This window comes from Rhea pennata, chromosome 8 (genome assembly GCF_028389875.1).
Source record: "Rhea pennata isolate bPtePen1 chromosome 8, bPtePen1.pri, whole genome shotgun sequence".
Taxonomy (NCBI): Eukaryota; Metazoa; Chordata; class Aves; order Rheiformes; family Rheidae; genus Rhea; species Rhea pennata.
The window spans coordinates 27,559,762-27,629,511 of record NC_084670.1 but is presented as its reverse complement, the minus strand read 5'-3'; the positions used below and the strand labels follow the sequence as shown (position 1 = coordinate 27,629,511).

The window sequence follows — 69,750 nt, the reverse complement described above, 5'->3', positions numbered from 1 at the left end:
ACTGTCCTCTCTACAATCCCCTGTTCTGTAGTTGCAGACAGAGCTAAGATCTCCCCGAGCCTTTTCTTCTGACCAAACCCAGGGCTCTTGCCTCTCCTCGTACATCCTGTGCTCTGCCTGCCTTGGCATCTTAGTGGCCTCCACTGGACTCACATCGGTTTATCGATGTCTTTCTTGCACAGCTCATTTTTCATGTCCATCCAGGGCAGAAATCATTGCTTCACTTCTCTCTGAGCCTTGCAGCCATTAGGCCAGGCCAGGATTTCAGATCAAAAACTTTCTTGTGAGCCTGGCTGCGATTGCCTCTCTTTAGATATTGTTGTATCTCCCTGCATTCCAGCCAATATCGATATTCAGCCAACTTTAAAGAGAAGAAAATCATTACAATGCACCAGTTCCCTCTCTATTTTTACTTGGTAAAGAGAAAATCATGCTGGCAGCAGATCTAGCAGTAGCGTATCATGTTTCTGTAGGCAGAGGCATGAGTGAAGTACCTCGCCCGAGGAGGACAACCCTGAGCACCCCGGGGCGGACGGCCAGACCGCGGCCCTGCAAGGCCAGGCTTTGCAGAGACGCCTGGCTGTCCGGTGGGATTTTGGCAGCGATAGGACAGCAGCAGTCCCGAATCGCCCTTGCTGGGGCCCATCGCCCGCTGAGCTCTCCTGGCCAGGTCGCTCAATAGCATTGCCTGACTCTGCACCTCATCTCCGGCTGCTTTTAACATCTGTGCTTCTCGTCCTCTTCCCAGCCTGCCTAATGGCCTGAAAGAGGAAAGGAATTATTTTTTCAGTCCCACAGAGCTGGCTAAGCGTTTGTACATAGGCCTACGTGCAGCTCTGAAGTCATCATTAGCCTAATTCATTAAGCCATTAATGATGCTAAAGCATGTAAAGTACATTAAAAACCTCTTCTTAAGTGTCGAATTCATCCGATGACTTTTAAGGTCAGTGAAAATTGATATGCGCAGCATTAGGGCTACTGCAGGATTTAAGAGCTCCTGCACAGCGCTGGCCAGTGTTGCCCTCTCCCCCCTGCAGCAAGATACAGGGATCCCCAGACCTGTACAGCTGCCAAAATTGCCCTGAACTTCTACTGCAATCTGCCCTATAAAATGTGTCTGGCCAAGGAGAATTATTTTTCCTTTCTGCAGATGACAGCACTGTTAGATACAATTTACAGTGCCAGGGCAGCGTACAGAAGTGCAAAAAGCTTTGCCTGCAGCGTGGCTGCAGCTGAACCCTCATCTCGGGTCAGAAAGCCAGCTTTGGGGACCTGCCCCTGCCCCATGGAGGGCAGGGGGCTTCTGCTTCCTGCTGTTCGAAGCACCATTGCTCTGGCCACCGTAGGAAATAACTAGGCCTGTATCGGGGGGTGGGGAGGGTTGGCACCTGACAAAAAAAAATAACGGATTCACACCTGTGGGAATATTGACTGTATCATGCCCGGCGCCTTTTGGTGCCCTGTTGTTGCAGTGACGTGTGACGGGCCCTCCGGTGAGATGCTGAGGTATGGAGGCACCTCGGCCCATTTCCTCCCTCCAGGGTTTCAAAGGAACGTTAAATTACAACTTCCACGCTGCTGGAGAACGGCAAATTAGGACGTCTTGAGCATGTGGCAAAGCAGCGTGGGGGCGGGCACATCTGCCGCCACGGATGGATTTGGAGTGCCAGGACCTCCGCTGGGAGGACACGGCTGGAGGAGCAGCACCCTGCCACGCGGGCTCGCGCTTCCCGGAGCTCGCCGGGAGCTGCCCCCGGAGCCAGCGCCGCCGGTGCCGTGCCCAGAGCAGAGTGATGGCCGGGCCACTGTTTTTCCGCTCCGACTCGTTCAGGCTGAACGAGGCCCGTCCCCTGCGGTACGCTCTTGCCTCGGCCCTCTTTCTTCCTCGCTGTCCTCAGCACGTCATCCTGGGCAATCCTCCCTGGCCTAGAAACACGCCTGAGAAACTGGGAGCTTGATCACCCCCAGGCCAAAGGCGGGGGGAATCAGAGGCTTTTTTGGTGCAAACACAGAAATTGCAAGGCAAGAAGGAGTCTGAATAAAGGGATTTAAAAAGGCGCAGCAGAAGGCCTAGTGCCAGGTGTGACTGAGAGGGACGAGTTCAGCACTGCCCGTTCCGCTGCTGAGGGCCCGAGGCGTTGCCTTGCTGGGCTGGTGGGAGAGGTCTGCGCTGGAGACACAGCTGCTGTCACCGTGTCCTGCAAAGCCCAATGCTCCAGGCAGCGCTGCCAGCCCCGGCGGTCTCAACGCCAGCTTGTTCTCTTCAGAAAGACGCCGTTTACGTCGCCTGTGTGACTCCAGGAGGTTTATTCCAGGTCTAACCAAAGAATCAAGCTGGGACCCAAAAGGCACGAGGAGCCCGGTGCCCACCTGGTTGTGACGGCCAGTGCCTGCACACCAGGCGTTGCCCTCCACCCCTCATCACTAGGGAGCGGAGAAGCTGCACGTAGTGCTCAGGGGGCACGTTACCCCCTGGGACTCAGAGGAGCAAAGCGTCCAATATTCCTGGTGCTGATGAAGCCTGGGGCAGGGCAGAGGTCCACGCAGCGGCGGGGAGCTGCCCACCGGGTGACAGCTTGATTGCAGGGCAGCCTTGCTGCCAAGGCACACAGCAACGTAGCGTCACCTGGCCACAGCATCATCATCTGTGATGGCATCAGCTACCCTAGAGGTGCTGGAGGCAGACCCTTGGCGTGGCCCAGGGAAACCCGTGTGTGTCACCAGCAACCGCGGTGCTCCCTTGGAGGTAGCTGCTGTCTGGGGCCACCGACATGGCACCCCTGCGTGCGGGTGGTTAAACATGGCCCGGTGCGCAGTGATTTTGCTGCTTGTCTCGCAATGAGACCGTCGCGGAGGTAAGTGGTGGTGGTGGGGAGCGTTTCCATGCGCTGCACGTCCTCGCTCCAGCTGAGCAACGCTCTCCAGGAGACAGAGGATGTCTTTGTCTGCATCTCCAAAAAGGCCTAAAGGATTCTCCCAGCAAAAGGGAGAGCTTCTTATCAAATCTGGCAGAAACATTTTGCACAGAACTTGGATTTTAGAAAGGACCTTGTTTTTGCAAAACACAGGTTTGAGGAGGGGCTGGTGACAAATTTCCTTCCCTCTGTGGTCCCGTAGTGTTATCCTGAACTGGCACTTGCAGGAAATAAAATATTTTTAAAAAATAAATCTTTATGAGATGGAAACAGTTGTGCTGGGCTTGGGGTGGCGCTGCTCGCCCAGGTGGAGAACATGCCCACAGCACTGTCTCACACCCCTGGGCACGCTGCTCTGCTCAGTTTTGCTCAGGGCTTGGTAGGCAGGAAATCTTTGCCGGTGTTTTTTGCATTAGGTTAAAAATCCCTGTGCCTGGAGCAAGTATCAGCTGCTCTTCAACAGGAGCGGTCTGGGGCAGGGTCTGAGGAGCCAAGCGCTTGGCAGGACGTGCCGGACTCGGGGCTGCGCGGGGCTGCTGGAGGCCGTGCGGAGGTCCGTGCAGGCTCTTTCTTTGCTCGCTGCCGGCGCGGCTGCGCTGCCCCTTGCTCGCTCGCTGCCCGTGCGGTCAGGACCGCCGCGTTGGCCGAGAGCGCGTCCCGCCACCGCCGCTGCGCTGATGAAGCTGCGGCTCGGAGGCGCGCGGTAACCGTGCGGCAGTGACGCGGCGAGAGGTGAGTCACGCCGCTCCCGGGGACGGGTGGTGGTCCCTGAGGAGCAGGGTCGGGACCGAGAGCAAGGGGCCTTCCGTCTTCCCACTTAGGTGGATCCCCTCGGTGTTTCAGCAAGGTGCACGTGCTCTGCTCTCCACTCCCTGCTCCAGTTTGCTTAGATTAAAGAGAAAAACCCTCCGCTGTTCCTACTAACCTGCAGGTCAGAGCTGCGCCCCGTGCAGGACGCGTGGCTCAGAGTTACGGAGCGAGCAGGCTCGATGCGAGTAATGAACCGGGAAGCTGCCGAGCGGCGCAGCAGGGCTTTCCTCCTTCCTACGGGCTTTCCAGAGCCCCCAGGAGCCCGAGGCTGCTTCTGTACTTCCACGGTGAAGTAAGGAGTAAGAAAGGCTAAGGCTAAGAAGTAGGCTGAGCCTCACCTAGCGCGGGTAGGAAAGACCAGGACAGCAAGGAGGGCTGGGACGTTCCCCGCAGCCTTCAAGCGCCGCTACCAGATGGCTCGCCTGAATTTGCGCATCTCTCTTCCCTGCTTTCCTGCATTAGCCTCAAGCAGATCTTGTCTTGGATGTGCTGATAAGCATGTAATGAAAAAAAAATCTCGTGTGCTAAGAATAGGAGCACAGCGAAACGCACGCGGCAGTTTGTATCTTGCAGCAACTATTTCAGGCTCTCTACAAACCCTAGTAGCTGCCTCCAATTCAGTTTTACACGTTTTTCCATTCTGAAAGCATTAGTTGCAAAGCGAGAGGTGTTAATTCTGTGCTAGCACGGAAGGTTGGAGGAGGGAGCAGAACTCGCCTCTTACAGGTGAGAGCAAAAAATACCAAGCACGGACACGAACTCCAGAGCTTGAATAACGCCGTGGCAAGCCAAGCGACTGTACTGTATCTTAATACAAGGCAATCAACAGCAATAGAGAAGTGCCTTAAAACTAGCTATTGATTTCCTGTCCAACAGAATACATCTCAGGCGTTTCCCAGCACGCCCCAAGGCCGGGGCCCCGCTCTCGGCCGGCACGCCGGGAGCTGCCGGCTAGACCTGCCGTCGCTCCGTCGCCTGCCAGACAGCGTAGGCCAGTGGAAAACTGGGAACAAGGAGCTCAGGAACGGTTTCAAAAGCATCAGAAGCCCCTACCAGCAGCAGCAGCCTGGAAACATTATTTTAAATTAAGGACCTTTGTGTAGCACAGTCCCCAGCTGCCTTTTCATCTGCAGCCTCCTTACCTCCCAGTTTGCGGCGGCAGTACTTCTGCACGCCTGACCGTCAGGTAGGGTGCAGGGCATGCGAATACCACGCCTCCAGGCGTCCCCGGCGGGCGCGTCTGGGCAGACCCCGACAGCAGGCCAGCGCGGGGCGGCAGGCGCGCTGGCGCGGGGTGCCGGTGCGGCCAGCCAGGCGCGCGAGCCGGGGGCAGCGCCGACGGGGCGACCCGGGAGCTCGCGAGCCTGCCGCCGTGTGCGAGCATCCACGGCGGATTTATTTTCAACGAATTGCTCAGGAACATTTTGAATCTGTGCAAACTTTTGGTACCCGCTACGCCTTGTAGCGGCAAGCTCCCCCCGTTTAAGCACATGCTGCATGGAAAAGAGCACATAGGCCCAATACGCAGGAATTTGTCCTGGTCTTCCAGGACTCCCTCCTATCCGCCTGCAGTTCACACTAAAAAATGTGCCCTCTTTCTGCTGGCTGCTGGGAATTACTTCTTCCCGGTGGGCACGTTGGCCTCCCGAGCAGAGGCTGCTCCTCAGCCGGCCCGCTCGTCCCCCCTGGAGACGCCCGTGGTGTTACCAGGCCCTCTGCGCTCCGCGTGCCAAGGCCTTTCCTTCTGGGCTCCGAACCCTTGGGCCAGGCGTTTCGGAGGGGCCCCGATCTGCAGCCCTGACAGCTGGGTGTCAGACTGCTCCCGAACCGCGTGTCACCCTCATGCCAGTGCAAAAGCATTGGTACATTTACTGTGGTTGCTATTTTGGGGAAAACGGGAGAGGATCAATGGAGAAAATACGAAGAGGTCCTTGCAGGCTGCCCCCCGGGCTCCCATTCCCGACTCATCCACCCGCTCCACCTGCACGGAGAGCCTCTGTGCACGGATCACGTGCGACCAGGGGGATGCTGTTACTGAGCTCTGCAAACACCCACGCCTGAGTGACGAACAGAAGGAGTTTGGGTTGCTGTAGCCATGCTCCGCTTCTCCTGGGATGTTCTTCCAAGACCATTAAACAGGTGAAGACCTGGGATCCGTTGTGCTGCCTGCTCGTCGCTCCTGCCCATGCAAAGGCCTGCCAGCATCACGTACTTGTGGGCAGACTAACGGGCAGAGATCCATCTGAAAGTCAGCACATTTGTCCACATTAATACATCTATGCAGACAAGAGCCATCCTCATTAATAAATAAGATTCACCGGTCCACACAGCATAGCCAGGGAATCACTTGCAACTAGCTGCTTCATTACGAGCACAGGGGAACCCTTAGCTGCACTGAAAATCCAAGTGCTGCTTAGAGCCGACCAAAATACCTATTGTGACTGGGCATAAAGAAATAAAATCCTCTAGTCATGTAATAAATATGCACATTTACTGTAGCTAGCATTGTACAGTGGCAAAAGCGACTGCCTTAACATAGAGCAACGTTGCCTGGGGCAGACATTAGGGTGACTGCCGGGGTAACATGCATGCTGGCATCAGCTGGGCTTTTGCACCTGTGAGAAGGGGCTCTAAAACCTTTCCTGTAAGACCCCTGTGCTGAGGGCCTTGCAGCTTCCCAGCGCCTGCTGACCACCCCCCATCACAGTCCTCTCGCTAACCCTCAGCTCTGCGGGCTTTGGGAAGAGGTTTTTGCTCTGCTAGACACAGTGCCCGGCGGAGCAGCCCATCAGCAGCTCAAGGAAACCGTCTCCATGGCTTTGTAGCTTTAGCCTGGGTGAGTGTTAGCGTGTCCACGCAGAGCTGTCCTTTACCCACTGGAAGGATTGCCAATATGTGATTGATCTGGCTGCTTCTATAATTAGCTGGCAAGGCATGATTAACATGATGGGGAAGGTTCCTGGTTCACCAGTCTCTTGATCAGAAACTTTTCTAGAAGATAATCCATGGTTTTGCAGCATGCTGAAAACAGGAGGGGACACAGACATTCCCAACTTTATGTTCTTTAAAATGCTATACAGAGTGTCACTACGTATGGATAAAGAACATGAGCACAAGTAGCATTTAAGTGCATAAAATCTGCATTTAATAAACCAGAAAAAGGCCAGAAAAAGTATCTCAGAAGAGCGGGGGACATTGGAGGAAAGGCAGAGATTTTACCTTTTTAAAACACAGAGGTATTAAACCTTGGAGTGGGGGGATGTAGCAAACTCAAAACCTATTCCCATGGGCAGCTGCCTATTTTAGCTCATGGGGAGTCTCAACAGAAAGTTTAAAACCAGGCATGTACGCACACATATAGGTCAACTTAAAACAACCGAATATAGCAAAGTGACAGCAACATGATGACTAACAGGTAAGCTATCCTGCTCTTGTTTTGTGTGACACCGCTCTCCCAAACCCCGAGGCCTTACCCCGTCATCGCAGGCCGCTCCGAAGGCGGCACCAGAAGAAGGAACAGCGGCGTTTTCCCCGGGCTGGACCTGCGGTATGAGCAGGCTCGGGCCCAGGCTGTGCTCCCCGTACCGCAGGCACCAGCCGGTTTCTGCTCCGTGAGCCGGGGCTGCTGCGCGAGCGGCGAGCGACCGCGGGACCCTGGCCAGGTTGGTGTCTCCTGCTACCAAGCATCTCCGAAGGGTAACGGCGTGCTTCCCCTCTCCTCGGGCCTGGAGGAAAGCGATTCAGGCTGCCTGAGGGACTTTTTTTATTTTTAGAGAATCCTCTGAATTATGCATGAAACATAGGGATAGAAGCTGGGGCTGCACCAGGTTCTGCCTGCCAACACAGCCCTTCTGTGGGTGGCTCGCCAAAGAGACCAGGCTGCTGGGCTTCTCCTTGCCCAGTGGCCTTGGGCAGTGCCAGGGTAGCCCTGAGGGACGCAGCACCTCAGAGCTGTGGGCAAATCCACCTCCCTCTGTGGAGCAAAAGGCTAAGGCGAAGGCACGCTGCAACACCCAGCTCGGGGCAGCGGGAGACAGCAGGAGAGGGGCCAGAGACAGCTGATGTGTCCAAGAGACTGGACAGGGATTGCAATGGAATGAGTAAACACGTTGCTAGGAGACACCAAACTTGGGATCAATAATTCATGAGATCTCTGCAATAAAGTGAATAATTCAGGGGTGTGGGAGGTAGCGGGAGAAATGCGAGAGGCTTTAAACTCCCTCAGCCTGTGCCTTGGTGCTTCTAGCCACACGTCCTCCCCGGGGAGAGAGCTGAGACCGGCCACCCCGCCAAGGAGAATCCCTGCCCTCTCCCGCCAGGGCCACGCAGCAGCACCCAGAAGGGACATCCAAGCATGCACGAGCGAGGAGAAACAGCTGGGGCTTCTCCGGGCCTAGAAGGCAAAGTCCGGGAGACCACCTTAGCCTGGTACCTAGCAGAGGCCGAACACTGCTCAGGAGACGTAGGCATCTTTTCAGAGGCTGTTAGCAGTTTCAGACCCACCTAGATAATTGTGCATTTGGCAAAGTTTTTCTTTTTAAACCTTCCCCAAAATATTACAGCTTCAAAGTCATAATGTTAAATTGAAATAATCCTGAAAGGCTCCAGCAATCCATTAGAAATATTTCATTTAGAAGTCAAACTAAATTTAAATGAGGACAGTAAGTACTAGAGAACAAAACCAAAGTGTTTGTTTTGAGTGGAACTGAGTGCTTCATTCAGTGCAAAATAAGGATTAAAAAAAACCCAAAACCCAAAACTGTGGTCACTGAACCAGTAAGAAAAAAAATCGATTGTTTTTTTGTATAGCTTTGCTCAAAACACAGCGCTCTGCAAATGAGTCTCGGGAGATAGCTTGGCTGATAAGATACACACGCATGTTTGGATGCTGGGCACAATAACTTTCTCCAAGGCTTTACCCAAACCTCTTGGGAGACAGGACCCAGCACGAGGTCCAGTCTTCTCCCCCATCTGAGCAAGTAACGCCAGCAACGAGGCAGGCTCCTGCCAGGCTCAGCCAGACTTCCCTCCCCAGCCTGCGAGGGATTCAGCCCACTTAAAACATGGGCCAGCTTCTTTCGCACGAGAAAACAGGGACAAAACACTGCCTGTGCAAGGGGTCTCGGTGCTGTCGGCAGACGCATGCAAGGAGCTGGGAGCCAGCCTAACCACAGCGAGTTAGCAAAGGATGCCCAAGTTCAGAAAAGGGCTTCTGCACACTCCTTTAAAAAAAAGCCCAGTGTATTGAGTCTGCTGGGAAGAGCTCAGGAGCGATCGTTCATCAGCATTCACGAGAAAGAGCATTGTTTGGAATTGCTTCAGCTCGTCACAGACCAGAAACAAATTGGGAAGGAAAAAAAAAAAAACAGAGTTTGATTTGCTCCAAAATGAAATGGACTTTGGACGGGGACTGGTTCCAAAATTGCCTGGTGCCACCCAAGCAGTAGAAGTGGAGCAAGTGAGCTGTTCACAGATCAGTCAAGAGGTTATTTTTCAAAAATCATTTCACCACTAGCAAAGTTTCTGCTAGCACAGGAGGGTCAAATGTCACTTCTAAAGCTAGTTAGATTTTACCCTCAGGCTTGGGAGTCCTACTGCCAGCAGCGATTTGTGAGTCTTGCTGCTCAGAGACAAGCTACACAGGATGCAAAGCACCCTGGAAGCAGGCAGGGATGGAGACGAATGAATTACTTGGAGCCTGGCAAACAAACCAGGCACCCGAGGGACTTTCAGCAACTGAGAAACCACTCTAGTGTATATGCAGTATTATATACCCTCACTGTGAACTTTCTAAAATGTTGGACCCTGAAGATCTGACCTTTTCCTCTAGACACATTTTTCAGGGTAGAGCTGTAAAACACTCCTTGCAGGAGACCGAGTGCAAATTAAACAAAATCAGTACTGATGTGCTTTTGGATCCGAGAAGACTGGGAACTGCCTTGGCAATAACGCCAGTTTGCACAGCTGACTGGGGAGAGCGGGCTCCACACGAGGAGCCGACCACGTGCCCGCTGCCTCCAGCCTCCCCTCCCAGGGCTGCTGACGTGGCAGCTCATGAGCATCACCAAGCTGTTGGAGGTCTGGGGATAGGAAAACAGATTAGCTCACCATTTCTGAAAGGACAGAGGTCAGTGGATCTCTATATCCCTTTCTTGCAGACACTGTGCAGTTGTAGGACAGTCGCATTACAATGATCTACAGGATCTTTAGCTGGAGCCTTGCCAAATCCTGGCTCAGCTCCAGGAGTAGCTTGAGACTCCCATCCAGGCCAGGACTTAAATGCTCCACAGCCACGTCTCCCCCTCGCTATTGAACCCTATATTGCTCCTCCAGAGATGCATTTGTTGCTCCCCTGCAAGCAAAGCTGCTCCTGGTGCTGCAGCCCGTGTTGCCGGAGTGCTTTGCAGCAGATTCGATGGCAAGCGGTGGCGGTTTTCCTTTCACAACAGTAATTACTCCACAAGGCACTTGTCAGTTATTGTGCTCCACAGTAATCAAAACCTCCACTTTGAAAATACAGAGCGCCTTCCCGTCTGCTGCCGCTCCGTTCCGCGTGGAAGAGCGCTCGCTCACGGCCCTGCCTTGCAGCCAAGTCGTGCCAGGTGGGTGGGCTGCAGCCACGGGACAGCCCACGGGAGAGCCCACGGGACAGCCCTCGGGAGAGCCCACGGGAGAGCCCACGGGACAGCCCTCGAGGCAGGCTCTCTCCTTGCAGTGTTAAGCGCAGTGGGTGAGAGGCAGCTTTAAAATCCCCGTTTACCCCCGAAGTCCGTGGCTGCTGCTAAGGCCTGGCTCAATGCCCGCTGAGCGCTTGCGGGAAGGTGGCAGCAGAGGCTGCCCAAGGAGCTGAACCGCGGGCACTCAGCTGGGGGAGAGGCAGGACGGTGCACGCCGAGGGCCAGGCTCGTTTTGGGGGGCTGGGAGGTTGCTCCCGGGAGGGCTGCAAGGCACATCGGCCGAGCACGCGCCCGGGGAAGCGGCGCTCGCGGCGCAGGCTACAAGCGCCAGCCCGAGCAGCGGCTTGCCTGAAGGGCGGCGAGCAGGACGGCGCGGGGCTCCAGGGCAGGGCTGGCCCACGGCGCTCTGGGCTGAGGACGACGAGCAACCTGCCTGCGTTACGCGCCGAGCCCCTCCCGGTGACACAAGCCCCCCCCCAGGAGGTGCCTGAATCTAATTAGGTATTGCAGCGTGGCGATCGCTTTAATTAAGCGAAGCCTTCGCAGGCTGCGTTAGTATCTGAAATTGCTGGGCGAGTTCCCGTGGGGCTGCCCCCACCGCCAGCCCGCCCGGGACCCTCGCTGGCTCGGCGCGCGGGCTGGGAGCGCGGGGCTGTTCTCCAGCCACGGGCTCGGGCTGCGGGCGAGTGTCGCAGCGAGGCTGTCGGGAGCCCGGACGGGGCCCTCACCGCGCAGCGAGCAGCGTTTGCCGGCGTGAAACCCATGCCGGGAGCAGCGTTTCCTCCTCCCTTGCAACCGATGAGGAAGCCGGGGGGGGGGCCCTGCGCGGGCAGGACGAGCTCCGGCTCGGCCATCCCTCCCCTCGCTTTCGGGGACTCGGAGCGAGGTTATGCCCAGGGGCTCCTCCTGCAAATCCCTGCCCCTCTGCACGAGCGAGGCAGTGCCTGCCCGCGTGCAAATCCAGCAGCTTCTCAGGAAGAGCCAAACATCCTGCAGCTGACACCTTCTTAAGAAAGCAAATAAAACACCAGTATAGGGAAAGAGCTGCATGCTTACAAGGAAATCATTGGGGCTGCTGAATTTGTGACTCCAACCCTGCTTAACTTTTTTTAATTACTCCCATAAAAACAGCAGTTTCAAGCACACATGTAATATTGCGAATAGATTCAAATCCAATTAGCTGTGCTCACGTTAATTAGATTCATTGTGTATTTGATGCTCAGCTCTTCTTCAAGCTTTATCTCAGAGCATGTGCTCATAATTAACCCAAATTTAGCGTGTAGTTAAGGCCACTTCTGGGGGAATGGGTCTGGGTTTGCATTAAGGACAGTGTCTCGTACTTGTTGCCCGAGGGCCGTGGGAGAGGGCTTGGAGGCGACGGGGAAGAGCTGCGGCTGGCGGGTCACACTCGGGCCTCCGGACGGACCTGACGCGCCCGGAGAAAACGCCGAGCTTAATTAGTCAGGCCGGCGCTGCCTACTGGAGCAGCACTGGCGAGAGGCTGGAGCCTCCCTCTGCACCTTGCACTGGGGGGGGGACGCCCCGTTTTGTCCATCCGCAGCAGCGCGCGGCTCCAGCCCACCCGCCCCACGGCCCCCTGCAACACGCTTCCCTCCCTGCCTGCTGTTTGTGCCCCCCCGAAATGCCTGCAGGCGCCAGCAGGGCAGAGCCCCCTCCTCCAGGAGCACTTTTGTACGCTCGGGGCTTGTCCCTCGCCACCTTGCAGAGCCCTTGACGCCACGTGGGTAAGGCAGCCTGCCTCCGGGGGCCCCGGAGCGCGGGGGCCACGCCGGCAGGAGCAAAAGCTCCTGCAGATGCCCTCCCCAAAAAAGCACGGGGAGAAAGGGCCCTTTGTGGATCCCCGCTCGGAGGGCCTGCGGCTTGGACCACTGCAGAAGGCACCTGCAAGGCTGAGCGAGGAGGATGGAGCCACCAGGGTCCTGCCCCCACCCCGGGGTCCCGTGCTCTGCACCAGCTCCCAGCCAAATGTGTTGGAGGAGATTTAAAAATTCTGATTTGGTCAAAAAATAAAGGGCGGGGGGAGAGAGAGAGAGAGAGAAATGATGGAGTGCTCAGCTGCAAAAACACCCACATGGAATATTTCCTTTTTTTCTTTTTTTTCCCTTTTTTTTTAATTTGAGGCAACAGAATTATCAGTTGCATTCAAAAGAAAATGTAAAGACTAGTGACAAATCAGCTATATCTGAAAGCCTCCCTCATTTGGGATTCAAGAAAATGGTTTCTTGCATAATAGTAAATGACATTATTAATTTATTTGGAATTTTCTGAGCCATCGGAAAAGTCTGAAGAAGTGCTCTTTTGTGTTGACACTGACAAGAAACAACCATGACAGGTCGTTCTCACTTTTCAAAACTGTCAGAGGACAAAAAAAAACACCACGGTGACTTGTTGATTTGCCCAATTCTGCACCCTGCGCAGTGTTTCCCCCCAGCAAAGGCAGGATGGTGCTGAGGCAGAGCCTCGTCCTCGACACCTCCTCTGGATGGGGGCAAAGTACCTCTCTTAAAAGCAATTTTTGCAGACGGCCTTTATTCAGAACAAAGCAGAAAGCACTGGCTTTTAAACTTTGATTTTTTTTTGGTTAATGGGAAAAAGGCTTATGGCTTTCTTTTCAAGAGAAGAAAATCCTTGGAAAGCCAGTGTCTGTTTTTCTTTAATATCTGCAGCAAGACCTGGCGGAGCGCAAGGTATGTGGCTGCCGGTAGGCTGGGGCTGCTGGAGGGAGCTCCTGCGAGCCGGCACCGCGCGGGCAGTCTCAGCCGCGGTCAGAGGCGGGCGAGCTCCGCTGCCGGCAGCAAGGGAACGGGGGGAACTCAGGATGCAGAAGCGAATCTCCCAAAGTTACAGCAAGAGTTAAGATTTCTGACATCGGCGATGGCCCGGCGCCGCAGCCAGCCTCTCCGTAGAGCGGGCGCACAGAAAAGCCGAGGAATTAATTGCTGTGAAGCGTCCCCGAGGTGTTTTCCGGAGCTGTGACTGATGGAGCAGGAGAGCCGGAGAACGGGCAGGTGCCTGCAGGCGCCGAGCAGCCGAGCTCCTTCCCGCAGCGCGGCGGCAGACGCCTGCCCATGCGTTCCCCAAAACAGCTCCGCACCGTGCCCGCGCCCGATCGCTGCCGGGGCTTTGCCCCGGGCTGCTGCGGAGGGGCAGGGGCTGCGCGTCTGCTTGCGTGGCTGCCTCCGCGCAGTACTGACCGTTCAGCCCGGAGTCCTTCGGGCACGGCTGCCTGGCTGCCTAAAAGCGCCGAAAACCGCTCTGACGGCTTCACGCAGCTCATCGCCGCCGCTTTCCAGGGCGCCGGCCTCCCCGGGGCCCTCCCCAGCTCCAGCGCTGGGGAAACTGGGAGGGAATACAGAATTTCCCAGCTCCTTTGGCCGCTGCAGCCCCAGCAGAGGCCAGGCCGCTTTCCCCATCCTACCAGCCCCCTGCACCCCGGCTAACGCAGCGATGCCCTTGGCTCACAGGGCGGTTGTAGAGTTTGAGCTGGAGGAATGGGTGAAGCTGGGAACTGCTAGACTAGGTCCTGGGGCTCTGGGCAGATGCTGGCTCAGGACCCCTCCCGGAGCGGTTTACCCAGGAGAGGAACGGATTCATCCTACAATGGAAAATTCCTTCCAGGAAAAAGGAGTACTTGAGATGCAAATTAAGTGTCCTCTCCCTGCACAAAATAAACTCATTTTCCCTGCACAGAGCTCCCGTAACCTGTTTGTAAGAGCACTGCTCGACAGAGGTATCTCCAGCTCCCCAGGAAAATTACCGCACGCTAGCGAGGAGCAGCGTATGGGAACGGAGAGCGGCATCCCAGACTTGCTTATCCTTGGGACATTTGAGCAAGCAATTAATACAGTCTAACTGTTTTAATTCACACATTTTTGCTGGGGAACTTTAAATAGGTTTCTAATATAGGAGCCTGGTCTGCAGCATGTGAATCCAGAGAGTCTCTTGGGGCATGTACTAACCACTCTACTTTAATAGAAAAACCATACTACGATGGCACACAAAAACCTCTGTGTTATACACCAGGATCTAATTATCCCATGAATTCTGTGATAATGGAACTGACACCCCGTTACTGAAGAGCTCATGGACAAGAAGCTCTGTTAAAAAGATACCGCTCCGGCTGCAAGTACGCCAGTGTTGGGAAAGGCCAGATTTGTGGTTCCTGTGCAACTTTAATTCTGCTCCATGTGCACCGAAATGAGAGAAGAGCCCCAGGAGGGGGGAGTAAGCGATCGTTTAACTAAACGCTGCCTCGTAATGTAAATGGGGGCAGAGCGAAGGTCGGACAGGCTACCATAAAACCAGCACTTCCCGGTTTCCGAAGCTTGAGCTAGCAGCCTTTTAAGGGAGACTTTGGGGAGGTTCCCCATCCTTTTTTATTCCTCCCCCCCTCCACGGCCGGACGTACCCCGGGGAGCAGGGCCGTTCTCGGCCAAGCAGGACGGGCTCCCGCGGACGCCGCCGCCGTCCCGGAGTCCTTCGTTAATCGTATCCTGTACCGGGTCGTCAATTGTTTCGCCCACACCCACTGATTTAAAAATGTTTATCTCCAGTAAATATTGTTTAACATCTTTCTCAGTTAAAAACAAACTTGGGAAGAATTTCCCCCAGCAGAGAAGCGGGAGGAGTAATTAGCAATAAAGAGCAAAACACAACAACAGCCAGAGCGGGAAAACAGACAGCAATCGATGCGAAATGTAGAAAATTGATCTAGGGGGGGAAGCAACCAGCAGGGGAAAAGAAAAGAAAACAAAACAAAACCCAAACCACCCTCTCCGGCCCAGCTCCTCCGCTCTGGCCGGGCCGGGCGTCGTGGGGGTGGGAGTGGGAGCGCTCCGGCTCGCCCCAGGCCGGGGGGCCCAGGGCCCAATTCCTCGGGGCAGCTCGGGCCGCTCGCCGCCGGAGAGGCGGAGGCGGGTTTGGAGGTGGGGAAGGAATCCAGGCAGGGGGCTCCTTTTAGTTAGTTTTGCTTGAAAAGAGGAGAGAAAGGAAAAAAAAAAGAGAGAGGGAGACAAAAGATCATTTTCTCTACGTTTCCCCTTCCCTCCTACCAACAGGAGGAAGGAAACCTCACAGAGATTTATCTCTGCATTTTATAAGCCCGGGAAGAGAGCACTAACGCGGCGCTGCGTTTTCACCGAACGCCCCCCTCCTCCCTCCCTCGCCCCGAACGTCCCTCGCGCAGCGATGGAGGCGTTGGGCAGCCCGCACAGCCCGGCAGCGGCACGGAGGCGCCGGCTCCCGGGGCCCCCGGATCAGAACAGCGCCGGCAGGCATCCGGAGCGAGAGGAGAAACGTATCCCCGGCACTGAAGGCATCCTGGAAGCCACGATAACACGTTCCCCCCCTTAATCTGCTTATATAAATGCTACATACAGAGAGGTATATAATATATATAATTATATATACATGTCATGTAATATTATAATATTTATTGCATATGTATGGATATATATAATGCCAGACACTATCAGGCACAAAGAAATGTCTTGATGGAAATATTGCACTCCGGAGAACCACTGTTTCAGCAGCAGCCGTGAAATTCAGAGTCATTTTTCCCCCTTCCATTTAAGGAGATACCAATAAAAAACAAGCACAAAAACACATTGTGGTGCCATTTTTCAGCTGGATGAAAGCAAGAATTACACCATTTCCTAGGAAAGTCACAAGGCAAATGCCTAAGGTTTGAGAAAGAATTTTCCCCCTGAAACTGGGTTTTGGAAAACAACAACTTTCATCAATATCACCTGGGGCTTTAAGTGGGAGAAGAACACAGGGCTTTTCCACAGGTGATTTTGGAAAAATCTGAGATCGGCAGATGGTTCCCAGCTCCTCCCCGCTCACCTGGGAACGCCAGCCCCAGCGCCCCTGCCCCCAGGCACCCACGGCTGCCCCCAGGCTGGCTGCTAATTGGGAGCTAATTGGATCCCCCCGCAGCTACCTTCGCCCTGGCTCTGCTTCCCGCCCGGACAGCTGCGCAGCTTCAGCCCGGGAGCAGGATCGGAAATTATCAGCGCTAATTCCCTACGGCTCTGTTCATTAGGCCAGAGGGCTTCCCCAGAGTAATCAAACCTAGGCAGAAATCGCATTAAACCCGCAAAACAAACACCGCTGTTTGCAGCACGAAGCCCTTCCTGCCTCGTTAGGATCAATTAGCTTGTCTTGAGCCTCCCTCGGCCCAACTGCGCGCACCAGAAAACCCTCGGCGACAAGCGCGGTGCATCCTCGCGATCCTTCCTTCGGGGCAGCCCGGGTCGCTCTCGCCAAAGCTGCCTGCGGAGGTGGATGCCAGGAGATCGCCGCTGCTTTCCCGGGAGCCGGCAAGGAAAGGAAAGACGTAACCCGACTCCACGACGGCTGCAAGGTGAGACGAGCCCCCGGCCCGGGCCGCGGGCTTCCCCGGCTGCAGCGGCGTGCCGGTCCTCCGAGGCTGCGGCGGCACCGCCCGCCCGCCCTCCCGGCGCAGCTCGGCTGCAAACCCTTTGGGGCCACCCTGAGACAGCAGCGTGAGCACTGCAGCGACGCCGGGAATTTGCACCAATTCCCCATCATTTTGGGAGCAAAATGAGACTTTTCAGGAGACACGTTCTCATACTTTAGTCTTTCAGCAGCAGAGCTGCTGAGTGCCCCGGTCCCGAACGAAGGACGTTGGCTGGAGCCCCCTTGGAGAGCCTGGTGCAGCTGGGAGGGCCGGTCCTGGTGAGGACACGAGGAGAAAGGGGCAGCGCTGCAGCGCGAGCGTGAAGCAAAAAGGACTTACTGCCAGCGACGCATGAAGCAGCTCACCGGAGAAATCTGTCGAGGCACAAATACCGGCAGGGAAAGGACGCGGAGACCTGGCCGCAGGCAGGGCGTCCGAGGGTGAGCCAAAGCGGGGTGTCAGAGGGAGCACCCGTGGGACCCCGCGAGCCCGGCGGCCCTGCCGGGGATGTCAGTCCGGCCGCGCCGCGGGCAGCGGAGCTGGCAGGGGATTGCCCGGCCGACCGGGAGCGGGAGGCCCCTGCGAAGTGCTCAGCCCGCTCTGAAGAGCTGCGCTGACGTCTGCAGCAGGCCTGGGAGAAATCCGCAGGGAGCCGCGCTGGAGGGCGGGACGCGTGCGGCCTGGCCGCAAGTGCACGAAGCCATCAGCTGAAAAACTGAGTGTTGGCAACCAATTATTTTCAGTTACTGACCAGCTTTACGGATGGATGAATAATATTCGTCAGATAAATTATTCATGATTTCTTTCCACTGATCAGCAAATCAATTAGCCACAAACCTTTCTTCAATTATTCATCCAGCTCCTGCGGGATAAATGGGTGCAATTACGACATGGGTAACGAACTAACGTGCGTTTCCGAACAGGGACCCTTGAACGCCTTGTGCTTCGGTCCGGGCTTGCTCAAAGGACCCAGCACTTTGCTTCCTAGTTAAACTCTCCCACGTTCCCGCACTGTTGAAGGGGAAGGTGAAGGAGCGAAAGCAATAGGAAAACAGGGGGGTGAGTGGGAATTAGAGAGCGGGTGGAGTGAAGAATGGCGACTGGAGGGACAGGAGGTCTGTGGTGAGCAGGAAAACGCTGCCGACGGACGCCGGCGCCGCCGTCTGCTGCGGCCAGGCACGCTCCGCCGGTGCAAGCTCTGGCAGAAGCGCCTGGGTAAGCAGCCTGCAGTACGTTTGAGGTCGGCTGTGGTGACCTGTGAACCTCTCTGGCTATAAACTCCACGGATCTGGGTGTATCAGAAAGTTGTGTTTCTGCAAATGAACCTCTACAGCTATAATTCACTGTGCAAGCACTCCTGAGCCAAAATTAAGGTGTGTTGACAATATTAAACTGCACAGTAAATGCAAGTAAGAGTTATTAGACTGAGGGATAGTCAGATCAGCGTAAGAGCTGGCTTTGCCTGACTGGAGTAGAAACCGTAGAGGTTGCGTAAGTGTAGCATAATTCAGCTTAAGTGTGATGAGTGACCAGGAGGGCGCAGGGAGATCTCTAAATTGCTCCATGTTGCGAGACTTCACATCACAACTGTACTGGTGCTCCAGCTCACAGATGTGAGGGCTACTTACCACAGCCAGTGTGGTCATGAGCACCTCACAGTAATCTATGCTATTGCTCACTAATAAAACGGGAAATTACCATTATGGCTAGCCAAAAATAGAGCAGGTCCAGATGCAGGAGAGCACCCAGAGCTCCTTTTCCTGCAGTGGTGCAGGGACGGGCACAGGAGCAGCAAGGCAGCAGAGGGTCTCCTGATAGGAGTCCCCCCGGGAAAGCCTGCTTCGGTCGCCCCGGCTGGCACAGCGAGGCTCTGCTGCTAGGCACTTGCACTGGTTCTCCTGCCACAGCTCTGTGCTCTTGCTTTATTTTCACCATGTGATAAACCTTATCCATAAGCTGCATCCCCCAGAGATGCTCTTTCCCTAGAGGGATGCTGCATCCTCTGTTAGCAGAGAGCAGTCATCTCTCCCGAACAAGCCACCACAACACAGGCTGCTAGATCCGAGCAGCCTGGGCAGCGCAGTCGATGCAAACTGCAGCTCAGGCTGCCAGTGCCTTTCACCCCCGGCAGGCATCGCAGGCACGAGCGATGACCCTGCCCTTCTCCTCAGAGCTGGTCGGATGCTCTGAAATAGCCTGTCCTGAAGTGATCTCTGTCTCACGCCCGCGCAGCCCGGGGACTCGGCGCGCTGCCGCTCTGCAGTCAGCGCAGCGCCGCGGGAGAGCCCCTCGGCCGCCTCCGCTCGGCGCCGTGCAGCGGGCTGCGTTCAGCGCCGTGTTTCTTTGCCACCCCTGCGAACACGGTCTTTCCTGGGTCCTGCTGGAACCGGGAACCCATCAGAACTGTGGCAAAAGCTAAGGCTTGTAAGGATTGGGTGTCTGGCGTTAAAGCAAGGCTTGAGAGTCACACGCGATGCCGCTTTAGTGCTGCGGCAAGGCAGAGCTTTTGCTCGGGGTGTCATTACCCCAGGGACCACACAGGGGAGCGAGCAGCCTTGTCCAGAGCTGCATGCCAGAGCCGCCAGGCGAGCAGCAGCCCGGGGAGAGGAGGAGGAGGAGGAGGAGGAGGGAGGGAGGGAGGAAGGGAGGGGGACCCTACCCAGCCGCCCTTCGCACCCTGCGGCTGGCAGCACCTCTCCTGCGTCACGGGTCTGGCAGCACGTTACTGCGGGGGAAGCAGGAGGTGCTGCGGGGAGGCCAAGACCCGAAGGGATCGCTCCGAGGCACGTGGCCACGTGGCTTCCACGCTGCCCTCTCCCTGGGGCGATGCCCCCGTCTCGACCCTCGCGCTGGAAAATAAAGGTGCTGTGCGCTTTCCTCGAGGTTTGTGAGTTTGTAAACACAGCTGTGCGCCTTGCCTTCACACCTCGAGGCCACAACTCCCCCGGGAACGTCGTGGGGAAAGCAAGCTGTTCAGCAAAGTGATTAGAAGTTGCAGAAAAAGAGAGATTAAACACAAAATGTCACCAGACATCGCTGCTGGGAACGGAGGCATCTGTATAAAACACCAGGATATAAAACCTGCAAAGGTGACTTTGTTCTAGAAACACGGGGGCCTGCGAGGCTCTGCCCCAGGCAGCCCGGGGCCGGGCGCAGGGGAGCAGAGCCGCTGGAGCGCCGGGCCCTGCGGGGAGTCTCGCCCCGCGGCGCCTGCGGCCGCGCCGGCCCTGGGGCCGGGGAGGTCGGTGCGCGCACGCTGCTGCCGCTGGGCCCGTTCCTGAGGCAGCAAAGGCAGGGAGCCGGACCCGCGCGGCGGTGCAGAAGTGCCTCCGCAAGCCGTGAAAGCAGGGCGCCGGGCAAATTCGGACGAGCCTGTCGTCAGGGTGGTGAGAGCGGGAGAAGCCCTGCTGACGGCCGGGGTACAGCCGAATCCCCTGCGTTCCCCATGCCTGCTGCCGTCCTTCACAGTAGTATGAGAAATACCCGACGAAAAGAAACGCAGAGCAGAAAGACAGAACGGGGTTTGGAAAAGGAGAAGGAACAAGGGACAGGTGGAGCTGGAGCGTTACGTACCCGATGCTTTACGGGGACGAGTTTCGCAAAGCTGAGGCCGGTGAGGGAAACTTGCATGCCGTGGTTCCCAAAGAGCCGTCCCAAAGAGCTGCCCGCCCGCCGGCGCTCAGACCCCCTCCCAGGGACGCCGGGTTACAAAGAGACTCACCCCCGGTGACGAAGGCAGTGCACCGACCGCGGGATCAGCTTCTCGTGGGACGCCGGGCTAACGCGCAGACTGAGCCTGGGGTCTGGGACAGGGCTCACTGCTGTTCAACCACTGCTGGCAAAAGTGGAGTCGTGTGGACTGAGGAGATGCTCTTACAGCATCGGTTCTACAGGTGAACACAGGTCAGTGATTCTGGCTGCCCTTAATGTCTGTGTGAGTCTCCAAATGCAGATTTCACACAAGGGCAATGGTGTGGGGGGAGAGGAGGAGTTTCAGGAGCGTGTATAGGACCAGTCAGGTGTGGAGTGGAGCTGGGGCAAAGGGAATTGGTTTTATCCATGTGAAAATCTTGAAGTGGGTCTGGATGCAAACAGTGAGGAGTCAGAGGGGCTCCAAAGCCCCTGCTGGCCCTGGTGGCTGTGAGACTGAGCCATGGGGCAGAGCCTCGGAGAGGGACAGCACGGCATTGCAGATGGTGGGGCTGATCACAGCTCCCCTGGGTGGGCATGGGGATGGGGGCCCCAGCTGCCTGGGGTGATCTCAGCTCCCCAGGACTAGGGGAAGGAGCGTGGGTGTGGGGGGCTGTGGGGGTGGGGGTGGGGGAGGGCAGCTGCCAGGCGTGATCTCAGCTCCTAGGGTTGGGCCTGGAGCCTGGAGATCTGGGGTTGCTCTCGGGTCCCACGAACGGGAAGGGGGCAGTCCGAGGGGCGTCGCAGCTCCTGGGGACGGGCACGGGGGTCCTGACCGGGGGGGCGGGGGCGAGGAGCCGGGGCTGCGCGGGGGGCCGGGCCGGGGGCGGGCAGCCCCCCGTGCCCCCCCGCCGCTCCGGCGCGCCCGCCCCCAGCGCGCCTCCCGCGGAGGCCGAGCGCGGCGCGGGGCCGCGCGGGCGGCGAGCGGCGGCGGCGGCCCGCAGCCCCCGACGGCGGCGGCGGCGGCGATGCGGCGAGCGCGGGCGGCGGGCGGCGAGGCGGGGCGGCGGGCGCCGCGGGGCTGAGCGGCGGGCGGGCGGGCGCCGGGGCTCCGCAGCCGGCCCCGCGAGGGGGGCGGCGGCCCCCGCCCGCCCTGCGCACCGCTCGGCGCACGGATTTACGGCGCGGACTGCAGCCTCCCCCGGCAGGTAAGGCACCGCCGACCCCGCGGCACGGCACGGCACGGCGTGGCACCGCCGCGGGGGTGCTCCGCGTGTCCCCCCCCCCCCCCCCCGCCCTTGCATTAACCGTTCGCCCGGCTCCCGACCCGGCACAAGTTTGCCCGTGGCGGCGGGGAGGCTCCGGTCCCAGCGGGCGCTGCCGCCCGCCGCCGCCATCGGCTGCTGCAGGAACGGCGCTGCCCCCCGTGGGGCTCCCCGCGGCCGCCCCGGGCTCCCCCCCCGCCCCGCCGGGGGCTGCCCGCGGCTCCCTGCGCCGGGGCCCGGCCGGGAGCCGCTGCGCTGCGGCGCCCAGCAGCGCCGGCTGCGGCTCCGGCCGCGCCGGGGGGCAGAGGCGCGGGCAGGGCCGGGCGCCGCGGCGGGAAGCCCGGAGCCGCCGCTGGCGCTAACGCCGCGGGGCTCGTCCGGGAGTAGCTGCGGCTGCTTTGGGACCAAACTTAGCTGCGGGGAACCCGCGCCCAGCCGGGGAGCCCACGCGTGCGAGCTGCGGTGCCAGGGTCCCCGCAGGGCATGGCCCTAGGCACCTGCACCCCGGGATGTGGGTGCTGCCCTGGGGCCGGGGTGTCCCAGACTAACCGGTGGGCTCAGGCTAGGCCTCAGCCAGAGGATGCCGGAGCCCGCGGTTCATCTTCCATCCTCCTGAGGAATGGAACGCGAACTGCCCCCAGCCCTCCTCAGCCCGGCCTGGCCGCTGGCGGCCGGCCGTGCTGGGAGCCGTCGCTGCGGCAGGGATGCTCCGAGGCCGGGTCGTAAACCTTTCGCCTCTGCAGCCAGCCCGCTGCTGAGCCGTGGAGAGCGAGCGTGGGAGAGCGCAGCAGCTACAGACTCCCCAGCGAGGGCGAGAGAGACTGCAGCCCTCCCTGGTGGGTACGGAGTATGCGCTGAGTAGGGCTGCTCTCCGTGCCCTCTCCTGAGCGACTGGCTCAAGCACTACCCACTCAGAGACCTGACCGTGCACGTGACACGTGTGGGTGCTGCTATGGGTGGTGGGGCTGGGGAGTGCCTGAGCAGAGCAGCCCGAGGTGTGCCAGTGCCCGGTCCTCATCTGCAGGTTTTACTCAGGGGCTTCCCTGCGCCCGGAGCATCCCTGCCAGCAGCCTCTCCCCTCTTCCCTGCACGGCGGCAGGCCGTCACCGTGCGTCGGGCCGCCGCGCCGCGCAGCTGCGCCGTGCCTTCGCGTGGGCCTGGGGCAGCGATCCGCACCTTCACCAGCGCTGTGGAGGGAGTCATGCTTGGTCTGGTACATTGGCAGGGGACTGTGGTCCGGGTGCTCAGAGGGGGTCCAGCTCTGGCATCCTTGCTCAGACTTGGCAACAGGCTCCTTACCGTAGGGCAGCGAGGCAGCTGGATAGGCACAAATATTTGTACGTCCCGTGCCGGTTTGTGCCAGGAATCAGGAAGCCTCGGAGCTGAGCGAGCTGCCGCCAGCTGCGCAGGGAGCAGTAACTCCGGGAAGGGGAGCCAAGAGCGCCCCTGCTAGAGGAGCAGCGCCAGCCGCCCGGGGAACTGGGAGCCAGCGTCGCGCTGACTCTGTCAGCGCAGCTCCTGGCGCTGGTGGAGCGGAGCGGAGCCGGGTCCCCTTCCCGATTAGGGGCCGAAAGGGGAAGGATGTATTCAGGATGGGCTGCAACCCCTGGGATAATCCAGTGTCCGTCGGGCCATGGAGATGCTGTCCCACGGCCCTGCGGTGCTCCGCCTGTGAAAACCTCGGTAGCATCGTTTGGCGTCGTGCGTGGGACCGGGCTCCTCTCCCTGCGGGAGGACCGTCACACGAGGTCCTCCTCCTCCAGAATTCCCCTTCTCCCGAGCGTCACAGATGTGAGCTGAAATAAGCCTGGCTCCTGCAATTTTAGAGCTCTCTACAGGTTTTGCTGCAACAAACAGTAGACTGGGCTGAATATAAAATGGGTTTATCTCTGTCTCCCAATGCGAAGCTTTTGCCGTCAGAATGAAAACAGATGTTTGGCTGCCTGTTTAAGCCAGTTTTGCAGAAAATCGCCTCTGGTTAAGACACTGGCAGCACTAGGGACTTGAGCCCTGTCCCGTTTAACTCTGTGGCCTCAAAGGCAGCCTGAGCATAACTATTCTTAAAATTCCCCTGAAATTTGGCAAAGCCAGGGGTTCTGCCAGAGAATCCCCCCCTCCCATTAAAAAATACGAAGGGAAATAGCTACAAGACAGTACACAGATGCACGAGGGGGTTTCCACAGCTAGGGCCGAGGCAGCGCGCGGCTTGGCGCAGCTCCGCGGCTGGAGCTGCAGCCTGGTAGCGAGTCCCCTGAGCGGCGTCCGTCCGGGCTCGCAGCACCCGCCGTGCGCTGCAGGCGCTCCGAGGAGCTCTCCAAAGGGAACCGGAGGAGGATCTGGGCCCTAGCTGCTCCATCTTCCTGCAGTAAAAAGGCAGCAGTGGGATATCCCTCGGGAGCACTGTGTACAAACACATACCGACTGGGGAAATAGCGCTGGTTGTTGAATTATTTAGTGCGTAGATCCAGAGAGAGAATATTTTCCTATTCCCGTTTTTTGACTTTGATAAATTGACAGGTTGCTTCTGATATTTTGCCACGGGCCCCTTTGGGGCACGGCCCTAGCGGTGCGTTGTGGCAGAGCTCATTCGTCCTTGTCTCCCTGGTTTCCTTTCTGCTAGTTGTGCCGCGCTGCTGCCGAAGGGATCCCGGCTGGGACGGGTCCCTGTTAGCCCCCGGGCAGGGCTGCGGAAGGGAGCAGGCTCGCGCTGTCCCGAGAGCCGTGGCATGGGCCGAGTTTGCTGAATCAGCGCTGTCTGGGTGAGCTCGCTCTGCCTTCGCAGTTTGCTGTTGTTGCTTTGACAAGTAGCTTTGTATGTAAACAGAGATTTCTGCAAAACTTCTGGGAGGAGCAGCTTGGATTGAATGGCCATGTGGCAAAAACGCGTGTGCGTGAGTGTGTGTGCGCGTGCGCGTGTGTGTATGAGTTGCAATCTAAACAGAAATGGGAAAACATGCAGCGTTAGGGAAGTAGGGCAGATCTGGTTGGCTTTGATCTCTCCCCGCAGGGTCCTTTTTCAGAAGACATTTGCATTTCCCCAAAGGCAGCTCTTCCCTACCTGTCCCTAAAGCAAATCCTGAGTGGCAGAGCAGAGGGAGTCCTTTTCACAAGGCGTGGGGTGTCTCTCCAGACCTGCAGAGAGGTCAATTCAAAATATTCCAGAAGGAAAGCTCTTATTTTGAGGTAGCATGGGCCTCCCGGAGGCATGCCCGTGCAGACCTTGGCATGTCCCGTCGCCCATGCGCGGGGATGGGGTGCCTTCCTGCCCTGCCGCTGGGCCAGCCCGCATGGGTTGCCCTTCTGGAAGGGCAGGCAGGAGGTGCTCATGCCCATCTCTGGTCACACCAGGTTGTGCCAGCAGGTGCTTGGAAGCGGTCCAGCATTGCCTGGGTTAGACGTGGTCAGAGACCTTCATGGCTCCCTGCTACCAGCCACCTGAGTTCAGGGCCCACGCGTCCTTCTTCACTCCTGCTCCGAGCTGGTGTGGGAGCTGCTAGTGCCTGGGATTTGCAAACAGCCTCCGGTAGCCAGCAGGGTGGACGACTGCAACTGCTAAGGAAGCCTCCAGCTCAGCAGAGATGCAAACAAAACAGGATTTCATGAGCACTCTAGCAATAGCTATTAGCTATGCTAAAGAGATTACCAACTCGGCAGGACTCATCGAGTGTTTAAAACATAACTCAGGCATCAAAGGCGGCTCTTACAGGCTTGCATTTTCACATCAAGTAACAGAAAATTCCTACCCAACTTAATTAAAACATCCACTAGGCTTGTTAAATGCAGAAAACAAAGGCTTTTATTTTTCCTTAAGCATCAAGCCATTTTTAAGAGAGGAGTTTACAGGAAAGCATGCAGACTTCTTTGTTAATGAATCACCTTTGTTAGTCTCACATCCCCAGACCACTGTGTCTGATTAATCTCACGCTTTCCAAAAAGGAAATAAATATGTTTTTTCTTCTCCTGGGTAGAGACCACAGAAGAAAGATGAAAAAGTGAGAAGAGCTTTGTAAAGAAACTTAGACAAGAGGGTGGGGGAGTGTCAAAACCAGACCTATAATAGGAAACAAGTCACTGAAGAGCTGGTGAAAGTACCTTTCATCTTGAAGGATCCGAAGTGCTCTGCAGTGCCTCAACACACACAAGAGCTGGAAAATAATTGACAACAACTAGCATCATGAGATGAAGTCACCACCCTTTGTGGCGGCAGAGCCACCGCAGGCAGGTCGCCATCTCGTAGGTTTTGTTCTTTACCTGCCATCGTCCCTGATGGCTGTTCTGGTTGCTCTTCATGCTGGATTTGTTGGCCAAGCTCTTCTGCAGTATCATGGCTGTTTGAGCACGCAGCAGCTCTGCCCCTGCTGTGTGCTTGGTTGGTCCCCGAGAGCGGGGCAGTGCCACTGTCACCTCCCGTAGTGTCTTGATTTCATTCTCCTTCCCTGTGATGTGCCAGGCTGGCTGCATCGTCTCCAGGCTGCAGCAGATATCCTCCCTGGACGCTCTGCCCCGGCTGTCCGTGTCGGAGGTCTGACCTGTTTCAGGTTCCCTCTGGAGCCTTAGGTAGAGAAGCTCTCTCTGTGTGAGATGTAACTGAGATAGTGATACCGGAGCTCGGAGCACATTAAATACAGTACTTTAGTAAATACGCTGATGGCATCTGTAGAGGCCTTGAACATTTTAGGATTTTATCCCATTATGTTAATTTTGATGGTTTTGATCAATCATTTGTTAGTAGGAAAAAAAGAAGTATTCAATAGCTTATCTCTCTTCTAGTGCATGGAGAGATTGACTTCTGCCTTTTCTCCATGTCCTGCGTGGTCCGAGGCTCTCTGGAAGGGTAGCGCTGAGAAATGCCACCGGGAGCCGAGCTCCCGCGCTGGCCCTCCCGTGCCGTGCCGGGAGCGTGCGCGGAGGCGCGGGGAGCCAGCAGGGCCGGGGGCCGTGTGCGGGGGAAGCTGCGTGAGCACGGACTTTGTGCCCGCGCGCTCAGGGCATGGCCGGGATGCGAAGCGCAGGAATTCGGAGGTAGACAGGGTTTTTACACTAAATGTTTATAATAAAGCACCTTCCTCACTTTGTGTCTAGACATAGCTATAAATGAGGGAGAGGGCTATTACCTAGGAGTAAAACTGTTGAAACCAGCCCTGGAGAGCTTGTTGCTGTATTTCTAAGGAACTGGGAGATTCCTTATGATTAATGCAACAGTATCGAGGGCTGTAAACTCACCACAGTTGGGTACTGAGTCAGGGAACACATTTACAATGTACCCGCCACTTGCAGCTTAGGCTACGTGTTAACTACAGTCTCTCGCCAGCCCTTGGCAATTCCTAGGGCTGCGGCCCGCTCCCAGATCGCTGGTTCCGTTCCTCCAACTCCACCGCCAGCAGTGGTAAGATAAAACGGTCCAGTGGTGGCCGAGGTATAAGTTGTCATTGCAGCGTGGTCTGCAGGTGGTGTGGAGGAGGAGAGGTGAGCAGAGCCCGGGCTGTGTAGCTCTGTAGGAGACTGCGTCTTCGCTCCTGAGAACTTCAGGAGCTCTCCTGCGTGCAGGTGGCCCGTGCCACCGCCGGCCACACAGAGCTCTCTTCTCTTCTGGATGCAAATCCTTCTCCCCGGTATCTGCTTCTCCCACGTCCAGCATAGCTGGGTCTCCGTCTGTGCGTAAGGCTTTGCAATGCTGTCGTAACAGCAGCAAGAGTGATGAAGAGGATAGACTTGCTGGAAAAATAGCGTAGCAGCGACTCGCAGGCAGGCTCCTCACAGTGTCCACAGCTTCAGCACAAAGCTGCACGCAGCTTGTCTTCTTCTTAGCTAAGAGAAACCTACCGCCAGTAGGTCTGAGTGATGCAGTATGGTAGGAGGGGATGTCTCTGCTGGGTCCTTTGACTGCAGGACTATCGCTCGAGGATGCAGAAGGGAAGCAAAAAGGTCCTACCAGCGGCTGGGGTTTGTAGCTCTGTAAGGGCGGAGGGGCTGCAGTTGTGATCTACGGGCAAAGGACTCTCTCTTCGTATTAGCTGCTGGCTTTCTCCCCCTGGGGACATTGCATTGCTCAGTATCTCTCTTTTTTTCAGTCCTTTGAACCACTTCCAACCTGAAAACTTCTTATTTTTCTAAAGGCTGACCTCTAAGGTCACAGAGGTTAACTCCAGGAAGAGGATGTGGGCCCAAAGCCTCCAGGACGGGCCCGTTGGGAACAGACCTCCCGGGCGTGGGTTGAAGGAAGCCGCGGGTGGACGGAGGGCTGCAGCTCTGGAGGCCGGCGGCAGCAGCAGGGGCTGTGCGCTGGGCGGGCGCTGCCTTCGCCGAGGCTGCCAGGCCACCGCTTCCCCATCGCCCTGCCAGAAAGGGCGGTTCTCCATCCTGGGGAATGCAGAAGGACAGTGGCAAGATAAACCAGTATAACGCCACTGTCCAGACCCCCTTATGCCGGTATAGGAGTGCTTTGGGCTTGGTTCAGTTCAAAGCCGCTGTAACCCGTGGACTTTGAGTTCATCCTCCTCTTCCAGATAGACAACGCTTTGAAGGGGGAGCTGCAGCCTTTCGAGCAGGATCTTAAACCACTGGACATAGAAACAGGGCTTTCCCTGTGTCTTAGACACTTCTTGGGATGTGGAGAGTAATAACCCTTAAACATGACCCGTCGCACCGGCAGCCTGTATCCCTCCTGGGAGGGCATGGAGCAGCATCTTGCTCTGCTTGCAACTCAAAGGGGAGGCGACAGCAAGGACAGCTGGCGTGGCACAGGCTGCACAGGGGCGAGCTGGGTGGCTGGCCATGGGCAGGGAGCCCGTGCCATGGACAGGGCTCTTGTCCCCGGGGGAAGTTCTACTGTGCAGCTGCCTGGTCTGAGCTGTATGAGCGATCCTGAGGGCTGAGGGGGAGCAAACCGAGTCCTCTGACCCAGAAGGTGACTTAGGCCTTTCTGTGGACCCAGGAATCCTGGTTGTTTGAGTGTACAGTGCCCCCATCCCAATCGGGAGGTGGAGGAGGATGCTTTTCTCATCCTGCTGAGATCCTGCCCTGCCCAGGGCAATGGAGGCTGGAGCAAGGCCACCTGAGCACTTGGCCGAGGTCAGGTGCTGGAGGTTCCTCTGGCCACGTGCCGTTGCAAAATTAGCTGTCTTCTTGTCAGAAAGTCTAGGTGCCTGGGCGCACCTCATCTCAAGGCTTCAGGATTTGCTTCCCTTAGCAGAGTTGCCTCCGTCCCTACAGGCTGTATGTTGGGGCCATGGTGCCATTTTAGATCTTTCTGTGCTCATCCCTTCCCATAGCATGGGATAGCGCTTCTCCTCGTGCTGGGCTCCAACAAGAAATCCATTTGAGATGAGGTGGTGCTTGGGTAACACAGGCCCTGTGAGTACCTAAGAGCAATTAAAAGCTGCTGTCATTTGACTCCATAAAGAATGCTGCTGGGAATAGAGCAACGCTTCTTGGATGCGAGTAAATATTGGCCTTGAATGAAGCTGCTGATAACAGACGATAAGTTATCAACAGCTGTTTAACCTAATATTACTTCTATGCAAGATAACACTGAGCTTTTGCAAGAGGTTAATAACTAGATGCAGAATCCATCACTGCATGCAAAGACACCTGACAAACTGTGGCCTTAATTTTTTCTCTGAAGCTTTATTATAGCCCAAGGAGCCCCCACTCCAGGGAAATGCACTACTGGGTCAGTCCGGCCTCTGTCTCCAGTAGTGGCCAAAGACGATGCTCTTGAGCAAGTGGTTCTGCACAGTGGGCAAGAAGAGAGCATGTCTCCATGCGGTTGTACCTCCTCGGACTGGGACTGGGACAGCATCATGGTGTGTAGAGCTCTTGCTGCTCTTCGGCTTGAATTCCTGTGCTGGAGACTGATGGGAAACCCTGCACTGTGCATCTGAGCACAGTAACCTCAATCCAAAGAGTGTAGGTTGTAGCTGGCTTTAGTATAGACATTTTAAAGGTGGTGTCAAAACATGAAGTGTGCATCAACTACAGATCACAGGATCCCCCCAAGGAGAATGCAACCTCAGGCAGGTGCTGATCTCTAGTATGTCTATTGTGGACTCCTGCTGCACCTGTAATTCCACAGGGTTTTTAGAGAGAATGGTTTGGCAAGGGCCAGAAGCACTCTCTGCAAGGTGAATTGGGTAGTTCCAGCGAAACAAGCTTCCTGCTGAAGTCTGCTATGTGCAGAGCCAAGTGTTGCTCCCTAGCAGAGGCTTTCCAAAGTACAGAGTTGAGGCAAAGGGGTGTCTCCAGTCACATCCTCAACAGCTGCGATGTAGGACTACGCCGGCTATTGTCATTAGGTTCTTCTCCCTTGATCTCTGCTGTGGGCGCCGTAGCCTTTCAGCCTCACAGGGCAGAGGCCATCTGCTGAGGAAGAAGGATGAGAGCTGGGCTGATGGCACAGACCACCTGCCTGATCTGCGCTGGCTGGGAGAACATGAAACATCCTTAGTACTTTCCCCGGGCTCTGCCCCACCAAAGCATCAAAGTATAGTCCATAATTTTTTTAAAAAAGCCTGTACATTTCTTAGCACTATGTCTCGTCCCCCATGCGAACTATGTCTCGTCCCCCATGCGAACTTTCTGCATATTGGTAGAATACCAGCCGAGTGATGCTTGTAAGGGAGTCTGTTGCTACAGCCCTCAAAACTTTTTGGCAAGGTATTCCCTGCAGTCGCTGTCAGCTCATATTGCACTGTTTCAAAGACACTGTCTGTAGACATAGCAGTAAAAGACTTAGAGCAAGCTGTGTGCTGCAGACAAGCGTAGCCTGTAACGCATGCAAGGCACCTTGCAGGAGAATCGGTCCTCCCAAGAAATTGCATGCGCTGACTGATCTCTGCAGCACCAGGCAGATGCGGGATCGCTGCTGTCCGACTGGGACACACGTTGGAGGGCTCTGAAGATGCTGATCAGCTTGACCAAGCCCTCACTGGAGGTTGCTGGCAGGAACTGGGCTGGCTTTTCAGTGCTCCTGGCTTTCAGCACTCCTGGCTCCCAGCCCCTGCTTTATCCAGCAGACCACACTGCTGCTCGGCAAAGCTGGCTGCAGTTGCTAGGACGGCAGCTGCAGTCCTATTGATCCCTGTGGGGATGATGAGCTGAAATGAAGACCCTTGGGAAATCAGCAGAGAATATAAAAACCTGGCTGCAAAGCAGAGGCTTGGGCTGTGACAGCTCTGCAGATAAAGTAGTGTGCAGAGCCCAGCTGGGCAGAGCGCTCGCAGAAAGCCTGCTTCAAACTCCGGTTTCAGACTCAGGCTGCATCAGGAAATTCTCATCCCTCCCATGAGCGCATCGCCCCCAGGATGGCGTATTCTGCTTCCTGCGGGTTAAGTTCTGCAGCAGCATCAGAGCTGGGTGCGTTGGGTTAGCTTTTCCGTTCCCATCCGCTGCCCTTGCCGTTCATTGCATTACAGAGTAGTCTGCAAGAAACTTCGTAGTCCAAGATCACGAGCTCTCGCAGGCAGCTGGGGTTCATTGCTCTGGACTGCCACGTGTGCATTAAGAAGGCCCAAGAAATTCCTGTAGACCTGCTTGCCGAGTGAACAGGCTGTAAATGATTCCCTCAAGTGAAGGCTAGGCTGATTCTGCCTCCGAACAACTGCACCCTGCGGTGGACTGCAACCTTGTGGTTTTCTTCCAGTGCTGGATTTCAAGCTCCTGCTGCAGCTTATTGCTGCTAGCCAGACCCCAGTTGGCTCTAGCTTCCCTAGTTTTCTGCATTTCCTGGAAAATCTGCTGTGCAGCAGCTCGGCTGATGAACACCTCCTCTTGCTCAGCGCAGGCTGCATGCCTGCACTTAGGCTTCCCGAGCTGCTGCTGTCGTACAGCAGTTGTGCTGACGAAGATTGTATTGCTGCTGCAAGGCCTTGTCCTGGGCAGCTTCCACGTGTTTCTCTAACTTCTTTTGCAGAGTCTCTGGCTCCTATTTTAAAGCTTGGTGTTAGTGCCTTTGCAAAATAGCCAGCCCCCGTTTTGGTCTTTTCCCCTGTGAACTGTCTTTAGTTTCTGTGAGCGTTGCCGCTGTTTCTCACGTTGTTCCACAGCGATGAGCCACCTACGGTTCCCGGGAAAGGGAGCCTCTTCCTTCCCCTCCTCCCCGTTCCTGTCTCCGTTTTGCAGTTTTAGTAACATAATCACTGGTTTGTTCAGTTCTAGAAGGAGAAAATGATGAAGCCCTTATTTCCCTTATAAAAATCAATCTAATGTTTTCTTTGATTTCTTCTTGAGCTTTTTTTTGATCTTTCTGCACTTTCGGCAGCTTCACAAGTTATCACACATAATAGCCAGCAAAATTTTTTTGGCTCCTCTCTGTGGCAAGTGCATTTTGGCTTTGGACAGTGATCCGTGGCTTTGGGTGGAGATCATGATAGTTTGGGTAGTCGAGGTCTGCAAAAGGTTTCATCACATCTTATGGTTAAAGAGATCCGTACTGAAGCGTTGCAAAAGGTGCAGGAGCTAATTAATTCTCCCTTGTCCTCTTGTGTAACCAGGCTTTGGCAGTAAAGCCTAGCAGTCTTATGCAGATCTTGTCTCTTAAATTCGCAGGGAGAGAGGAGTGTTGCTTTGAACTTGGTCTTCACACGTAAATCTAGCAGGCGGCCAGCAGAATATAGGAAATTTGTAGTTGCCAAAGAACTTTTCAGAGTTGAGCTGCAACCTGATTTCTTTGGCAAAGGAAAAATAAAAAAATCCAAGGAATAGGGAAGAAATACTAGACAAAAAATGCAGCAGCTAGGAGACATCAAAGGAGAAAATCCTGAAAGGGAGGGGAGAAATAACATCCTTGATTTGAATTTTGAGCTGATTAAAACTTTTTAAATTTTCAAAATTGCTGGAAAATGGGGTTTCCAGGTGCATGAATGTGATTTCATGAAGCATCTGCTTTCCTGAAAACTTTAAATCGTTCAGGGCCGAAGATCCGAAAATTTAATGCGGGCCAGAATAGCTGAAAGAACGATGTCGCATTCGGTTGGAAGGGAAAGGTCTGCATTTTTACCCAGGCATTAAAGCGGCTTTTCCCAGCGTGGGGTAGGAGGCAGGGAGGCTGCAAACAGCCGCGGTGCAGCGCTGGCGCCCAGGGCAGGCCCTTGAGGCCCTTGCTGCCTTGCCTGGGGAGCAAACGAGAAGCAGCTTTGATTATTTCTGTAGTGAATAGCTGTGGTTTTCAGCTAGCTCTGCGGGTCACTTATCTGGTTTGAAGAGAAAGCACAAGTGGGTCCGGGCAGTGAAAGAGGCTGTTGCAGAATAGCGATGATAATCTGGGGCTGAGAGAAAAACTTTGTGCCAGCCCCAGGTCTTCCATTTTATTACTGCGTTGCCACTCCAGAATACATAAATTACTGCCGAAATTACAGAGGTATCAGAGGAAAACTGCTGAGTGAGCCATTATTTACAGTGGATGCTCCGTGAGGAGTCAATTTGCCAGATGCAGAGAGCATCTTGGAAAATGCCGCGAAAGCCCAGATGAGCCGTCTGACTAAAGGCAAAGTTACTGAGCTGAGGATCAGCTGAACGTGCTGATAACATGCCTTAATCCCTGCCTCGAACTTGTGAAGTGTCAGAGCACAAGGGTTTGCAGGGATAACAGGAGAGCGGTGGCCCACGGTGCCGTTCGGCCCAGCTCAGCAGTCCTCCTTGGCTGGTGGCATAGTTACAAAGACGGAAAAGAGCAGTTCTAGGCGGCACGAGGGAAGAAGCGCTACCGCGCCGTCGCGAAGGGATTCTGGGGTAAAAACGCAGCGAAGGAGAAACCAGTATCACCTTGCATGAATCCAGAGAGGGCAGGCTCCGGGAGGGCGGCAGTGGCGACGTGCAGCGCGCCGATCACGGAGGTAGATCCCAAGCACCTGTGACACCCGACGTGTGGGTTGTGACAACTTAAAGAGCTGTGACATTATCAGAGAGTCCTCGGCCAAATGGCTCGACTGACCTCAGATCGCAGAGGCCAGGGCCACCCGTTGCACCTGACTTGCGTTTGTGTTCTTTCAAGTTCAGTTGGCTCCGAGACGCCCTAGAGAAGCGGCGATTTGTCACATCAAAGGCTTCTTCTCACCAAGGAACCCTGATCAAGGGCTTTCGGTTCCACCGTGGCCTCATAAGAAATTCAAAGCTGCTGTAAAACGTTGTTTCTGGCTGCAGTTTTACATCACATTCAAAGCCGAACACACTGTTCAGATTGCAACAGAGCCAAAATGTCTCTCTCCAGTCAGGCATGAAATGTTATTTTGGCATCCCAGAAATTCTGTGGGACCCTGTAACAAAATGACTAATAGATTCCCACAAAGAGGGAAGTTACAGGTCCCTCCTAAAGCATTCAGCCTGGTACAGTGTTACCGTGGACCTTCTGACTAGTGTTCGTGGCACTTTGCTGTGTTGTGACATCTGACTCTACCTCCTCCTCTGGCATTTTAATCCAAACAACTTGGCACCTTGGTGGCTGGCGCTATAAAGGTCATAGGGGAACCTGCAGTGCCACCAGCCGTTACCTCCAGGATGGCAGGCACAAAAGAAAACCCTGCAAGTAGCTGCTCCTGCTCTTTTGCACTGTGTTGTCTTGTTTAACATGATGTGCTTGCAAGCCACCACCAGGCAGAAATTTGTTGTCAGGCAGCTGTCAAGCTTAATTGGGTTGTCCTGTATAATATCTTGCATATAAGTAAATCGAAAAGAGTGGGTCCCATAAAAGGGCCGGCACGTGGCACATTTGTGTTATTTATAGCCTTCTCTGTGGTGCTCATCACCATGGCAGCTACGAAGGTTGATGCTGACAGCTGTGAAGAAATGCCATGTATGTATTAAAAAACATGCGTATGAAATCAAGTGGGGCTTTTGCTTCCCGGTGGGGCTTTGAGCGGAGCCGCGCGGAGAGCTGCTCACGGCACGATCGCGTGATGCGTGGGGACGCATGGGATGTAGTCGACAGCCCTGGTGCCCCTGGTGTTGTGCCCTGTGATCACTTTGGAAAAGTTAGCCATAAAACCTGACCCCCTGTCTCTGTATCTGCTTGGGGTCTGGCCCGAAGCTTCGTTGTTCCCATTTCCAAAATTTATTCATAGCCAGTTTGTCCTCGTTTGTTCTTCTGACAGCACTGTCCTTTGGCTTAAAGAGCTCTCCTCCCCCTCCTCGCTGGTGGTGATGGCCCCGCTGTATTTGTGGACAGTCAGCGCTGCTCACCTGGCCAGGCTGATGCGCGGAGCGGCATGGCACGGCACAGCACGGCACGGCACGCCGAGGCCCGCGTGCCCCAGTGGGTCGGCCCCAGTGGCACTGCAGTGCCTGCCTGGTGCCTGCTGGCAACCCCTAATTTTTGGTGAAATCAAGGTCAAAGTGCCTGTGATACACTTGTGGAGGAGGCTGGAGATGCTTTCATGCATTCTCCTCTTTAGGATGAAGCCTGTTTGCAGTAGCTTTCTATTTAATTATACTGGTTGTGATCACTCAGTCCAAGCTTGCTTCCTAGCACTGGCTTTTCTATAGCTTCCTCCTATTTAAGAAAATCAGCAATGGTGGCATCTCCTTGTGTCGGCTTGATACCTGGCAGGTAAAGAAACCTGCTCCAGCTGTACCCAGGCGTAGCTGGTGTGAGCATTCACTTGCAGCCCCTGCCTGGAGGTTAGCTCTTACAGGATGGCATCAGTGATGATGGGTCTTTGGTTCCTGGGAAATGAATGCCTTGTCTCCCACGACCACCGTGCAGGAGCAATGGCTCCATCTCTGATCCTGAAGTTACAGCAAGCGGAAGGCTGGATATGTGGCACACATTCATCACCCTGTCAGGAGGAACCCAAGGGACATAAAAATTGTTATTAAATCACTATTTCTGCCTGTTGCTGGTAGCCATCTTGCTACTTTCAGTGCTGCAGGACAGGTGTTCACATGTATGTATCTGTAAGCGTTTGATTTCTGGTTTCTTAATAACAATAAAGTGCCTTTGCCAAAGGCATTTAGTTAAAGGGATGAAGTAAATAAACACGTTGGGATTTTTTTTCTGAGGAGAAGATAGGCTGTCCTGGAGCTTTTACAACTGCTCCACTAACATTTCCCGCCCTGACACCCACTGATGGGATGGTCCTTCTTAAAATTAGCCCGCGTGAGTACCGGCTGTTGGGCACTTGTTGTAGTGCTTTCTCTGGCTCCTACAACTCCGTTCAAAAGCTTTTCTTGCTGAGCAAATACATAGTGTCTCTTTTTGCTCCAAGACTTACATGCTTATTATGCTTTCTGCAGCAGAAAAGAGATTGCAAAGCAATTCAGCTCTCTAGCTAGGTCATGAATCCATGTATATGTTATGAATGGCAGGCGTATGCATGTGCCCTAGGCTTTACCCAATCATATCATGCAATAGAAGGAGTCAAGATGAAAATAAATCTTAATACTAACTGCCCTACATGAAGCAAATGCTTACTTTACATAAAACTCTAATTTTAGAGCTTCCAGACTGTAGCCAATCCACTTTGTCTCACTATGACTTAACATAACTATACTTTTGGCTATATATATGTTTGCATATAGTTGCGTACACACGTTATTTTTTTCATTTTTTGTTGAGTGGAAGTGTCCCAAGGGCCAGCCCTCTCCCTCAGTCTGTAATCTGCCTGCGCTCTAGGCGCTCGCGTGGGACCCGGCACGGCCGGCCGCGTCCGCGGCGGGGCCGGCGCAGCTCTGCGGGCGCCCCGGGCTCGGCCCCAGCCCTGCCTGCCTCTCCTCCTGACGCGGCTGGCCCTGCAGCAGCGGGTTCCCGCTGGGCAAGGCGACAGCATCCGAATGCGCGGTACCGTGGCATCAAGCAGTTTGCATGCCCGTTGCGTATGCCCGTGGAGAACGTTTTGGGAACGCCAGAGGTTTCTAGGGAATGCCCCGAGGGATTCAGGATGTGCTCGGCTTTTCAAGCGTTCCGGAAAAAGTAGCAGAGAGCTTTGCTTTTCAGCAAGAAATCCTCCACCTTTCAGCATTACTGCTTTCCTGCTTCCTCCCTGCTGTCGAGTGTCTGAGTTCACTTCTGCAGCTATATTAACTTTCAGTTCACCTTTAGGCAATGTTTTTTTTTTTTTTTTTTTTTTTTTTTCCTGCATACTCTTTTCTATTACTTCCATCTTTTCAATGTAATTTGCAACCTTCTCAGCTCCTTGTGTCCCTGCAAAACCACCTGTCCTGGACTGGAAGTAGCAGGATTCTTCCAACATTCAATCACAATGTTGCTTGGGGCTTTGTATATTTGGATAATGGTTGCAAGGCAAGGTGCAACGGTGGATTTAGCTTTGAATCTGCAAACATCTCTGCAGATATTTTTTGTAAGGCTCCGTAATTTGTCACTGCCCTGCCCCGTACTTACGGGCTGCAAGCTGCGTGCCCGGCAGTAGGGCTCTGTCCGGCAGTCCCTGTGCCAGTAGCCCACCTCCTGGAGAGGAGAGGCTGGAGGGGACCCAAGGCTGGTCCCCTCAGGCCCCAAGATCTGGCTGTGTGCATGGCCCAGCCTCCTGCGGCAGGATGGCCCTGGGGGGACGCAAGGCAGCAGCCTGGGAACCACTGGCGGGCAGGGAGGTGGATCTCCCCAGCCGGGACCTGCCTGTGCTGGCTGCTGTGCTCCTGCTTGCTTGCTGCTCTCATCCCAGGGCGTCCAGGAGCTGCCAGTCCTCTGTGCGCCGTGAAGGGCTGTTACCAGCTTCTGCTGCTGTGGGCTCTGGTAGCTCTGCCAGGAGGTGTATGCTGTGCACTGTGCTGTATGGCAGCAAGCGGCGCTGGGGTGACATGTGATACAGAGCTGCTGACTCCTGCGGTTCAGTTAAAAGCCCTGCAAGACTTGCCATCTCAGAGGGCAGCAGGCTCTTCTGTAGTTACCGAGGTTTTTGGCTTGTGTTGAAAACCAGCATGAAGTGTCTAGCGCTCGTGGCTGCAGCACGAGGCTTTAAAATGAGCCAAGCGAATCTTGGAGGCTCAGGAACCAGAAAGCAGAGCGAAAGGCATTGGTTTAGACTGCCGTTTGCGGGATTGCTGTGGTCACGAAGCCGCTCGCACGTGAGTCGGCCAGATCTTTGGGGCTGTCCCAGGTCTCGCGCCGGGCTGCGTCGCGGCGTGGAGCGGCCCTGGAGAAGGGCTTTGGCTTTGCTCTGTAGCTGATGGGCTGCGGCAGAGGTGGCCGCTGCCCGCGTGGCCGTCACCCCGTTCATCTCCCCGTGCGAACGTGCGTGGGCGCATACGTCCAGCTCCCCCAAAGCTGCTTGGCAGGGCCTTCCTAAGGGTGTTGCTCTCCCAGTGAAGGGGAAAGGACTGTTTTAACCTCAGGGTGAAAGAATGAGGAGAAAGCCTTTCCTGCCAAGAGAGAAAGGCACTGCCACCCTGTGAAGATACAGTCCTACCTCTCTGCTGGAGGAGCGGAGCAGTTACAGGAGATTAAATGACCTGCTGCTCTCTGCTTATTAAAAGAAAATGGTGTTTCCTGGCAGCGCTACAGATTTGACATCTTGATCCATTGAAACGCTCTCAAAATATAAATCAGGAAGAAGTGATCCAAGCCCGTGGTGCACGGAGCCGGGACCGAGCCTCGTCCCCGAGAAGGGGACGCGCGCAAGGGTTTCCCGTCCGCTCCCCTCCCGCGGTGACGCGCGGCCTCGGCACGGGGAGGGCCGTGGGGTCGGGACAGCCCGGGAGCGGGGCAGGGGCAGCCCGGGCTGCGTGGGCCCGCCGCCAGTTTGCGCCGTGCGCCAAGGGGCCCTTTCCCCGGCGCCTGCCGTCGGAGCGAGGCAGGCAGGCTCTTCTAGCAAGCGCGCTGGAAAAATCTTCTGGCTTCTACTGAAGAAGTAAATTAGGCAGTAAATTAAAGCTGATCTGCATGCAGTTTCCTCCGCACGTACCTTCTGGGATGAACCTGAGAACAGGTTTTATCCAAATTCTCTTGTCTTTTGTCCTTAATTTAAAAAGTTTGAATCTCCTGTAATTGCCTCTGTGCTCAGAGAGAATTGGGGAATACTAAGAAACCCTCTGGTGACTAATTGAATGCCTTATAGATGTTCTAGCTGTAAGCTAGGTTCTCTGTCTTACATTATAAAGATATTTAGGCCCAATTCTATGCTAGGGTGATAATTTTATGAGGGCTTTTCATATCTTTTGGATGCAATAGGCAATGGATCATTACCTTTTTTTTACACTTAATTGCTTTTATCATCCGGAAATATTCAGCATTTAATGATAATAAAGCACTTCTGTTAGGGAGATCAAACACCATATACATTATTTCCTCAAATTTCTATAATATAACTCCTCAGTACTGCACTGATGTGTGCCATTATATCCCCCTGTTGCAGAGGGGGGTGCCGCGGCCCCGGGGAGCAGCAGCTCGCCCAAAGTGACCCTGTGGCCAAGGGAGAACCAGCATCTCCTTTCCTTCCTTCCCATGTAGCAGCAGAGCCAGGCGTCTGCAGCAGCAGGTGACTGATAGCAATCTGCAAGCAAAACGCCTTTGCACGCAGCCTGAGAAGAGAGAAACTGTAGAGCTCCCTGGCACGGGGCACCACTGGGGCCTGGAGTTGGGTTCGGAAAGGGGATTTAGATGCGTAGCAGAAACAGCTGGTTTTGGAAGGGACCCTCTGTTCCGCGTGAGCGCCGACCCGGGTAGGTGAGGGCGCACGGGCCGCCTCGCTCCTGCGCGTCGCAGGGTGCCCACACTTTCCCTGAATCAAGGAGGTGTCCTGCTCTTTGGGCAGCCTGGTTGCCAGCTGAGCTGGGCTCAACCCAGCCCAGGGGTGAGGTCTGCTGGCCTCGTTCCCCAGGTGCTGCCTCTGCCTCAGGTCTTCCCACCTCGTTCCTCAGAGGCAGGGGTTCAAATCCAGTTACAGACATTTACGTATTGTATTTCCCTTAGCTTTCCAAAAATGCAATTTTTTGATGGTCTTCTATGGCTTTTAATTAAGAGAACATGTATCATTTATTCATTATTTATTAACTCTTTATAGATATTGTAAGCCCATTGCTGACATCAGTGGAGTCCTACTGATGCTCGTAAGCTCCTCAGCAGGCTCTGTAATTGATGGCTATAAGCAATCTGATGACCTGTTGGGCCCTGCAACAATTGATTAACTATTCATTAAAACATCCAGAAATCATTTATGAACCTTTTATAAACTATTTATAAGTGAACGGGGACTGATTTATTCATTACTATTCAGGGTATTGCTGTAGAGGGAAGGCAGATACATGGTGGCTTAGCCCAGAAGGATGAGAAAGGGACCATTAGGCAACAGAGAAGCTCTTCCTGGTGGAGAGATGTTTCTGCTCATGCGGTAAATCTTCCCCAGAAGATGATGGCAAATATTCAATCATGGATCAAATCAAGAATCATGAACCCTACAGGGTAATTTGTTCTGAGAGCAGCATCCCAGGGGCCCGCCGCGGTCCTACAGAATTGGTTATCGCTGTTACCCTGACTGTGGGCAGTGAGCGTCTTGCTGGATGAGAGAGAGAGCAGCAGCGTTTAAGCTTCAAAGATGACGGGAGCATCGGGATCCTGCTAAGGCACTGCCCAAGCCTAGGACGGAGCGCTCCCCCGCTTCGGGAAGGATAGACAAAGCAGGGTTGAGCCGCTGAAAGTGGAAGCTAAAAAATTCAGACTAGAAAGAAAGTGATCATTAAATGGAGGAGCAGGGAACCACTGAAGCGGCTTTACAGCAGGACGTGTGTGAAATCTCCTCTGAGGATTTGATGGTTGTTTTTAAAAGCTACCGAAGGCTTCTGCAAGTCCAGCGGGCTCTAGCCCAGCCCTGAGCTCGTGGGGTGGGAGCTGCGCTGAGCTGTGCCTGCGGCAGCCCCGTGTCGGACACAGCAGGAGTCCTCCTTGCCACCCGAAAGCCTCCCGTCCGTTTTCCGAGGTACACGGACTCCCTCTAGGCCCGGGGAGGAGAGCCGGCTGGTGCGGCGGGAGGAGGCCTGTGCTGGGGAGGTCACGTTTCCTGCGGCAGGTGGATAATTTTGTCAGAGGGTCAGAGATGCCACGAAACGAAGAGGCTTCCAGCATTTTGCAGAGTCTGTTAGTTTAGCTAAGTAGCGGCTGGCCAGAGTCCATAGCAGCTCTTTAATATACTGCTGGGCTAAACTTGGAGCTGAGGATGAGCAGGCTCGTTGGTTGCTTTGCTGCTAGCAGGATAAGTTTAAATTACCCATCCCATTCTCCTTGGGATTAGTATGCAGGGATGTACAGAGCCAGAGGGCCAGCTGCCAGCAAAATGCAGTTGGTCGCTGGATGCTCTTAAGGAATGAGCTGATTCTTGGTTTTACTGGGGAAGGACTACGAAGCTCAAGTTTGGGACTCTGCTCCGAACGTGACCCCAGCACTGGACCATACGCGTCATTTTGCTCTGGCCTGGCGGGCGCTCTCGGTACGTGGGGGTGCGGTGGGGGTGCGTGTTTGGACGCAGTTGGTTGCCTCACGCCGGAGACTGCTGGCCAGGTCCGTGGCCGGTGTGAATGTGCCACATGGCTCCTCGCGGTCTGGGGCGCTGATCCGGCAGGTAGCACGGCGCAGGGTACTGACAAGTTGCCCGCTGATGCCAGCTCCTGGGGACTGACTGTGAGCTTGGCAGTAAAACAGATTTCCTCCGCTCCCCAAGAAGTGGTTTGCTGCTTGGGAACACGGCCTACTTGAGCTGAGCAGATAATACTGCCAGTGCTGGCAGTGACCTTGGTCTACTCGCATACAGCTCAGGGTTTGTTGCTGAAGGTTTCTTTACAAAGGAATCATTTATCACTAGGCTTCATGTCACTGGAGAAAAATCAACTTTGATGAATGAGGGAGGTTTCAAATTGTATTGTTTAGTATTTTTTCAGCTGGATGAATTTCCAAATGAGTAATGAAAAAAAATCTGTTTTCTACCAGCCGAAGGTCTTTCCAGGAACAGTCCAGTATGGGAGGAAAATGTTGAATGGCCTTGCTCAGGTTAGATTCAAGAATCTTTTCCACGTTTCCAATACTATGTCACGGTGTAAAATAACACAGTAAAATGCATAATGCAAGTAAAGCATCCCAGAGAAGAGGATAGGGGTCTTATGGCTGCTCCCTTTCCTCTGCTGGAGTTGATTTTATGGAAGAGAAGGGTGAGAGAGACAGTCAGGTGTTTCACATCGTGTCTGTGCTCTGCTTTGATTGCGTGTGCTGAAAACTCCTCCAGAAACTCTGTGCCTGGGTTTGACTGATCGTTGGCAGGAAGCTGAGTTCCTTTCGTGTGATATATGGCATTTGTACCAAAAAGTGGAGACTTCTCCTGGGGACTTTCCCAGGTGAACAGTGCCCAAAATATCGATGCCTTAGCTTCGGTGAAATAAGAAGCTTATCAGAAGGGAGAGCGAGCAATGCTGTTTCTCTCTGTAGATTCCCCAAACCTTTACTGATGCTATGGGTTAACTTCTGCCCACAGAAGTTGTGTCACTTGACCCTAAGGAGCTTCGTTGTCACTCTGTACTCATGATCACTGAACGTAACTTGCAAACATAAGCTCCCTACGTGCTGATGGAAGAAATGACGCCTGTAATGGGAACGTAGCCTCTCGTATCACTTCTAACAGTCCATCTATAATCTTGCCTGAAGCTGATGCTGTCTAGTAAGACATGGGAGTAAGCGATGACTTCCTCAGAGATGATGTTTAGTGTAGCATGTCTATCAGCTAGCAAAAACGGGACAGATGTGCCGTGTGCTTATGGCAAGAGCTTCATTCCTTTACTCCTCCGTACCTGCATAGTTTCCGTACTGAAGATGCTCAGCTGAGCGCTGTAGGCCAAGCTGTGTGTAAACCGCATGACTCCCTGCTCGGTAGGGAACGGGATCCCAGCACTGACGACAATTTGATAGTGGCAAATTTGTATGGCTGCACAGAAGAGACGACAGAAGTGTCTCTCGAAAGGTGGCTTTTAGGAACAGAATTCCCACTGCTCCATATGGTTAGTCGTGTTTCCTAGGCCTTGTTTAGATTTACGGAAGGGGTATTTTTAAGCACATGTAATTCCCTCGTTGGAAAGCCTTGAATAGTTATTATTTAGATCTAAATTTAACTAACATTGATTTAATCAGGTATGGTCTTTGACGCCATATTAGCCAGATTTCAGTGGAAATAAGAACTGTTGTATGGGAGTTTGCACAGGGTTTGCATAACTAGTTCAAAGCTGACCTGAGGTGGAATTACGCAAGTCAGTATCTAGATGTGCTCTCACTGTCACGTCATTGCTCAGGGTCGAAATCTTACGGGGTCTCTTACTTAAACAGCCCAGAGCCAGGCAGAATGAGGCTTGTGTTTCAGCTCAGGGGAAAGAGAGGCCCACTCTCTGCAGTCACTCCAACCTCTCCCAGGAGCACTTGAGTCCGTTTTGGAGTGCAGCACGCAGAGGTGAGGCTTTTGGTGGGAAGAGAACACAAACACCCCCAAAGCCACAGACAATTCACTGTTCTTCTCCCCGTCCCCGCTTTTTTTCTTTCCTTCTCCCCCCGTCCAAATCCACGACTCCGTCAACACGCAGTAGCCGCAACCTAGCCTTTAGGCAAGGTGAAGGTATTGACGCACTCCATCTTCGCTGGAACACCGTTGAAATGATTCTGACACTTCAAAAGCAACAAAATCCAGCCCGTCCCTCCAAGCCCAAGCCTGTGAGGAGGTGCAGGTAACCAGTGACAAAACCGTGGTGGACAGATGAGTTTCTCGCTCTTTGCCAACAGAGGAGTCCTTCCGCGTGGGTTTCCTCTTTTAGAGGTTTGGCAGTGCCATGAGCTGGGAAAGCACGGTGCCAAGGACCAGGGAGGGGCAGGCTCCTTCTCCCCGCGTGAGAGCCCTCTGCCAGCCCTGCCGAGCTGCGGGGCGCCCGGCGGCACAGCCAGGTGTGCTGTTGCTGCGCGAGCACTGGCGTAGGCATCCCACTGGGTGCAGTTGCTCTCGTTTCCGTGCAGTTTCCTGGGACGGGGGCTCCCCGCTCCTGCCAGCTCCGGCAGGGTAGATGCTCAGCGAGGTGCCTGACTGCATTTAAGTACATTATGCCAAAAAGGGTCTGCGTTGCACAGCTCCTCTGGGGTCTGGAGTCATATGGGGACCAAGGTGAAAAATAAACCCCACAAATTTTGCTGAGGCAAACGCCTGGGGAAGACTGAGCCCAAAGAGCATCTCGCAGAGCTGGGACACGTCGCCTCTAGCCGAGCTCTTCTCTGAGCCAGTCCCAGCGCTAGCTGGGACTCGGAGGAGAGCAGCTAGCAAACCAGTGGAGCCAATGACTGTCCCTTGGGAACGAGCGCGAGCGCTGCGGTGGCAGTCGGGAGCCGTCCAAGAGGCCGTCCTCCCTTGGCAGGCGGCGGCATCTGAGTAAGCAGAAAGCCGTGCGAAGCGATGAGCTGCCTGAGGGATGCTCTCGCCGGCAGCGAGCCTCCGTGCTGCAGGACGCGGCGCAAGGTGAAAGCAAGGTCCCGCCGGCCCCGTGTCCCACGGGGACGCGTGGCCGGAGGGCACGGCGAGGCGCCCGGGCAGGGGCCTGCCCTCCCGGAGCGCGGCTGGAGCACCGGCCACCAGCGCCCGGCTGCCCGCAGGAGCATTTGCATTTTGCACTGGCTCTGTTCACTGAAGCTTGAAACAGGAGAAATCGTGTCGCAATCAGCCCCCAGGGTCCTGGGACCGCTCTGTGCCTGGAGAGAGTGGGTAGTGGCTGCTGTTTTCACCGGAGGAACTTCTCAGCTGCAGAGTTTCTTTGACAGCTGTAGAGACCTGAGTCTCTAATGCCAGTTTTTCCCTGGCTGGGAGCACTTTGCAGGGGCGGCTGTGTCTTGTGATGATCTCAGTGAGGGTTTTTCCTGATGCTTACCACCTTGCTTCCTTGCATGGCCTCAGCAACCGGCTGCACCGGGCACACGGGGCCAAGCCCGCCCAGCGAGGCGGCGCGGCGAGGAGCAGGGGGAGCCTCTTGCATTGGAAGTTTTGGTGAAAAACACCTGCCCTGAAGAGAGATTTACAATGCTTCAGTGCCGTTTCAAACATTTTCACTGAAAAAATGGGAGGTTTCTGATCTGCTCTGTACTTTGTTGCTGCTTCCCTGGGAATAAGCTTCCCTCTCCTATCAGGTGAGAAGGGGCAAAGGCTCGTAGCTGCTCTGTAGCCATTAGCAACTGCAAAGAGGTTTTGTTGCTGCTTCTGTTGTCTGACCTTCCCCAGGAAGGAGGTTGGAGCTCAGTTCCAAAAAACTGTGCTTTTAGCAAACACAAAGTGGTGCCTTTCTTCTTTGTTGCTCCTGAAAAGTCCACGCATTTTGCTATTTCAGAAGAATAAAATGACCACAAAGAAGCTAGCTGGAACCCTTTGGGCTTCATCGGGCCCCCCGAGCTTAGTGCCTGCGCGTGGCGAGGCGTGGGAAGGATCCCCATGCGCTGGCACGGCAAAACTGGAAGTGACTCACGTTAATGACTTACTGGCTGCGACCGCGGGAGGCAAATGTTGTGATAGGGAGCTGCTGAATGCATTCATGGGAAACGGTTTCTGCAATTATTTCTTCGTCCTGCTCGCGAGGCTTTGCATTAGCGGCTCTGCGCGTCCCCGGGTGGCTGCGGGGGGTTGCTTTGCTGTGAGCGCCCCAGTCCCACAGTGCAAGACACAAAGTTGCTCCCGTTCCCCCCTTCCCTTATCCAGCGCTCTAGAAACAAAAGGTTTTTCTCTTCCTAACGAAACCCACGCACGCTGTTAAGGCGACGCGGAGCTGTTGTGCAGTGCAGCGCAGCAGCGTTGCTACGCGAGGGCAGCGCCGGCCCTGTCCCCCTCCCGCTCGTCCTTCGTTCCCCTTTTCCGGAGGGTTTCGGGGCGCTGCGGAGCCGGGGACGGGCAGAGGGGTGCCGGATTTCGCACCCTGCTGAGATTTGCTTCCCGCTGCCTTCGCCACGGCTGCGCTCCAGCTCGTGATGCATCTTCGTGCCCCGAGCCTTAACACGGGGGTGGCGGGGGGGGGGGGGGTGTGCTGATTTTTAGTCTGGCGGTATCTGAAAAAAAAGGAATTTGCAAACACCGTTTCTGTCTCTGTTTTCAGCCCAAGAGGGAACAGACGTGTTCCTGGTGGACAAGCGACGCGGCTGAGCTGCGCCGTACCCGGAGAGGCGGAGGGCGGGCTCAGCCGTGGGGTTACTTGCTCCCTTCTCACGGGGCAGCGCAGAGTTTTGCGGTACGCTGAGCCACGCGCCAGCCGCGCGCTCCCCGAGGCCGAACCGGCGTCCTTGTTTTAGGAAATGCCTCGTGCCTGAGTGCATTAGCTTTGGGGACTGCGTTTGTTTAAGGCTTGGAGATGTGCGGGAGCCTGTTCCAAGGATTCGCGGAATTCTTTTGTCTCCATCTGTCCCGGAGCCCGTCTCCAACTGCGGGTGCCTCCCGCCGCCCGGGCCGCCGCGTCCCCTTTCTTGTCTGGGGAGAGAGGCTTGCCGGGCACATTTCTTCTCCTCCAGGGCTGGCATCCCAAGCAGGTCACGTGGACCCCATCATTAGCAGAAGGCCCTCGAAAGAGCCAAACGCTGTAATATCCTCTCTCCATAGCAGCTTGCTGGGCCAAGATCCTCCACGCGCTGGCTAACACAGGGTAAGCCGTGCTGAAAAAGAAATAGGGTGATTTTTGAAGGTCAGACAAGGGGATACAGGAGGAGACTTTGTTGGGTTCAACTTTGATTTTATTGCGTGATGCAGTCTGCAGGGACCCAGCGGGGAGCAGTTCCCCCGTTGCATGTAACCTGGGGGGCCACATGCCCACAGGTAGCATGCGCCACTTGGGGCAGCCGGACCCCAGAGCTCAGCCACCTCGCTGGAGAGCAGAAGAGAGGGCAGGAGAGCTGTGAAACCAGCACGTGTGCTACAGCTGTCCCTGCTGATACACATGGAGGCAGGCTGCCAGATGCTACCAGAAATGCAAATGGAGTTACCTCTAAATAGAAAAGTTTTTTTTTTTTCTCTAAAACTTTTGCATCAAACAATTCTTGGAGGCAACCAAGAGCAGGGAGAATGAAGCAAGCTTCACAAGTGACCCGAGTCAGGAACAAGCCCCTGCAGCAACCGAGGCCGACCGCATCCCAGGCTAGGTTAGCAGTTAGGAGTGCAGCCAGCCAGCTTACGTTTTCCAATAATTCCAAGAGCTCAAGCTGAACAGCTAAAGCCCACAAAAGACGATGACAATTGCAAGATTTGGGAGCTGCAGCTCCTCTTTTGGTGCCTCTGCCTCTTCAAGGTCCTGGATGTCAGCTCTCAACTTAGGGAATGAGAGAGAGGGAAACAAGAGATTTGCCGCCAAGAGGCTCCTCCTAAAGTGGAGCAATTGCTTGCTCCTAACTGTTGCTCGTGGACAGGTTCAGAGAGGGCCTTTTCTTAAAAATCGAAATTGGGGTGACATCTTCTTGACTGCCAAAGGAAAACAAAAATCATTTCTAGCAAGAGAGTTTCACTTCCTTCCCCTTATGCCCTTTTTATACCTGAAGTTTATAATGATGTCGGTTCATTAGTAGTGTCGTTTAATTAATACAGGTTCAACTGAGAGTTAAACAAAAAACTATCATGAGTAGCAAGAGTGCTTTCCATATGCGTTTTGATTTAAAATGTGAAAAAGGGGAATGAAAAATTAGCCCCTTTTGAGCACAGTTAAGATGGAACAACTTCAAAAGTTAAGAATTTGGGGCAAGTTTTCCTTTTTAAAAGGGTTTTAAAATTAACCCTTTATGCTCAGGTTCCACCTCCTGCACTCTGAATATCTCTTGTTCCATTGCAAGTAAGGAGATCTCAGACATGTGTGGGCCTTGGACTGGCCTGCACAGAATATCCCCTCTCTCCAGGGCCAGGACGTCTGGACTCATGTCCCTCCCCACACTCCAAAAAATGCCAGCCAAAACCAGTTGCTCCCATGAAAGCTGGAAGGGTTTTCCCTGCTCATACAGCAATTTGTGTGCCACAGCTCCTGAGCCACTGACATCTCTGCAGGCAGCATCTTGCTCATCTTCTTGCCTCTTGAATGTTTAACACTTCCTTTTTTTTAATGGTGCTGTTATCCTTCACAAGACTTTGCTCAGCCTGTTTGCAGGGACTTCCCACCCATCTGGCTCCACTGTGTCCCTGAGGATGAGCTGGAAAATTTCTCTCTGCTCTCTGCCCTGATGCACCAACCTCCTGTATTGAAGGGGGAGAAAGAAAATAAAGTATTTCCCTGTTCCTAAATAGCATCTTTCACCAGTTGGTTAAGCTGCAAAACGGAATAGCATTGCATTACAGTGTTGTACACAACAATTTCAGGCTTGCACCGGAGGTGCATAGCCTTTCCAAGCAAAACAGTTCCTGTTAAGGGCCTCTTGATGATACGGGGACAGAAGCTGGGCCCCGGGGAAGCGGCATGCAGAGATGTCAGGGGGCAAGGGACCTGCGTCTCAGATAAAGCTAGCACCGGACTCTTGCAAGGCACGGTTTTCCGATGTCAGAAAGGAGCGGGCAAGAAGTCACCAGGGACAGCCTCTGGTGTCCACTGCTGAGCGGCAAGTCCAAGTGCTAGTGCAAAGGCGATGGCCTGTAGCCAACTGCACTTCATGCCACCGCAGACCTCAAAGGTGTGGGTGGTTGCTTCCAAAGCACGTCCACCTTGTTCCAGGTGGCAGGGACTGCACGTTTACTTCTGGTCCTTGCATGAAGGTCTCCAGATCCCCCTTTCATGTCCAAAGGGTGCAGGCACAGCCATGGTCTCATCTCTGACACAAGTGATTTCATGAAGGGTGCCTGATTTGGTGTGCAAATACCTCTCGTGGCACAGAGCCTTCCTCACCAGCAGGCTGGGCAAACTCATCCTCCCCCCCGTCCCGCTCCCTCCCTCCCTCCGCGAAGATACGCAAATACCAAGAGCCTGTTCCTGAGGCTGGAAGTCAGGTTCAGAATTTTAATGATGTCCTGTATCCTATAGCCTTTTATTTGGGGAGAAACTGCTCTAAATGACCCATTTTCCTTAGTATAATGATAATCATTACTAAGAGGAAAATGAGCACTGAAGACGGGGGCAAACGGAGGCACAGAAGAGATGGGGCAGCTGATTCTGACTGGCAAAATACTGCGTGGAGAAATAAACCTTCTGTACGTAGAAGGAATGTAAAGATGCCTTTAAACATTCATGTAAATTTGTAACAAATAAGTCACCGCGGCTTGAAACGGAAAGCGCAAGAGAGCAGCCGTAAATATTTTATCTCCCTGGCAATGAGCTCCAGCACAGCAAATTGCCACATCCTCCTGGGCGAGGGGATGCCTGCTCATGGTGTTGGATGGGGAAGCTGCAGCATCTCCCAGTTTCCGAGCGCCCGCCTCATCTCGGATCTGGCAACTGGACCACAAGACCTTTCCTACGACTTGGGTCCCTAAATCCAGGGAACTAGGCTTGGTTTCTGAGCCCTGGGTGTGAGAGGCCTGGCTCTCCCTGCCTCCTGGGAAGGTCCCCTGTCTTCAGAGCAGGAGTCCAGAGCCCGACTGCTTGCTGGAGATGGCGTTCAGCTGAACGCACTGCCAGCTCTTAAAGCTGCATGAGGGTACAAGCCGGAGGAGCCAGGGAGAGGCCACCTCAAGACAAAATACAGGGCAGATCATTTAGTGCCCAGACTTCAGGCTAAAAGTCATCAGCTGCTTCTGACCAAGGTGTTCAGGCATCTAAATAATTCAGTTCGACGTGACCCCAAAAAACCCTGTAAACGTGTAATTGATTGGGTGAGTGAGTTCTGATCGCAGATAATTGCTCCCTTCCAGAGGAGCTTGCAGCAGGCCCTTGGCCATGCTCATATGCCAAGGATGTGGCTGGTTAGGTCTGTGAGTGATATAAGAAGTCTGGTCTCTGGATGCTGGAATTGAATTAGACACCAGCAAGACAGATTTTATTAGATTTATTAGATGGCTGGTAGAAGGAAGGCTGAAAACCAGAGGAAGAGAAGCATCTCCTTGGAGACCTCTGGGCTGGGATTATTTTTCTTGCACTGAATTGAGATGGGTGCAATGTTTATGTCCCAAGTGACGTCAAAGCAGCAGATGCCAGCATTGCCCCCCCCCCACCTCGAGGATGGGGAACACAGAGGACAAGGGAGTGACCTCAGGCTTGGGGTCTGCATGGAGGGCCAGCCACGGCCACTTGCCATCCTTCCAAACCTACCCAGCATCGCAACCTGCTGCCCAGCAGTCCTGCAGAGCACTTCTCCTAGAGGAATTAGCACAGGCTAAAACTGGGACCAGGATGACACCGAGTCCCATCTTCAGCTCCACAGCACCACCAACTGCCTACCATGACTCAACTGTGACTTAAGAGCAGATGAATTAATCGTTGTGTGCTGGAAGATGCACCACTGGGAGTTCTTGTTCTGCTCAGATTTCATGATGACCGGTGGGGACCTATTGCCATTATAATTAATATTGGACTGGCCTTGCCAAAATAAATTCATTAAGTGCATGGGAAGACAAAGTCCCTTTGCTTTTCCAAGTCACCCACTTGCTTGCTCTCCCTCTGTCATCCAGTTTTGAGGTGAGGTTTCTGCACTGGAACTTGGACAAAAAAGTGACATTTTCGGTGAAATTCATGCAGAGTTTTACATCAACGGTGCCTCACAAAAAGCAGCAGCCAGACCTTCTTTTTCCGCATAAGGGTGGGAAGCTCCGTGTGAGTGTTCGCCCCCATCTCCAAGCATGGGGTCACTGGGGAAGCCTGAGCCTTTGGACACAGCTCCCAGATCAGGCCAGGCCACATCTCCCGAGCTCTCCAAGCCCTCACTGAGCCGAACCTGAAGGGACAGCTCTGCCGGGCTCTGCGGGAGCGGCAGCGGAGCCGGCGGATGCGCCCTCCTCTCGGCAGCGTCGCGGAGCTCGGCTCCTGCTGCTCCGCCAGAGCCAGCCGCGGCCGGTGGCCTCGTGTTAATTAAGAGCAGAACAATCGCTCTTAATCAAAGGTCAGAGGGATGGCAGAAGCAGCAGACTGCCCGTCTCACGCGCGGCATGCCGCCCAGCCAATCCCCACCTCCACCCACGCTGCCGAGAGGGAGCCACGGGGCGTGTGATCACGTCTCCCTAATTGCTCGCAGCTGCACCCTACCACCGTGGCCGGGCGGCGGGGATGAAAGCAGAGCAGCACCAGTGAGGGGTGAAGGGGATGCCCATGCCTTGCTGTCTGCTGCAGCTGCACCCTTCCACCGTGGCCGGGATGAAAGCAGAGCAGCACCAGTGAGGGGTGAAGGGGATGCCCATGTCTTGCTGTCTGCTGCAGCTGCACCCTACCACCGTGGCTGGGATGAAAGCAGAGCAGCACCAGTGAGGGGTGAAGGGGATGCCCACGCCTTGCTGTCTGCTGCAGCTGCACCCTTCCACCGTGGCTGGGATGAAAGCAGAGCAGCACCAGTGAGGGGTGAAGGGGATGCCCATGCCTTGCTGTCTGCTGCAGCTGCACCCTACCACCGTGGCTGGGATGAAAGCAGAGCAGCACCAGTGAGGGGTGAAGGGGATGCCCATGCCTTGCTGTCTGCTGCAGCTGCACCCTACCACCGTGGCCGGGATGAAAGCAGAGCAGCACCAGTGAGGGGTGAAGGGGATGCCCATGCCTTGCTGTCTGCTGCAGCTGCCTCTGCGCGGGGTGTTGGTGGGGAGGGCCATATAGCCCGGCTCAGCACCACGTGCGTGGCAGAGGGCACCTGAACGCGCCCCACAGCACCCTGCGGCGTCCTTCCCCCGTCCCCTCTGGGGTTTGGGGCCATGAGTTGCTAGGGCCGGTTGCGGGTTCAAGTCTCCCCTCTGGACGGGGCAGTAGTGAGCGCCTGGGAAGGAGAGGAGCGTCTCAGGAGCACCGGGTGCCTTTGCGCCTGGGGGTGCAAGCAGGTAAGTGCCCAGGAGGCAGCACTGCGCCCTTGCAGCAAAGCTGACGGCACCCGGGGCCATGTTAGCGGGAGCACAGCCGGCGGGCGAGGGAGGGAGCCTGCCCCTCTGCTCAGCACTTGGGGGGCCACTGGAGTGCTGGGGCTGGGCTCCCCAGTAGAAAGGAGGATAGTGACACCCTGGAGAGACCACCAAGGTGGTCAGGGCTGGAGCACAGGACATACAAGGAGAGGCTGAGAGAGCTGGGTTACTTCAGCCTGGGGAAGGTCCTGCACTGCCTGCACCTCTCAACAGGAGATGCAGAGGAAGGGCCAGGGTCTTCAGAAGTGCGTAGAGACAGGGTGAGAGGCTACAGACACAGGCTGGAAAATGGGAGCTTCCAATGAGAGGATAGGAAAAAATCATTCCCCATGAGGGGGATCATAGATTCAGAGGCTGAAAGAAAAGAGCTATGGGATTTTCACTCCAGGAAATAGTAGACTTGAGCAGATGAGCAGCCTGCTCCAGCTGGCTCGGAGACCTCCAGAGATCCCTCAGGTCAGAGAATCCAGCAGGTGCCTTTCTGCCCTGGTCTCTGGAAAAGGGGAGCCTGCAAGCCAGCTTCTCATCCCTTCAGCTACCTCCTGCTAAATCATCCCTATCTAAATGCTCTCTCTTGTGATTCCAAAATGCCTACAGAGCTCAAAGATTCATTTTCCCTGAGCACTTCCCAAATTTCTGTCCTAAAAACCTCCAGTTCCCTGTAGCCCCTTCTCCTACAAGCATGCTTTGAGCACTAGGATACTCCCACTGCTTTCCTATTTATAGCTGCACAACCACCGGCTCCCATTTTGTGATAATTAGCTCACACCCTCTTAATCATGCCTAGATGAGACAAGGGGTAGCCAGAGCTGCTTGGCTCTCAGATGGCTGATGCTGCCAGAGCTGCGAGAGCGTGTTGGCTGAGCATGCCTGGGACATTGCTTTCAGGGACATTTGTGCTTCCCTCCACCCGGGAGGGTGAGAGCAAGAGCGAGGACAGGGACCAGCACAAACAAGGAGTTTTCTGGTGCTCTGTGTACTGGGATTTATGGCAGTCTGCGGGGGAAAGCATCTATCTGAGATGTGCTGCTTCCAGGAAGAGATTTTCCTTTCCCCCAGTACTGGTAATGTGAGGCTATTTGAGGACCTGGCAGCAGTTCATGCACAAGAGAACGGCCTCGAGCTGCAGAGCTTGGATCCTTTTTAAGCCCTTGGCTCTCTTAAGTAAGAAAAATTTGAAGCTCCAGGTTTTACTTGCTGGTGGAGCTCGATGGCCGGTTTGGTTAGACTTTACCTGGGGAAATACAAGCAGAGGTCGAAGCTGGGGTCACGTTCGTGCCTTTTATTTAGACCAGCTTTGCAAAAGCAACTTTCAGGCGCGCTGTCAGTCCTGCGGTTCGTGGCAGGACGAGGCTTTCCCTCGCGCCGAGCGCCCCTCCACGTGCCACCTGCCCCACGGGCGTCAGGGCACCTTTAGCGTGGAGGAGGACGCTCTCCCGGGGGGAGGCAGCGCGGCGGTGCCGCTGCTCGGCCGCGCGTCCTTCTGCCGTGACGGGCGCGACGGCAAGGCGAAGGGAATTACGGACCTGTCGGCTTCGTTTCAGCCTTCGGAAAAAGAGCGAAACAAATAAAGCGGCTGCCTGGAAGCACCTGGAGGAGAACAAGCAGCAAGAGCAGCGCGGCTTGTCAAGGGCTCCTCGCGTCGAGCCCCACCTCGTTTCCTCCCGCGAGGAGTTAAAAGGTTTCGTGAGCGGGGGCACGTTGCTGTCTGGAGAACTCCCCCGGCTTGGCAGTGCTAACTGCTTCCTCTAAAACCAGCATGTTTTACTGGGAAAACAGCAAATGGTTTTGATACTGTCAAAACGTAGTATTATACTTTAAACATTATACGTACAAGTGGAAATGAATCATTTACTTTCTCTAAATGCTATGTTTTGGCACCCAAAATGCCTGAAAAGTGTGGGGTGGTTTTTTTTGTTTTGTTTTTTGGACATGTCTGTCAAATTGCATCAAAATCGGCCCGTTTTTGAACGGGGCGAGGTTCCCTGCGCCTGCCGCCGGCTGTACCGCCCGAGCGCCCCGGGGAGCCCGGCCGCGAGCGCAGGCAGCCGCCCGGCGCGGGTCCGCCCCGGCTCGCGGCCGCGGGCACCGACAGGCGGGTTTCCTGCTTTGGTTTTTCCTTTATTTATTTTTTTTCTGGTGCTTTCCCCTTGGGCGTCTCCCCTCTGGAAGGGAGTGTGAAGCAAAGCTGCCAAAGGAGCTACGGAAGTGTCGACCCCTTCCCCGAGGCTGCGCGAGGCTTCGCTTCCCGAGGGCTTTGCCTGCCGGCCCTGCTGCGCTGCCTGTTTCGGGCAGGATCCCGGACCGATCTGCGGCTCCCCGCCGCCGCCAGCTCGCTGTGCCTGCAGGGTGAATTGTACGTAAGCGTCAGCCAGCCGGGCTCTTCCCTCTGCCGGGCGCAATTAGCGGGCAGGGTCCGGAAAATCTTCCGCGGTCTCGTTTCCGTGGCAGGATGCGCTGGCGATGCCATCCGGAGCCCGCCGGGAAGCGCGGCCGCGCGGAGCTTGCAAATAAAAACTTGGCGAGCTGCAAAACGGACGAGGAGTTAGGGGCCGCTTCCCCGCCCCGGGGCGGCCGGGTGGCGGGTGGCGGGGAACGCCACCGCTCCGTTTCCATCCCCGGTGAGGCGTCCGGGCGGCAACGGAGAAATCCTCTGCGTTGCTGTGTTTGCTAAAGCCGATCAAAGAAATGATACCCAGCGAGCGCGGCGGCGGGGGCTCGCGCCCGTGCCCGCACCGCTCCGGTTGCTAGAGCTCTCCGAGCAGCGAGCTAAAGCCAAGCGGGAGCAAGCGCACCGGGAAGGACGTAGTGGAGCTCTTCAGGCCGGCGAAGGACTAAATGGAGGGGAGCGTTAGTCTTGCATCCAGGGAAGCTGAAATAAATCAGAGCAATTAAAGTGTAAATGAAGCTTTAAGCAATGCGGCACCGTAACTACCTGGGAAGCACGTTGCGTATGCGTTTGCCTCGCTCCCCCCCCCTTTTATTTATAGGCAGAGTGGAAATTGCTTAAATAACTTGAACTGGTTTGCGCGAGGCTGGGCGAGCGCGGCGCAGAGCGCGGGGAGGCTGGGCCGTGGGAGGGGGCACGCGGAGGGCGTTGACGGCAGAGCTGGCGGTAATTAGTCACCGCGCAACGAGCCGCCGGCTTCCCGCGGGGAAAGCACGGCTGGGTTTTCTTCTGCAGCGGCTGGGTTGATGCTGAAGCACGGCTGCAGCCACATGTCTGCGGATAGCCAGAGGCGCTGTGGGGCTGTCGGGAGGTCCGGGAAGAGGTGCTTCTCGCTGCAGCACGCCACGGTTTCTCCAGAGCCGCGTGCGGTCCCCGAGCTCCTGATGCCCTCCAAGAAGGGCAGGACGTGGCCCTGCTGAGCGAGGAAAGTTGCTATTCTTCATGCACAGGTTTAAGAGCCTGGTCTGAGCGGCCGTGCCCCAGGCTTGCCCTTGAGCCCTATCTGCCCGCAGACCAATTGCTGCCGGCTGGTGCCACCGTCCAGCGGGTGGCAGGTGGGCACGTGTGCTCGGCCCGTCTCGCGCCATCACCGGCCGCAGGTGCGAGGGCTGCTGGTGGAACGACTTCTGCAACGTGGCGCGTCTGCTCGGGGCGAGCAGTGCCGCGGGAGCCCCGACGGCTAGCGGGGCGCGGGGGCCGCGAGGAGCCGTCAGCCGCGAGCTGCCCGTCTGCTTTCCTGGCATCCCTCGTGCTCCGAGCTCATTACGTCCAGGTGAGCTGTATTTTTACTTACAAGGACTCCTGCAGGAAGCCAAAGCTTTGCAAACGCCTGTCTAGACGAACGCTCGCCCAGAGGCGTTCGTGTGGCTAGCTGACAAGCTCGTCTCCTGGTTTCCCCAGCCAGCTTCGCAAGCAGTCGCCGAGTGTACTGTCAAGCACAGTCGTTTAAAAACTGTGAATCAGGGCTTCTGAGAGCAATAATTGTTTAAAAACTGCGTGCTCTTCTGTAATAGTGAAGAGGCTTTTGCTTCCCCCCCCGGAGGGATAGGCACGCGTCGTTCGGCTGTGCCGGTTTTTCTCCGCGGGTTTTCTCCTGCTTTCGGTAAAACCGAAACGCCCGGTGTTTTTATCGTAGGCCCCTCGCCCCGCCGCGGCGGGCAGCTGTCGCGAGCGCGCGCGCGCACCGCCGCCGGGGCGGGATGGCGGTCTGCTGCCGGCGCGAACGTTGCATTGGTGTCGGCCAGCGCCTGGGGCTTTCCGCGCGCCGCCGTGGGCACGCGGAGGCGGCCTGGGCGAGAGGGAGAGACCCGCGCGGCGGGGAGCGTCCCGCGGCCGCTCGGGCGGCGTTCCCGGAGGGCTCGCTGCGGCAGCGCCCTGCGCCGGGGGCGACGAGCCCTACAGCCAGAATATTTTTCTTCGGCAAAAGCCCGGGCCTTTCCTCGTGCTGGCGAGCTGCTTCCCCTTTAAATAACCGTTGTCTTCTGAAAGAAGAAATACATAAAGGGGGAGAAAAAAAACAGCATTCCCTCTTGAAAGACCTAATTTATCTGGAATTATCCATCCTTGGCCGTAAATCCCCTGCAAAACTTGGCACGAGTTTAAAGGCGGTTGCAGCGGTGACCATATATTTTTATCTGGAACCTCAAGAAGGGACAAGCGGCGGCACTAAAAGGCAGCGCGGGGCGGCACGCCGCCGCGAGCGGGCTGCCGGGGCTGCGGCGTGCACCCGGCCGTGCCGCGCCGTGCCGAGCCACGAGCGCCCTGCGGGCTGCCCGGGAGCCCCGCTGCGCGCCCGCGTCCGCTCCCGAGCGGTTTGCAGAGAGCAGCCTCCTCCTCTCTCCCCGGAAGGTCTGAGGGCTCCTGCCCGTGAGGGCGCCCCGTGGAGCGCAGGAACATTCCCGGCGGCTGAGGGGCGCGCGGAGCAAAGAAACGGAGCGAGGGAGGCCGCGTGCCGCGCCGCGCCGTGCCGCGCCGCGCCGGGAGGCGGCACCGCGGGGGCCCGCGGGCCCTGCCGGCTCCTCGCTGCCTGGGAGCGCCTCTCTGCACGCTGTCGGGCGGCTGCTCGAGCCGCGAGGAAGCGGCAGCAAAGTCACCTCCGGAGAGCGCTCGATTATTTATTCTCAGCAGGTAGCCGAGCGCTGCCTGCTGCCGCCCGCGCCGCAGGCGAGGCGCGTTGCCGCTTCACGGGCTCTGCTGAAGGCTGGCAGCAGCGCGCGAGCGGCTGGCAGCAACCATTCGAAAACCAAGGTCATAATTCAGCGCAAATTCGCCCTGCGCTGGGACCGGCCCCGAGCACGCGGGATCCCCGGCCGGCAGCCGGCCCCTGCCTGGGCTGGGCGCCTCCGGGCACCGCAGCCGCGGGGTGACTTGGCCGCGCAGCCGGTTTAGCGGGCGTTTGCAAGTCTCCGCTCGAGTTCTGGGCCGTGCGTTCTCCGCAGGAGCGCCCAGGACTGGAGCTTGGGGTGGGGAGCCCTTACGTGAGGGAGGCACGCCGAGCTTCCAAATCCAGGCCAGGTTCATCTCGAACAAAACGATGTTCTGCATTAAGCCTTGCCTAAATGTTCACTGTGCCTGCGTGCTTCCTTGCACAAGCATCCTCCGCACGCAGCCGCGGTGCGGACGAGCTCGGGGGATGACCATCCTCGCGGCCGCGGTGCCAGCGTGCAGGGGCACCCTAACGCCCATTCTCTGTGGTCTTTTCCAGGGCAGTAGAATGGAGGGGACGTGTCCACAGCTGGCAGCAGAAGGAGCCTGCTCTGATCGTCGTGGGCCCGGCGCTGACCGGCAGCGATAGGCACCCTGCAAGGCCACAGGGAGACCCCCGCACCACGAAGGAGTTTGGGTTATCGCTGGGAAGACAGCAGCCTTTCCAAGACCATCTCCCCTGCCTCCTCTGCTGGCTTGCACCCACACGGCCAGGCTGGACCTCTGCCCGATCACCCACCTGATTTCCAGGGATCTGTATGAGAGCTTCGAGCTTGGCGCCCAGAGGTGCATTAGTGCCGTGTGATTGCTGCCTGGCTGGAGAGGCAGGATCTTTCCCCTCTGGTTGATGACGATGGGGGACCCCACACGGAGGAGGAAGCTCCCATAAGGAGGCCCTGCACATTCCTGAGCCCTAGCTGCTGGCAGTGGCAAGTGCCTGGGGCTAGGCTGGTCAGCTGGCCCAGGAGTGCTGGGGGAGAAACACGTCACTTAAAGGGCAGAGCAATCTGGCTGTGCACCAGTTGGGTCTGCTGGTGGCTGCTGGAGTGCGCAGAGCCAGGGATACTGTCTGCAGAGGCCCCAAGGAGCCCCAGGAGAGCAGGAGCTGCCGATTGACCCGCTGTTCTTTGCTGTCTCTCAGGGTGGGGGACAGAGCAGCCCTTAGTCCCGTAAGGGCTCGTGGCTGATGCACCACCTTGCCCTACCAGCAGATCTTCTCCCCTAGTGCAGGCCAGCGCTCAACGTGGCGTGGAGGGAGGCCTACTCGTCTCACCATGGTGCTGCCACCACCTGACAAGCGCCACGTGTGTCTGACCACCATTGTCATCATGACCAGCATGGCCTTCATGGATGCCTATCTGGTGGAGCAGAACCAGGGGCCCCGCAAGATCGGCGTCTGCATCATTGTGCTGGTGGGGGACATCTGCTTCCTCATCGTGCTGCGCTATGTGGCAGTGTGGGTGGGGGCAGAGGTGAAGACAGCCAAGAGGGGCTATGCCATGATCCTTTGGTTCCTGTACATCTTCGTGCTGGAGATCAAGCTGTATTTCATCTTTCAGAATTACAAAGCTGACAAGAAGAACCTGGAGACAGTGGCCAGGAAAGCCTTGACCCTGCTTCTGTCCATCTGCGTACCAGGGCTTTACCTGGTGTTGGTGGCCTTGGACAGCATGGAGTATATACGGACCTTTCGGAAGAAAGAGGACCTGCGGGGGCGTCTCTTCTGGGTGGCCCTTGACCTGCTAGATATCTTGGACATCCAGGCCAACCTGTGGGAGCCACACAGGACTGGCCTGCCCATCTGGGCAGAGGGGCTCATGTTCTTCTACTGCTACATACTCCTCCTGATCTTGCCTTGTGTGTCCCTCAGTGAGATCAGCATGCAAGGGGAGCACATTGCCCCACAGAAAATGATGCTCTATCCCGTCCTCAGCTTGGTCACCATTAACATTGTCACCATTTTCATCCGGGCCATCAACATGGTCTTGTTCCAAGACAGCAGGGTCTCCACCATCTTTATTGGCAAGAACATCATTGCAATAGCCACCAAGGCGTGCACATTCCTTGAGTACAAGCGACAGGTGAAGGAGTTCCCCCAGAATGCCATCGCCCTGGAGCTCCAGCAGAACTCCCTCTCCCACAACCAGACTGTCCACAGCGCACAGGGCATTCCCCACGAGCCATCACCCACTAGCGAGATCCTCGACACATGATGGATCACCCCGAGCCAAGCCTTGGTTCACATAGCCCCGTGGCAAGCAGAGGAGGGCTGCTGCTCTGTTGCTGCATGGGGTGAGCGTGACAGACAAATCCCAGCAGCAAGGGCTCTTCTAGGCACAAAACACCAACCATGTTTTAATTGAGCTATGGAGCGTCCCCTAGACCTCTTCATCTCAGGTATAACCCTAGGAGTCCTCCAGACAAACCAAATGAACTTGCAAAGGACCTGAACCAGCTAATCCTCTCCCTCCCTTCCACTGACTTCTCTCTTCCCGAGCAAAGACCACTAATGTTGCGGTGTCCCTTTTTACTCCTCGAGCACCTCACCTTTACTCCAAGTCTGGAACGAGGATTTTGTTACTGGAGACCTTTTTATGGAGCAGGGGCAGGGGGGTAGGTGTGCGGGTGGGGGAGGGCGGGACGTTTGAACCAGTAAATCCTGTGATCGTAGGTGTCTCTTATTTCGAATGGTTGTGTTTACAGTTTCCTATTTATAACGTCTCCTGGGAGCTCCCGCTGCGCCCTGGCGCGCTGGTTTCCTTCCGGCCCGTTCGGGGCGGAGAGCAGCCCTGCTCCCAGCAGGAGCCCCGCGGCGGGCTGCGCCGGGAGGGCTAGCGTGGCTCCGCTCCCTCCCGGTCCCGGGGGCCGGTGGCACGCGCTGGGGGACCCGGCGGGCCCCACCGCCGCCGGCGCGCTGCACCGACTCTGCCCGGAGCAATATTTGACAAGCTGAAGTTAATCTGATGCTGGTGTTTTATGTATTTCATTCACTTCAAACAACTCAGCACAATATTTCTATTTTTAGAAGGGTCTCTCTCTCTTTCTCTCTCTCTCTCTCTCTCTCTCTCTCTCCCCCCCCCCCCCCCCCCGTGGTGCTGCAAACCTCCTTGACCGTAACGGAGGGCGCAGCGTGCGCGGCCGGCACCGAGCGGGCAGGAACAGGTACCGGGGAGAGCTCCGTAACAAGGACGGCGATGATGCATTTCGCTCCGGCATCGAGCATTTATAAAGAGGGCTGCTTTCCACAGCTACTATATTTTTAAAATAAAATATTTCCAAAAAATAAAAAATACCCGGGGGGGGGGGGGGAGGATGTGCTGCCCAGGGTGCGGGGCTGGGGCTCGGCGCTGTGCACGCAGCGGCTGCACACGCGGCGCGGGGCTCAGCCGGCCCGCAGGCAGGAGGCGAGGACCAGCCGCTCAATAAAAGCCCAGCGAGAACCACGGCTTTTCTGCGTCTTTGCTCGGGCCGGGGCCGGGGCCGGGAGGGAGGGTAGTGGCACGGGAGGCGGCTCGTTATTGGCCCAAACTGCTCATCTCCTTCTATACCCGCTTTGCGCCTGCTCCAAAGCGGGCGCTGGGTGAGAGTTGCTGGCTCCGTGGTTTTAAATCAATCCTGAATATCACGTAAGGAAGTAATTCAGCCCTTTGGAAAAAGTTGATTCTTTGGAAACCTTTCCCTTTTGCTGCTTTTTTTTTAAACAATGAAAAAAATTGCAGAAGGAAGCAAGCAGAAAAACTTCATTTCAAGCATACTGAAACAGGTTTTTGCTTTTTCTAAGTCAAACATTTTACTCTGAGAGGCTGGAATAAAATGCTTGCTGTTTTCTATATTTTTCTCCCATATTTTCTTCTAGCTGAGCTTCCTGAAGTTGACCTAAATCCACAAATCACTTAAGTCTCCCATCTTTTCAGCCCATCATGATCTGTCCAAAACACTTCACACAGCCCTGCTCCAGCTTTCCAAATTTAGGAACAGCCAATCACATCACTGTCAAACTGTCTTGGACACCCGGTTTCCCAGGGACGACGTTGTGTGGGTTTCTCTACTGCGAGTAAACCACTGAGAAATAAAATGATATCTTTGCCAACAAAAGTGAGTTTGCAGGAGATGAGGACCCAGGTGGCCGACTGAAAGAAGGTTCTGCTTTCGTTCCCTCAGAGAACATGGAGGGAAGAGAATAGGTGATGTAAAAGGTATTAGCAGAAATTAATTAAATTGCTAAATTGTTATGGAATGCCTATGGAATTACATACTACATCTCTACTGGTGCCATTGAATTACATGCGATTAGCATCAGTACAATTAACTCCCAGGTATCTCATAGCATTCTGCCACTCTTCTAGGTAATTAATTTGCGAGCCTTTATTTTACAGCTCATCTCAAGAACGGAAGACAGAAAACCCTGCAGGTGCTCGAAATCAGGGCCTTGGAACTGAGTGCAGGTGTCTGATTCTCTGATTTTGCCTTTCGTGAGTCTAAGGCCGTTCAGGACGCAGGTTTAGATACTCTTCTGGGCATCAGCAGCTTCAGATCCAACATGAAAAGGTATTGCATTTACCCCCTTGGTGCTGTAAACCCTGGGCAGGCTCAGGAGACCCCCAGGAGTCTGCAAGGACCTTCCCCACCAGGCTATCAGGCTGGTTAATGAAGGAGAAGGAGCTGAGCGCGGGACAGTCGTGCAGAGGGGCAGGAGCTGCCTTTGGCAGAGGGGGGCCAGCCTGGAAACAGGCATGCAAACTCTGCGGGCTCCGGCAGCGAGCGGAGCGCAGGGCTGGCTGCGGAGGGCGACCGGTTCCCATCTCGGCTATTTGTTAGGGGAAGATGGTATTTTGCTGTGGGCAATGAGAACTAAAGGAAACAATTAAAAATAAATAGGCTGGAACCAAACAATTTTTCAGCTTTCCGCTGAGAAGGTGTGTTGGCAAACAGCTCCTTTGTGCAATGAGAAATCCTCCTGGCAAACTACAGGCTTTTACCTTCCGAAGTGAGAGAAACACATCAAAAATGTGGGAGAAATAATGCAAATTCCCAGCCCACCAGTGGAAAACCTGTAAGGGCGGCATATAGCGTTGCCTTTTGAAAACAGACCTAGTGGGATTTCCATCATCTTTGATGTCTTTGTGCTACAGCTGCTGCTGTACAAACGCCTTCGGTGCTGCCCCCTCTGTCCAAGGGGTGCAAGCCTTGGACACGAGCAAGCCATTGGCCTTGGCCAAGAGAGCGTGGTGGTGCCTTCGGGGCTCTTCTCCCTCGTGCAGCCCCAGCGATGGGGGAAGGAGCCTCTCACAGCCTTCCTGCCGATGTGGTCCCAAAGGGCAGTGCCTGTCCCAGCCTTGCACAGCGGCCGGCAAGCTGAGATCACTCCCCTGGCAGAGGCGACGTGCTGGGCTGAACCCATCCGCTTCCAATTTGGAGGTTTGCATGAGTCTCACCCAAAGTGGGAGCTCACAAACAAACAGGGCAGAGCGAGCCATTCCGGCTCCTCATGAAGCATCGAGCCAAGGCAAATCCATCTTGGTCCTGTCCACTTGCCAAGCGTTTGGACGAGGAGGCAGCAGAGGGCTCGTGCAGCTGCATGTCGGGCGCTATCTGCAAGAAGAGCCTGGACTCTTGTCGCGTCCCAACAGCCTCACAGCAGCCGCTCCACATCGCGCTTCTCCCAGCCTCGGGCCGAATCTCCAGGTACGGACACGAGACAGAGCCGCGAGTTCTGCCTGGGCTCCGCGCAGGTGGCGTGCAGCAGCGCCGGCGCGTCGCTGCCGCCGTGACCGGCACATCGGCATGCTCCGCAGCCAAGGGCGCCGGCGAGGCGCTGTAGCTATTCCTTCCCTGAGTCCTGGCAGTTCTCACATGTCCTTGCTGTCCTCTGACGGTTTCCTTTTGGCAGGGTAAGATACCTGCTTCTGCACCCCGGTGTGAGGCTGGGAGGAGGGCAGCTGCCATGGGGCAGGGAGCCGATGGCGCCCTGCACTCCTGCAGCCAGGCTCTCCGCGTGACCGCGGCACTGGAGGGGCCCGATACTGCTGTGGGGTCCGAAAGGGCTTAGGAGAATTTGGGAAAAGAAAGATACCCGCTGGGGCGATTCAGCACGAAGCAGGTCCCGCGGCCAGGAGGGCTCTCCGCAGCGGGAGGCCTCGGACCCTGCCTGCTCTGCTGCCCTTGGACACCGCGCTGGGCATTCCCCGCTCCCCCCCAACGGCGGTGCCTGGAGGTGCGTGCTGTGAGGGCCATCTGTCCTCAGCTGGGGCGGCTGTGACTCTTTTCCCCAAATCCCGAATTTGGGAATTTGGGCAGGCCGGGAGGAAGGGCCGCGTCCGAGCGATCCTTCGCGTCGTGACCGCTCGGCCGGCCCCGTGCGGGTCGGGCTGCCCGGCGCCCACCTCGGCGAAGAGCAGGGCGTCTGGGCGCAGGCCGCTCCCCCGCCGCAGCCCAGCAGCTGGTCAGTTTGCCTCGGCTTCAATCACCCTTCCCGGTCGAGCAGCCTCCGCTCTCAGCACCGCGAGCCGCAGCACGGCGCCGCTCACGTGCCGCAGCCCCGAGGCAGGCGGCCGCCCGCTCCCCTGCCGGCGCTTGGGAGCCCCAAGCCCTAGAGTGGCCCCGGCAATGCCGGACGCTCCCGGGGTGCGGGGAGAGGACGTGCATCCTCACCTGCTGCAGCGAGCGTGGCGTCCGCCCGGCTGGCCTGTGCCTGCCGCGGAGCGGGGGCCGGGGAGAGCGTCCCGCCGACAGCCCCGCAGCGCTGCGCTCCGCGCCGAACCCGGACAGCTCCGGGCAGCGCTGAATTCCTCCTGGAGCGCGACCCTCCTGCCGCCGGCTCCGTGCCGTACGGCGGCCAGAGACAGCAGCTGTCAGGTTGCATTAGCTGCGGAGGGCGAAAGGCTCTCCATTCCCTCCCCCGGGACGGCGCGTCCCCGCCGGGGCTGGCCCCGGGCGACCCGCGCCGGCACCCGGCTCCAGGCGCCCCGCAGAGCGCTGGCCCTTCGCCAGCCTCTGGTAATATCTTGCCCCTCGTAATTTCCTGCCCCTGGTCGTTTCCACACTTCTAAATTTCTATTTTCGAAGCCCCGAAGCTGGAGTTTCTCGAGGTTTTAAGCCTAGCTTTGAAAGCCCTGGATTTTTAATGCGTGTCTGTTTTTAAGGTCTGCTGTCCTTGAAGAACAATATCCATTTAAGCTGCTGATTTGTGCTTGCTCATTTAATTTCACCTTAATAAAGGTTTTATGTGTTTTTGACATATTCAGTGTCTCAAATGTATTGATCACAGCAGCCTGAAGAAACATTATGACCATAATGGCTCAGGAAGCATTGGAAAGGCCTGGGCAAGGTATATTGATTGCCCTCTTTTACAGTTGTTTGAAGACAAAACCTTTCAAAGGAAACAACTAGTATTGTTGTTTGTTTTTATGTGAGCTTCCCTGATTTTACTGTATTTTATATGTGCAAATGGCACTTGCAAAGGCAACCTTATGAGTTCTTTATTGGGGTGCGAATAAGCAGGTATCAGGAGAGCCAGTTCTTCAGGCGGGTCCGGTTCCTGCAGCTTGACAGTGGCATTTGGGCCCGACTTCTGCAGAAAAAGGAATTTGCTGGCATGCTCCTTGTGGCCACCGTGCACAGAGTAAGGGCCATGAAAGTACAGATAAATAATTAGGCCAAGAAGATGCCCAGATTCCTCGTCACTGTTTTCTCCTCAAGAGAAGACCTCAGAGAGACCAAAGCTCGATGGAGACCAACTACCATATGCTGAGGAAAATGGTAAGGCTTCTTCTGAAATATGTTTCTACGGATGTGGGTTTCCTGATCTGCTGCTCCTAACTAATGTGCCCTCAGTGTCTGTGTGAAAATGCAAAGACATTATGGGCATGGTACACTAAGTCCAAAGGAGATAAAAATTAGTAGAATGATCCATTGGCACTGTTAGGAATGTGCTTGAGACAGAAAAGGAGGATAATTAGCTCCTCACGGCCAATATTTGCATACAAATATACACCCCAGGGGCCTGTGTGCAGTCACCTGCCCAACTGCTAATGGGAGGATTTTTCAAAAAGCCAATTTCCTAATTACAACCAATTTCCCCCAAACCAAGCAATAGTGACTCCTACCGAAGGGAGTCACAGCCCCGTAAGGGCAGCCTGGCAGGGCGGCAGAGGAGACCCCCGCTGCGTTAGCCGCCCTCGCCCCTCCGAGCACAGGGATGGCTCTCGTGGGTCGGGCCCCCGCTCGTGGCACCTCTGCGGCCAGGGGCGAGGGGCAGCGGCGGAGCCGGGGGCGCACGGAGCCTTCCTCCCCCTTGCTGTGTCTTTCCTGTCTTCCTAGCCAGCAGCAGGCAGAAATTGAGGCACCTATTGAGCTGAAGTAGGTGTTTGGACTATCGTGTCTAAAAGCCTTCCCGAATTTGTCCCTCTGCTTTTGGAGCCGGCCATGCCTGCAGCCTCTCCAGCCTCCTTTGCTCTCTAGGGACTCCTAGAGCTCTTCCCTGTCTAGCAATAACCGATTTAGAGCCCATCACTGTGCACACGTCGGTCAGTCGAAGCCTGTGCACAAAAACTCCTGGGGACCAGGCGATGGGTGGAGGTAAGGCGGGCGGGGGCTCAGCCGCGGGTGCGGGCACCACAGGAGGAGCCAGCGCCGGGCTCCCAGGCACCGGAGGGAGAGGAGGCATCTCCGGAGGCTGCTCCACACGGCAAGACTAACCAGGTGATGGGCCAAAGCGAGGGCAGAGGAGTGCGAGGAGGACTGTTCCCCCTCCTTCGCCCCGGCTCCTCTCCCAGCCTCAGAGTCGTTACGCACGCACTCTACCAACAGGAACGTTTTGTTCCGCTGGAAAGTTACTGGGAGGGCTCGCGCTGGCCCGGCGAGCTGGCAGCGGGCGCGGGGAGGCTCACGAGAAGCCGAGCGCGGCGCCTTGAGCATGCCAGGCACATCTGCGCCCACCCCCGGGCGCAGCGCAGGCAGAGCGCTAATGAAACAGCATCTCAGCTCTGCGGGCTCAGTACGCGACGCTTGTTCTGCCCGGCAGAACAAATACCTAGAGCAGAAAAAGGCACTGTTTCCCTTTTTTGTGCTAATGCCAGGGAGGACTTAGTATTCAAAAAATGTTTTCAGATGTTTCACTTCACAGCTGGCAAATGAACTCTGAGTACTCAATAAACCTCTTTATAGGAAATTATCTCTCATTAATCTCTGGTGAGGCTGGCACCTAAAATAGCATAAATCTTTACCTGCAGATACCAGGACACAGGGGAATGGGCAATAGGCAGTGGGTGAGTTATACTGGGATGGTCTCGAGCTCCAAATAAAGAATAAATCCTCAAAAAATTTTCCTCCTGATCCCCTCTTGGAAAGAAGACACCAGCCCTTGGAGGAGAAGGATCTTTGGTACATGTGCAGGAGATTGGGCAACACAGAGGCCCTCAGAGCAGCCTGCACTACTTTTGGGGAAACCTCTTCTCCTACCCACCAGCTGGCTCAGATGGAGTGATGAGGAGCTCCAAAAAGGTCAAATGGCTCAAGCAGGATTATAAATGGAGACACATGGAGCTGAGGAGCCTCTTTCCTGTTTCTGCCCCAGCCTCCCTCCAGCCTTTTCCCAAAGCCTCACATGGTGCTGCTCAGCTGGGAACAAACTGCTCCACAGCTCCTGCCAGCTCACAGCTTTCTGCCTCATCCTGACTTGCTGCTTTGGAGACTGCGTGGTAAGTGCCTCATCCCTATCTGCAGCACTCAGCGCTGCTGTGGCTGCGTTGGCTCGCGCACACCATGCACCTCCTGAGCTCCGTGTACGATCATACTCCTACAAGCCTTGCAGCTATCAAACCCGTCCCTCCTAGGCAGGACAGTGCTGAGAAGCACTATGCAGGGAGGAAGAAAGATGATTACAGCAAACCTTGAACAGCTTGCCATGGAAATAGCATCTAGAGTTTGCTCTCTCGCAGGGGATTTTTAAGTTTATTTCAGCGTCTTTGGGTTGTGTGCAACAGATGGCTGGAGACATGGTGGCCCAGCATACTGACGCTTTCCTCCAGCACGGGCGTCCTCGGAGCAGCTGGCCTCTCCGCACTCACGCTGAACACCACGCAGCCTTGTCATCTGTCTTGAGGCCTTGCCGCTCCCGCATCAGCAAGGAGCTAAAGCGCCCGGGCCCAGCACATAGTGGAAAATTAAACCTCTCCTGGCACATATGGAGCTCAGTGCCCTGACCTTGTAGAGCAGTGGTGCCCAGCAGCCTGGAGAAGGACGTTTCCAAGTTAGAAAAATGATTAATGAGCTAAGCGGTACAGAGGTTGGCACCACAGCTATTCGATTAGCCCGGACATACGCTCTGTGCATCATCGGTAAAGCGATTAGCTAACGTTAGCATGATCCACAACGCGATTAATGATGGGATCGCGTGAGCCAGAGGTTTGGGGGAGGAGGAGAACGACGGGGGAGCTCCCAAAAGGGAAGCGTGTGCGTGCGCGCGCCCTCGTTGCGTCCGGCAAGGGCTGGGCACGGCTCTCGGCCCCGCTGGGCAGAGCGTGCCGGGGCGCGGGCGGGCACCTGGCACACGGGAGGTGGGGCGAGGGGGCCGCTCTGGGAGAGGCTCCTCTCTCCAAGCCGCGGGGGAGAGACCGGTACGTGGTCCCTGCTGCCCTCCCTGCAGAGCCGGGGCTCTGCGGGACCAGGCTTCTCCCAGGCCAGCTGCGGAGCAGAGACATGCCTATGGCAGGGGTGCTGCCACCACGCTTGGATGGGAAACAAATTAAAAATAAAAACGCAGTGGAAGAAATCCATCCTGTGACCATAACCACCACACTGCGCTAGAAACTCTGTTCAGCCCGTATTTTAAGAATCTTCTTTTATTGATGCCTAATGTCCCATGACTAGTGTCCAATGAGGAGCAATTAAACATTTGCTTAGATAAAATGTATGTCTTCAAGCAATAACCAGGCAAAGAATCTTTCACTGTAATGCTAATATATAATTTTGCACCGTGAAAATTACAGCGTATCTTAAAAATTCCTCTGTGCCGGAGTAATCACCGCAGTCTCCATGGTTGCCCGCAAGGTCGCTGGTAACTTTCTGCGTGCCTGTGCTGTAAAGCGTTGCAGAAGGGGAGAGCAAATGCCTGCAACAAAAGCAATGTGTGTGGGACCTCCCATGCGGAGGAGCGGGCGAGGGGGTGCCGGCGTCCCCGGCACCGACCCCTTCCGGAGTCAGCACTGCTTCCTGCAAAAACAACCTGTTCTGAGCAACCGGGACGTTTTATCCGTATATACGCTTCCTTCTGTCTACCGCCCCGTTTCACTTCTGCAAGGAAAATCTATTTCTCACCAGAAACAAAGCTTACCTTTTTGTAAAGAATAAAAACAAGACGTCTCAAGAGCTTTGGACCTTTCTCCCGATGGTCTTTGAAACCGAAGTTTAGGGACACTAACCCTTTCGCGGAGGATGCTGCAGTTTCAGCAAACCTGCCCTTTCGTCAGAAGAGCTTTCTTTGCAGAGTACCCCGGAGCGCCGCCGGTCGCCCGCAGCGCCCGGCCAAAGCAGCGCCTCCGGGCGGCCGCGGGACGCTCCCCGCCTCGGCCGGCACGGGGACCAAACCCGGAGGCTCCCGGCCCCACGCGTGACAGCCTGCAGCAGGGTACTGCCAGCCGTTCGGGAAGGATCAAATCATACAGCTCCAGAGAACGTGAGCGCTAGCAATCAAGCAGGCAAACTTAACAGCGAGCACTTAGAGACCTGCTGGTCTCCTAACCCGTGATGAGGTTACCGGATGGCACTGCCGTCTTTCAGAGCCGGGGAGGCCCACGAAGGCAGCGGGTTTCGGCTTTCCAGTCCTGCCCGGCGCCCCGGTTAACCACCCTGCAGCTTTCCCAGTCGTGCCTCTGCAAAGCAGCCACCGGCCCGTTTTGGATTTCCAGTCTTTCCCTAGAAAAATCCTCCCGCTGTCCAGCCCCTGCTTAAGCCTTGTCACGACGTCCTTTGCCTGCAGGACGCTGGGATTTCAGGTCAGGCGAAGGGAGAGGGGAGGCTGAAGGGAGCCCGCCCTGCCGTTTGCGCGCCAGGCTGCCTTCCAGGAGGCACGCGAGTGCTCTCCGAGGCAAAGGCAGGCAGCGCCGCTGCTCGCCGGCACGCTCCCCCAGCAGGCACCCGAGCGCAAAGAGGCCTCGGAGGAGGAGCGCCCTCACCCAGCGCTACGCAGGTGTTTTTCACCTCGCATCCCCTCTTATGACACCCACAAATCAAAGTAAAGTGTATGGCAAAAATAATGGAGTTCTACAGTAATCGCTTTAAAAGCAAATGACTTGAAGTCTTCATGTGCTTTAAGATGTCTCTGCAGCTGGATTTGGGCCATTTATCTCAAAAAGCTCAGCCACAGGGAGAGCCAAGCCTTCTGCACGGCTCCCTCGTCGTGCCTGCGTGACAAATGCATTCGCCACGCAACACATCCCTCTTTCCCTTCGCAGCACGCGCGTCTGCTGCAGGGCAGAGGTGGAGGATGACGGGCACGTTCGGCTCTTCTCGACCTCACATCAGCTCGCGTCGCAGCACGACTCCGAGAGCCGGAGGGCAGGACGTCACTCGGGATGCGCAGCTGAGCTCCCCGCTTTCCCAAAGCGCCGGCAGCACCTCCGGGCACTGGGAGCCGGGGATGCGATTGCTGCCTGGGCACACGCCCTAGCCGAGCCTCCTCTTCCTCCTCCTCCTCCTCCAGGGGCTCACCTGGGCGTCCTGGCGCCAGGCGGTGCCACGGACCAAGTCCCACTCGGGTTTTTGCAGACCGTGTTCCCAGCAGCGTGGTGGCCCCGGGAGGCATCTAGCAGGGCTCGCAGAAGCACGGCAGCAAGCTTGGCATTTAATCTGCTGCAGCACTGAGTGGGATTTAGCAAAGCATCTATCTGCAATTGTCAGTGCCTAAAGAACTTCTAAATACGTCCTTTAGCTGGTTC

The 69,750-nt window shown here is 55.7% G+C and overlaps 1 protein-coding gene across 1 annotated transcript; it reads left to right on the top strand.

The window, feature by feature from the left end:
- Positions 1 to 58,021: 58,021 nt before the first annotated feature.
- On the top strand, positions 58,022 to 59,055 carry TMEM121 (transmembrane protein 121). Its single transcript, XM_062581788.1, has one exon. The coding sequence runs from the start codon at positions 58,090 to 58,092 to the stop codon at positions 59,026 to 59,028; it is 939 nt and encodes a 312-aa protein (XP_062437772.1). The 5' UTR covers positions 58,022 to 58,089; the 3' UTR covers positions 59,029 to 59,055.
- Positions 59,056 to 69,750: the final 10,695 nt, after the last annotated feature.

Excerpts from the sequence above, each read along its gene's own strand:
- TMEM121 (XM_062581788.1), top strand. The coding sequence starts at position 58,090 with ATGGTGCTGCCACCACCTGACAAGCGCCACGTGTGTCTGACCACCATT.